The 71,339-nt window shown below is 32.7% G+C and overlaps 7 protein-coding genes and 1 non-coding gene across 9 annotated transcripts; 5 read left to right on the forward strand and 3 right to left on the reverse strand.

Moving 5' to 3' along the window:
- Positions 1-16,519: 16,519 nt before the first annotated feature.
- On the reverse strand, positions 16,520-21,022 carry LOC118051899 (glutamate receptor 2.9). The gene is made up of 5 exons (XM_035062671.2): positions 20,555-21,022; positions 19,165-20,462; positions 17,956-18,262; positions 17,450-17,847; positions 16,520-17,306 (listed from the first exon to the last, which is right to left on the reverse strand). Exons 1-5 carry the CDS (start codon positions 20,940-20,942, stop codon positions 16,848-16,850), a joined length of 2,850 nt encoding a protein of 949 aa, XP_034918562.1. The 5' UTR covers positions 20,943-21,022; the 3' UTR covers positions 16,520-16,847.
- A 10,438-nt stretch (positions 21,023-31,460) lies between these two features.
- LOC118051800 (E3 ubiquitin-protein ligase ATL41) lies at positions 31,461-32,542 on the reverse strand. Its single transcript, XM_035062526.2, has one exon. It carries the CDS (start codon positions 32,364-32,366, stop codon positions 31,683-31,685), a length of 684 nt encoding a protein of 227 aa, XP_034918417.1. The 5' UTR covers positions 32,367-32,542; the 3' UTR covers positions 31,461-31,682.
- A 2,846-nt stretch (positions 32,543-35,388) lies between these two features.
- On the forward strand, positions 35,389-35,462 carry TRNAI-UAU (transfer RNA isoleucine (anticodon UAU)). The gene has a single exon. It is a non-coding gene; the product is annotated as a tRNA-Ile (tRNA).
- A 3,949-nt stretch (positions 35,463-39,411) lies between these two features.
- On the forward strand, positions 39,412-42,447 carry LOC118051892 (protein IQ-DOMAIN 9). 2 transcript variants are annotated; one of them, XM_073412500.1, is made up of 6 exons: positions 39,412-39,605; positions 40,242-40,342; positions 40,607-40,774; positions 40,885-41,112; positions 41,526-41,639; positions 41,735-42,447. In XM_073412500.1, the coding sequence occupies exons 2-6, from the start codon at positions 40,268-40,270 to the stop codon at positions 42,086-42,088; spliced, it is 939 nt and encodes a 312-aa protein (XP_073268601.1). In that variant the 5' UTR covers positions 39,412-39,605; positions 40,242-40,267; the 3' UTR covers positions 42,089-42,447. The 2 variants fall into 2 exon arrangements, with proteins under 2 accessions (XP_073268601.1, XP_034918549.1); XM_035062658.2 differs by having other exon boundaries at positions 39,413-39,605; positions 40,230-40,342.
- Positions 42,448-45,364: 2,917 nt separating this feature from the next.
- Positions 45,365-48,855, forward strand: LOC118051799 (nudix hydrolase 15, mitochondrial). The gene is made up of 4 exons (XM_035062524.2): positions 45,365-45,763; positions 46,574-46,716; positions 48,119-48,238; positions 48,319-48,855. Exons 1-4 carry the CDS (start codon positions 45,478-45,480, stop codon positions 48,541-48,543), a joined length of 774 nt encoding a protein of 257 aa, XP_034918415.1. The 5' UTR covers positions 45,365-45,477; the 3' UTR covers positions 48,544-48,855.
- Positions 48,856-49,296: 441 nt separating this feature from the next.
- On the reverse strand, positions 49,297-51,475 carry LOC118051798 (magnesium-chelatase subunit ChlI, chloroplastic). Its single transcript, XM_035062523.2, has 3 exons — positions 51,193-51,475; positions 50,895-51,010; positions 49,297-50,554 (listed from the first exon to the last, which is right to left on the reverse strand). The coding sequence occupies exons 1-3, from the start codon at positions 51,284-51,286 to the stop codon at positions 49,502-49,504; spliced, it is 1,263 nt and encodes a 420-aa protein (XP_034918414.1). The 5' UTR covers positions 51,287-51,475; the 3' UTR covers positions 49,297-49,501.
- Positions 51,476-53,701: 2,226 nt separating this feature from the next.
- On the forward strand, positions 53,702-56,723 carry LOC118051883 (uncharacterized). The gene is made up of 7 exons (XM_073412237.1): positions 53,702-53,765; positions 54,026-54,152; positions 54,520-54,708; positions 54,868-55,683; positions 56,004-56,195; positions 56,268-56,405; positions 56,579-56,723. Exons 1-7 carry the CDS (start codon positions 53,702-53,704, stop codon positions 56,721-56,723), a joined length of 1,671 nt encoding a protein of 556 aa, XP_073268338.1.
- A 605-nt stretch (positions 56,724-57,328) lies between these two features.
- On the forward strand, positions 57,329-59,852 carry LOC118051843 (uncharacterized protein At4g18490). Its single transcript, XM_035062588.2, has 7 exons — positions 57,329-57,523; positions 57,626-57,803; positions 57,946-58,013; positions 58,101-58,140; positions 58,271-58,444; positions 59,112-59,399; positions 59,490-59,852. Exons 1-6 carry the CDS (start codon positions 57,432-57,434, stop codon positions 59,241-59,243), a joined length of 684 nt encoding a protein of 227 aa, XP_034918479.2. The 5' UTR covers positions 57,329-57,431; the 3' UTR covers positions 59,244-59,399; positions 59,490-59,852.
- Positions 59,853-71,339: the final 11,487 nt, after the last annotated feature.

Consider the following 71,339-nt stretch of genomic DNA (forward strand, 5'->3'; position numbering starts at 1 on the left):
ATTAATTCACTCTCCACTTTTCACGTCAACAGCAGCCCAAAATGACTAGGTCAAGTCTAGCCCAATCCAAAAATTATTTTAAAAACAATCCTTTTGAAAAACATTTATTGATTTTCCCATAAATGTTTTTATTAATTTTTATTAATACTGGATTGTATTTTTATACATACAAATTTGATACTACAATACCCGATTTTTGTTAAAACATTGCAAAAATTATAAAACAAAAAAAGTCTTTCTTTCATGCATACGACCAAGCCTCTCAAAAAAATCATATCATGTTTTCATACAAAGAAAATTTCAAAAACAATATATTTTAGCATGCATTTTGGCTTTAATAACCAGTTTATTAACGTAGTAAGAACTAGGCTAATATTTCAAAAAACACCCAAAAAATTTGTTGTTTTGTTTTAGTATCTAGGATTATGAATTTATATGTAAAAATTATTTTTGATATTAAAAAGATGGTTCTTTTATAGATATTAGAACGATTAAGTTTTTACCTGATAATATAAAGATCTCCTTATCGAGGAGGACTTTTCTTAAACCATAGGCAGACTAACAATTAGAAAACATGACAAGACCTTAGTTTTTTATCAGATGATTAAACAATGCAGCTTACCTTAGGTGGAGCGTATTTGAGGTACTAATATCTTCTCTTCATGCAACCAATCCTCGTACCCGATCTCTAAGACTAGTTAGGGTTTCTAATGACCAAAATACTAGGTGGTGACTCTCATTCTATTTTTTTGCTGATAAAAGATAAGAATTTCTTGTCTCCCCATATTTTCCAAATACATTACAAGAGTGGAATATTGTCACAATGTCACACACGTGTGACAAAATGGCAACTCCACTAGTGACCCTATGGACTAAGCTTTGTTTTCGTCTGATTATTGCGTTTTGTTGTTGGGTTTGTATGTTTGTTTGTTAATTATGCATTTTCTTTTACGCCTTGATTATTTTACATATTGTTCATGCATTGTATAGAAATTGATCCATGCATCACTCACTTATTCTGTGAGAGTTATATGGAAAACTGTAGGTTAAATAGGGGACTAACAGCTTACCTTATGACTTTTAGTTAATGTTTAAGTTTGTGTAAACCCTAACTCTTAGCTGAGTGCTTAAACTAATAATGATTGGTGCATATGTCATCCCATTACCTACTGAGCCCTCGTATTGCCTTTAAGAGGGTGATCATTAGGACAACAAAAGACCTTTTTTTAGAGACCAAGTAGTAAACCAACCCCTTGTCTCACGTAAAAAGATTAGAACTTGCCTTTATGATGTATGTTCCCTACATATTGTTTTGCATCAATACAAACCATTTTTGAAGCATTTTGAATTCAGGATTTACGGGTAACACAATGGTTGTCACTCAGGAAATTTATGTTATAGAGTTTGAACAAGAATCAAAATTCTTGTTTCATCATGCAAGAATTACGACCATATATCAACCTATGAATGGCGAGTTTATCATGTAAAACATGCTCATACATTTAAACATGCATGCTCGCTATTTGGAATAAAGGTCCCCTAATTCTATTTTGCTCGTTAGAGTCAAGAGTTGCCGACATCTGACAATGTTAAGGAGGATTCGCTCAAACTTCCAATCTAGAAGCATAGCTTGTGATAAAGGGATTTGTTGTTCTACCATTGACCCAACTGGTGACTTATGTCGAGATGCCATCTATAAAGTTCTGATATGCTCATCAATGGAGACTACAGAGAAATGTAGGCTTCTTTCTAAGGAGTATAACAAGTTAACCTACAAATCTTTTTTCACAAAACTACACGGCCAAAGAACTAACATTGTCTCTAGTTTTCTTATCCAAAACATGATCAGGAATGAATATCATGTTTTCTTTCTTTCAACTAACGCTTTGATTTTCTTTCTGGACACTTGGAGATTGTATCATCAATAAATCAAGAAGCTCTACTTTGTCGCGCACACAATGGACCATGTTATTATGTGTGTAACTCTTACATCCAATAATGGTAAAAGACCCGAATCCAAATATGCGATATAATACTATAGAATCTGGCCTAATGATTGAAAGTTCAAAGCCTTTACAATACAAGATTGTGAGATTCTCAAAACCCAAGTTTCGCTCATATAAAGAATTCTATATGTACCATTGTATTAGAGTTGAGTTGTTTAAATCAGTAGCTTAAAAATGGAAGTTGTTGGATGAAGTGAAGTTGCTTCATGAAGAATCCCCTTGTTGCATGATAAAAGTATTTGTGAATGACTCACTTCATTGGCTCACTTGAAAGAAAAATTTCTTTACATTAGATGTAAAAAGGGAGAGACATTGTTTGTTTCCACTTTCCGTGCCAACCTCTAAAGGTAATGATAACAAAGATATCAGACTTGTTGAATGCAAAGGAAAGCTCGTCATGATCTACATTGATAGGGAGAGTAATTTCATGGAAGTATGGATCATGGATGATAATGACAAAAAATGATGAAGCAAGATGCATTCAATAAACATAGGGGTTTTAACAAGGAAAGAATCCCATGTAAGTCCTTTGGCCTTTTGCAATGCTGATGCTATGTTGATGGGAGAATATTTTCCTGACGTGACATTCTTCAACTTTAAGACCGAAAATATTGACATGTTATGAATAGGAAAGGGTGGGCTTCATGGATGCTTCCCATTCCAACTTAACTTCGTCATAAGAAAAAAACACAGCTAATTTATTGCCTCAATGCATGATTCTCTAGACGGAATAACTCATATGACATGTGAAGAATTGCAAGAACTTTGAAGATTAAGTCTAAAACTTAGTGAGCAAGAGGCAAATAGATTTTGTAAAGATGACATCAACGATCATCTTTTCAATATACCATTACCGAGGGATAACTAAACATTGATGATTGCAAAAGAAGCTGATTATAAATGTTGTTTTGTCAATTTTGTTGTTCACCATTTTTGTTTGGGATCACATCTCATCATTTAATGAAATATGTATTTTCTTTGTCTTTTTGTTGTTTTGGGATCATAAGATGTTTAGCATTTTATTTTGAAAATATATTTTGATCAAACTCTAACTTGCGTTTTAAGACTAATCAATCCTGATTGATTAAAAGTGTTATAATTCTAGAAAAGACTTGATTTTCGTTAAAATCACAAGAGGTGACCGAATAAATTTTAAGCTCACACACAAAATTGAATCACACACCATATAAGCTAAGTTTTAGTAGTATACCTAATGACACATAATGGACTTAGTAGTTATGGATTCACAAATCAAGACTCTTACAAGTCCAAAGCATTACACGGGATGAGGTCAAAATTTATCGATTCTAATGAACCTTGCTTGAAATGAGAAAAGACCATCATTGTTCACTCATTTCACAATTCTTGAAATATATCCTTGGCAATCCCATTTTGAGCCTGGTGGAATATTTCATTCAAAAAGAAACCCTGACATGGATCACACCTCACATTAGAAGCAAATAAAAGATTTTTGTTAGAAAAGGATAAAGACAATGATAGAATCAATAATAAAAGGGATGTTAAGAACAAAAGTTCAATGATTGAGAGAGGGCTAAGAGAAAGGGTTATTGACTAGAGGAGCATGTAAGAAAACTTTAAGGAAGGCTATATGAAAGATAAAATGTCTACCAAGTCTAGGAAGGGTAAAAGAGGTTTCATTCAAGAAAATAAATAACAAATGTCAAAAGTTAATGCCAGAAAAATACTAAGTTACAAACATTGTCTTTTGATATCAATGATAAAGCCTCTGATGTCTTCAAAAGATAAAATTGATTATTCATTAAATAAAAAAGTTGGATTTGCATTATGACCCATGTCAAAAAAGTTCTGATGGTTACATGGAATATCCTCTACAAAGACAATAATAGAAAGAAAGTTGATGAATATTTGATATTGTTCTTAGGTCTTTGAAACTCTCAAACACCTTTTTGATTCTATGAAATTTCTTTTTTTCATAGCCATGAATCCATAGCCTGCATTACATGCTTTAAGAAGCCTTTTTTTTTTTTATCAAGTAAGTAATTTGAACTGATAATTGACACTCTCAAAACTTGAAGAGCTTTTCCATGAGGGTTCTGGCTTCATGAATTAAGCTACTGGTTATTATGCATGCTGATAAAATTGGTGCTCAAAAGAACAACCTTTCATGATAAATCCTTAATTTTTGACTTGGGCATCTTGTTTCTTTGAAATTCATAGAAAATCACCTCATCATATGGCATTAAATGATATACTAAATAGCAAAGATTAAAATTGATACAAAGAACCATAGACAAAGCTGTTTTAATCTTACAACGGGTGAATTTCTTATATCAAAATACAAGACAATCAAAGGACCACATGTATTGAATAACATGTGTTGGGTCTTTGATCAAAAAGCTTGATTTTTAAAAGATCTTTTTAAAAAATAAGATCTCTAATTTCATTTTAACAAATTAGACTTTAATTAAACATGATCTTTGAAATGTGAGAGTTGACTTTAGAATAAGAAACATTTATCAAACAATAAGAACATTGACCATGTTTATAAATTCTTAGACAAAAATGACAATAACACTTCTTAAGAAGTGGAGCAGCTAGGGGCAATACATTGAACCCTGAAAAGGAAGATAGACAATATTCAGATTAGCTAGGGCAAAAAAGAATCAAATGATGAGTCAGCAAAGTCCATCAAAGTTATGATTAGCATTTGGTAACGACAAAACCCCCCTGATTATAGACAGATGAATGAGCACGTTCAGATCAACTAGGGGCGATGTTGTTCAAAGATAGCCCATAAACCCCAGTATCAATTGAGAGCAAAGATGTACCTAAAGGACATCTTTATATCAGCATCCTTTGAAACATAGCTATCGACTAATGTAGGCATACTATTGTATTTGAGTGAATGATGAAAAGATGCAAACCACCAAGATTGACTGTGGAACAAAGATGTACCTAAAGGACATCCTCATATCGCCATTCTTTGAAGCATGGTTATCGACCAATGTGGGCATATGGTTGTATTTGAATGAATACTAAAAAGATGCACACCATCAAGACTAGCAGTGGAACAAAAATATACCTGAAGGACATTTTCATATCTTCATCCTTTGAAATATGGCTATCAACCAATATGGACACACGATTAAATGTAAATGAATGGTGAAAAGATGTACACCACCAAGACTAACTGTGGAATAAATGCTACACTTGAAGAACATTTTCATATCATCATCCTTTGAAACATGGCTATTAACCGATGTTGTCATATGGTTGTATTTGAATGACTATCGAAAAGATACATCCCACCAAGATTGATTGTAGGAATAAGCTTTATCGAAGCAAAATTGTTCTTCACCGCATAAATATAGGTGATTAACATCATTAATGATGTCAATGCATTTATTTTTATAATCTGACAAGATGAGCCGAAAAGGATCCATTAAAAAGAGCATGGACCCTATAATAAAGAGCCTTTTACTACAAGCTATGAGATGCATGTCTGGATGACTAAATAGTTTCCAAAAAGACTGATGATAATATATACTTGAAAAGTATTGTTTTAACTAGAGGCAAATCTGTAATTGATTAACAATATAAGACGAGGATGACAATAGAAAATATCTTGATGAGTATTGACAGGACGCACACAACTAATTAAAGAACATTTATCGAGAGAATTCAAGAGATGAATGATTTGTTAAGCTCCTTCATGATGAATCAAATAACACCACACCTAGTGGTATTGTCAAGCTTGATAAACAATAAAAGCAGGAATCATCATGGACAACCCAAAACGAACACTGCACTTACATTTGAGTGGAAGGCTAGCATGTGGATGAGTTAGTGAGTCAGAAGGACAAAGAAGGTTTTCGATAGAAGCAACATGATGAATCAAGCAATACCACACTTGAAGGCATTGTCAAGCTTGATAAACAATAAAAGCAGTAATCATCATGGACAACCTAGAATTGGTACTACATTTACAACTGAGTGAAAGGCTAGCACACGAATGAGCTAATCAGTCAGAAGAACAAAAAAGGTTTTGGATAGCATTCAAAGGCACCCTATGTTAATGAAACATTAAAAGGAGGGCTATATTTTAAACCAGGTAAGGTTTCATGCATGTCATTTAACCTTAAAACATAGCATCAAATATTTTTGAATTGTTGCAAGAAAGATCCTCAATGAAGTTTAGTGAGATTGTGGACAAAAAAAGAATCATTGAGTTAATGATATCAAAGAAATCACAGTTTTGACCCTAGAATGAGAAGAAGATGAAATGAACCATACCATTAGGAAAATCTCAACAAAATAAGAAGATCAACCATGTCATCAAGAAGAGTCTTCAATTTGAACCCTGCCATTAAGAAGAACATATATAGAATTTACCTTTGGTTAAAAAGAATCAATATATGAGATTTCAGGTTGACTAAGCTACACACCGACTTTGGTTCTGGTTAAAAGGGATCGCCGATGGAATCTTAGATTGACCGAGCCACAAAATAGATTTTGGTTAAAGAAGATCGCAAGAAGGGATCTCAGGTTAACTACTATACATAGATTTTAGCTTTGGTTGAATTGAGTTGCTAGATGAGATTTCAGGTTGACCAAGCTACACACCGACTTTAGTTATGGTTAAAAGGGATCGTCATATGGAATCTTAGATTAACCGAGCCACAAAATAAATTTTGGTTAAAGGAGATCGTTATAAGGGATCTCAAGTTAACCACCACACATATATTTTAGCTTTGGTTGAAGGGAGTCACCAGATGGGATTTTAGATTGACCAAGCTACTCACCTACACGCAGAATTTTGGTTCTAGTTAAAGGAGATCGTCATATAGGATCTTAGGTTTAACTCCACCATATATGGAACTTAGTTTTGATTAAAAAGGATCACCAGATAAAATTTCAGGTTAACCAAGCTACGTATATAACTTTGGTTCTAGTTAAAGGAGATCGGCAGATGGGATCTCAAGTTAACGTAACCACACACATTCTTGAAAAATCTCTACATTTTTAACCTTGAAAATGTTTTTTGTCTAGGTAGGTCACCCATTACTATAAGACCATTTTTGAAAAATCTTCACTTTTTTTTCTTTCCACTTGGGTAGGTCACTCATAATAATAAGACAACTTTCACTTTTCATTCTATCTGGATATGTCACCCATTACAACGAGACCATTCTTCACATTTTCTTTCCACCTGGGTAGCTCACCCATAATAATGAAACAACTTTCACTTTTCACTTCATCTAGGTAGGTCACCCATTATAATGAGACTATTTTTTACATCTTTACCACCTGGGTAGGTCACCTATAACAATGAGATCAGTTTTCACTTTTCACTTTTCACTTTTCATATCTTTTTCCCACCTAAGTAGGTCACCCACTACAATGAGACCACTCACACATTTTCTTTGCTTTTAGTTAAAGGAGATCGTCATATGGGATTTTAGGTTGACCGAGTTACATATAGATCAATTTTGGGACAAACTTTGGTTCCGGTTAAAGGGGATCACCAGATGGAATCTCAAGTTAACTCAACCATACATGGAATTTAGCTTGGTTAAAAGGAGTCACCAGATGGGATTTCAGGTTAACCAAGCTACATACAGACCAATTTTAGGATGGATTTTGGTTTTAGTTAAAGAAAATCGTCAAATGGGATCTCAGGTTAACTCAACCATACATGGAATTTAGCTTTGGTTAAAGGGAGTTTCCAAATGGAATTTCAGATTGATTGTGCTGCATATAAAATTTTAGTTATGGTTAAAGAAAATTGCCAGATGAGATCTTAGATTAACCCAACCACACCGATTAAACTTTCGTTAAAGGGAGTCGACATATGAGATTTTAGGTTAATCGAGCTGCATACAAAATTTTGATTTTAGTTAAAGGAGATCATTAGATGAGATCTTAGGTTAATTCAACCATACAAGGAATTTAGCTGTAGTTAAAGGGAATCGCCATATGGAATTTCAGGTTGGCCGAGTTACACACATACCGACTTTGGTTTTGGTTAAAGGAGGTCACCAGAAAGGATCTCAAGTTAGCCTAACCATATATAGAATTTAGCTTTAGTTAAAGGAAGTCGCTAGATGGGATTTTAGGTTGACCAAGCTGCATAAAGATTTTGGTTTTTGTTAAAGGAGATCGTTAAATGGGATCTTAGATTGACATAATCGCAAATATAGATTTTTTTTGTTCTAGTAAAAGGGGATCGCTAGATGGGATCTTAGATTAATCGAGCCACCAACATTATCATAACATAGAAAGAAAAATAAGAAAAAACCTACCATTAGGAAATTCTCAAAAGAAAAATGAAAGTACAAATCCTACCATCAGGAAAAACAGTTTTAGGTTCTGGTTAAAGGGAATAGTCAAATTGGGATCTCAGAATAACCAAGTTGTACATAATTTTGATCACTAGTTTTGGGTTAAAGGGGGTTGTTGTAAAGACAAAGTTTCAGATCAATTTCAAAAGTTCATTTTGTTTATCTTTACAAAACTTACTATGCAAAGACTTTGCTTCATAAGTGTTGTAAAAAGGGGACATCCATTGTTACCTATTTTTGGTCCCCACATAAAAAAGGACAAAATACAAAAAATCAAAAAACTATATTCTAAAAAAAAACAAAAAAAAAATAGTTGTGAGAAAATGATGTCATAGCGTTTAGAAAATGGTTAAAAATTAGTTAAGAAGGTTCAAAAATACAAAGATTGAAGTTTGATAGTATATTGTTCACTAATGAGAGCCCTGTTGACAAAGGAAATTCAATTTGAGAAAAAAAAGTCCAAACTCAGATGTTTATGGACTAAATTAAATTTTATTGAAGGTCTAATTGAATTTATGAAGAGTTTGATTGCAAGAAAATTTGATTTTTAAGTCAATTTAGGCTTTAATTGGAAGAAATTAAAGTTCTATAGTCAAATTATAATTTTTAAGAGTTGATTTTGTCAAATCAAGGGTTTAATTGCATAATTATTAAAGTTTAATAGCCAATTGAGGATTTTATTGAACAAATCACAAATTAAAGACTGATTTGGACATTGACATGTTTTTGGTGCCATTTCTTTTTAAATGAAACAATGTCGTTTTGAACAACATTGTGCATCCTCTTCCTTTCCCCCCCACACAGACAGGGAAGAAAAAGCTTTCTTTCCAGTGCTTTATTACCCCCGACTTGACCAAACACTGACATGTCATACCCTTCCACATGCCTTGCAATCACGTTGAAGAAAGGAGAGGGGAGCCATGCCCTACAAGCAGCTCCTCATTGCCCACCTTACCCTTCATCGTGGCAATGTTAAGGTGACCCTCTCCTTCTCGACTTATAAATACTAGAGAGGGAACCATAAAAAATAGGGGAGAATATTTTGATAAGAAAGATAGGGGAAACAAAAAAAAATAAAAAGAAAGAAAAGAAAGAACTGGAGAGAGAAGGGGGGAGAACGAAAAAACAGAGTAACAGAGTGGGGAGGAAAATTTTAAGAGAGAAACAAAGAGAAAACAAACAAAGGGGGAAGATTTGAAAACAGGGTAACAAGGGAGAAGATTTTAAAAAAGAATAAAGAGGTTATAGAGGAGAAAAAAAGAAGAGCAGAAGGGAGGAGAAAAAGACCACTGTAGCAATCATTTTCAGTTCGCCACCTCCACCGCCTACCTTTCTTGAGGCTTGAGCCACTATCAACAACAGCTCCACCACCAACAAAAACAGAAGAAGAAATGGATAAGCAATAGAGAAAAGGGGAAAACAGAGACAGAAAGAGGAAGGCAAGCATAAACAAATAAAAAAGAAGAACCACCGTGTATGACCATTGGTAGCCGCGACAACGACCCCACTGCGAGCCATCATCACTGCCACCGCTTCCAGGTCAGCTTCTTCTACTTCGTCGTCCTCGACTCCTCCACTATTTATGACTCCTCCACTATTCTGCATGAATAGTGGAGGGTGAATTAATTCAATCTCCATTATTCACATCAACAATGGAGAGCTGCTCCACTATTCACTAGTTCATACCAGACCAAAATTATTGGGCTGGGTCTGGCCCAATCCCAAAATAATTTTAAAAAAATCCTTTTGAAAAACATTTGTTGATTTTCTTATGTATGTTTCTATTAATTTTGCTTAATATTGGATTATATTTTTATACTGTAAAGATACAAATACAGTATTAAAATACCTAGTTTTTATCAAAATGTTGCAAAAATTATAAAACAAAAAAATTTTGCTTTCATGCATATGACCAAGTCTCTCAAAAAAATCATATCGAGTTTTCATGCAAAGAAAATTTCAAAAATATATATGTTTTAGCATGCATTTTAGCTTTAATAACCAGTTTATTAAAGTCATGAGAACTAGGCCAATATTTCAAAAAACACCCAAAAAATATATTGTTTTGTTTTAGTATCTGGGATTACAAATTTATACGTTAAACGTATTCCTGATATTAAAAAGATGGTTCTTTTATAGATTTTAGAACAGTTAGGTTTTTACCCGATAAAATAAAGATCTTCTTATTGAGAAGGACTATTTTTAAACCATAGGCGGACCAACAATTAGAAAACACGACAAGACCTTAGTTTTTTTATCAGACAATTAAACAATGCAACCTAATTTAGGTGGGGTCTATTTACGGTGTTAATACCTTCCCTTTATACAACCAATCCCCGTACTCGATATCTGATTCCATTTTTCCATTGATAAAAGATAAGAATTTATTGTCTCCTCACATTTGCCAAATACATTACGAGAGTGGAATATTGCCACACACGTGAGACACCAAGAACTTATGGTTATTGATTTTGAAATGTTTATGTTAGATTTTCTCATGTATTTCATAGACAAATTATATAATTGATATGAAGAATGTATTTTGATCCATAAGAGGAGCAATCATTCATAACTTTTGTTGACATGTTAATACTTTGTCATCATAAAAAAAGGGAAAAAAAATATTAGCAAAAGGCTATTATTTGCTTATAGTTTTGATGAATCAAACTAATAAATGAATAATCATTTTCTTAAGGTTATAAGTTACTAATCATTTTCTTAAGGTGGTAATCATATAGGTTTTTTACCATGTCTGGCATTTCAAGGATTATCAACAGTTTGAAAGTTTTGATAAAAATATGAAACTATATTAATGGTATACTTTTCTACAAAATTATTCTTAGGATGTTGTTATATATGATTCAAATCTTTTTAAAAACTAAATTCTTAAAACCAACTTCTTATACCTAAATTATTATCATGAAAAATTAGTCATAAAATTCCCTACAACATCTTATGACCCTTAAAAAATCTAAAACCTCTAATACACTAGATAACCATACAAAACACTTTCTCTAAAGCTTTTTGAAATGCTACCCAGTAAGCCAAATAGTATATGGTATACAAATTAACTAAACTATATATAAAATTTCAAAGACAACTACTAAACTAGACATCCTTACTCGATAAATATTTTGGAGACTACTCATTTACTAGATGATTTTTTAGCACATGTGATTGGCCACTTATTACTTGAATGAGTTGAAATTATTCTCTGTCTCTTGTACTCAAGTGTATGAGAGTCATACCAAGGTTGTTTTTGCACTTATATTTGAATTTGAAAATATCTTATCTCTCATCTTCATACTAGGATAAGCAAAACAAACAATTTAATTTCAATCTCTATGACACCATTTTTTTCTCTCTTGAATAATATAATTTTTACATCATTTAGCTTAAACCATATTGTATACCAATCTTTAAAAATTCAAATTTTTTGGCCTATTCTAATATATTCTAAACAACTACAAGCTTAATTATCTCTATAAATTGGCCTCTTCTTATATATTTTAAAGGTTGTTACAATCATTAAGCTTTTATTCCTATTTTTACAAAATCAATTCCTTTAATTTCTGAAGTTATTCTTTATTATTGTCTTACATATTGATTGCTTCACCTACCTCGCATATTTTCTAATATAATCTATTTTTTTTATGTATATTTGATTTTATTTATTTTTAGTTAAATTTCTTGTTAAAGTGTATATAGCACTATAACCACTTGGATTTCAGTTATGACCTTTTATATCTGAGCTTGTATAGGTTTCGGTCTATCTTCATCAAAAATACAATGTTGGGTTTAATCTTGTTTCTAGTGTTAAAAGGTCAATTGGTTTTTTGACATAGAGTGTGGAGTAAGGGGTTAGTTATAAAAGAAAATGGAGCATGTGGTCAGAACAATTCACTATAAAATTCATTTGTATCTATTTTTTATTTTTCATTTTTTTGCACTATTACTTATGTTGTTATGTGGATTATATGCTTAAGCAAGCCATTTTTGTGCATGTGGGTGACAGAATCTGTTCTAGTCGTGTGCTTGATATTATTGTGTGGTTTAAAAGATTGTCGTGGTTGTGATCTTGTTACTTGAGGTAATATGGTCTAAAACCAAATTATTGAATTTAGTTCAAAAATACCTCATCCATCTCCCTCTCTTAAATGTTCAGGGGTATCAAAAGAATTACAAAATCAAGATTCTTAAATAAGTTTGTTCTCATTTTTAAAAAAAGAAATTTCAGATCAATAATAATTTTGGAAAAGTTTGATGATCTTGAGAGGTTTTAAGGTAAATACACATATATTTTAGAGTAAAAAATGGATTTATAAAGATGATGGGAGATAATTTTGATATCTTTTTAATTTAAATGGTGTAAAAAACATAGTTTTAGAGGAAATATTGATGATGAATAGTTCTTTTCATAACCGAAAAATCACTTCAAAAGATAAAACAAACCACAAATCTTTTAAATTAGATAACTTGTTATTTTTTAAATTAGACCAGCTCTATCTTTAGCTTTGTTTAATGTATTTTTTTATTTTTTTTAATTAAGTTAGTACTCGTATAAATTTTAAAAATTAAATACATGATAAGAATATTATTCCTTTTGACGTGATTTTAGTGAAGCTATATAAGTGAATTTTAATGGAGTCATATTGAAAAGGTTTGAGAGAAAATTTTCCACTAAAACTTTAAATTTATTTTTCATTAACTAATATAATATATTTTTACGTATTAATATTAGTATCAATATTTTTAATTGAGAATTTTTGGATTTTCAAATAACATTGATAAATATTTTTTATTTTGACGTGATAAAACTATAATTAAATTTCAATCTTGATTTTAGAAACATTGGTTTATGATAAAACTTTTCATGTAAAATTTATGGAGGAATAATACTTTAGAATTTCTCACATATTCATAAATCTTTATGAAAGGATTTTTTTTGGTAAAAACTAATATCTTTTTACTTAATTAATAAAAAATCATCTAATTTTATAGAACTTAATCTTGGTAAATTTGTATTGCATAATAAGAGTCGATTAAAAATTAAAATATATTTTAGAAGCAGTCCCATAGCATCACCGCAAACATATTTGCTAGGTTTTTATGTAAGATTTACTTTCCTTAACTTTAAGATTCAAGATTTTTGCTATATATTTTTTGCTTTCAATTCGTGGATTTATTAAATTCACTACTAAAAAATATAGTAATTAGCAATGGACTACTCCATTGCAAATAATACTAAAATCCGTTGCCAAAATAATTTAGCAACGGAATCAGCAACGGCACAAATCGGATGCAGATTTGTCGTTGCTGATTTTTTAGCAACGGATTATCGGTTGCTAATTGTAAGCAACGGATTTTCCATTGCAAAACTAGCAACGGATTCTCCGTTGCTCCTTTTAGCAACGGATAAATCGGTTGCTAGTTTTGTGAATCAGCAACGGATTCTCCGTTGCTGATTCACAATCAGCAACGGAGAATCCGTTGGTGATTATATTATTTTTTATTAAATTAATTTTTATTTATTTATTAAAAATGACTTTTAATTTATTTATTTAATTATTTATGGATATTTTAAAAGTTGTAGAACATATGTAACCAACATAAATTAATATTAAAAATAATTCTATCATTAATAAAAAAATAAAATAAAAATAATATTCATATTATAAAAATTTAGTTAAACTTGCATCAATAAAGCATAGAACTACCCAAGAAACACCCACCAGCACATAATGTTAGAATTTTATTTTTTATTTTAAAAAAAAAAAAACATGGTTAAAAGAGCATATTTCAGAACAGATTTGAAGTGAGTTTCAGATGAAAATTAATTTTCAACAAAAATCCTTTAATATGAAATATTATATCTTATGGTATTCAAAAACATAATGACTAACCTAGCTAACCAAAAGTCAGATCAATAGAAAAGTAGTCATATATGGGTTTCATTTTGTTCAGATAATTTCCATCTAAAAAGAAACTTACTATTAGATTTAATGAAAGAAAATCATTCAATTAATTTTTTTAGATACAAACTGGAATTGAATAAGGAAAGAAAAAAAACAGTCATATGCCCTGAAAAGTAATTGAATATAACCAATATACAAACTGGAATTAAATAAGGAAAGAAAAAAAACAATCCTATGCCCTGAAAATTTAAATATGCATATTTAAATTTTGACACAAGAGAATCAATACACACCACTTAATCCCGTCTTTGGTAGCTATTGCAATATCTGAATTTTGTTTGCTTAAAACAGGAACTCCATCAACCCTCCTGCTCCCATAGTTATGTGGAATAGTCTTGAGAAGTTGGTGTGCTGCCTTGACCTGTGAGAGCATAAATCAGATAAATAGAATTATGAATCTATCACAATAAATACAACTTTGTTAATACAATGTGGTCTGAACAAATGGTACCTGCTTTTAATTTGGAACAAGCATGAAATAGTTGAGGTTTCTCCTGCATAACACAGCAAAATAAAAGGTGGATTATTCCAGAAAATGATATGATATTACAAAGATGAATAGAATCGCAATATTTGAATTTTGTTAAGGAAAATAAGTGCGTATAAGTTTGTAACTAAAACTAATAATTGCATATTTTGAAAAAATATCTACACGAATCAGCAACCACCACATCCTAGTAAGTTGGATTGGCTGTGACTAAAAGGCAGCACTAAAACTCTGCAAGCATGCTCAATCAAATCACAGCAAGAAAAAAAAAAGAAAAAAAGAAACACTTGGACTGCTACAGAAGAAGAAAATGCATCACAGGTTAACCAGTTGCTAGACTCTCTAGATTTTAACAGCATCCATATACTGTTGTAACACTTCAAAATTATAGAAGTAGAGCATTACAATGTAAAAAGTTGAAGCAACAGGGTATAATATTCAGAGCCAATTTTAGTGGGGCAAGGAATTATTTAGCCAAAAAGCTTGCAAGATTCATGAAGTGAGTGCAAAAGCTACTTTGACTGGAAAAGTTCAAGAAGATAAAAAATTATGCTGTGACCCGAGAGACAATGGGAGCAAAGGTGATAAAAGCCTTGCTTTGTTTAAAGACAATTATATGCCTGAGGAGATGAGAAAATGTGGAGATATAACATTGGATCTTACAAAACAAGAGTTTGAAGAGAAAAAAGCATCCCACTTACACGATGATATGAAGGTATCTCATGGGGGAAAATAACTATTTATTGGCAAAAAGAAACCAAAGGGAAGCAAAAATGATTATAGCTCAACTGTTGGGACATCCAAATATTTATGAATCGTAACCCTAAAAATTAAATTGGAGGTTTTGATAAATTTTCAATTACACATGCTTAATTAAGTTATAGATCATGGTAAAAACATTTCATAAACCCCTATATTATCGAATTAATAGCCTAAAACCATTATTCAAAGCATTGGAAAAAAAAAATGTTACCTGTGTTCTTGAGTTACACGTGACCGAGATCGTTCTACAAGACAGAAAAAAAACTTGAGATTGGAAAAGTTGGGTGAAAAATTTTTAGTGCAAGTTAAATTGCAACAAACAAAAACGAAAACCCTTAATTACTTACCTGAACTATTGAAGAAAACCGTGAAACACCCAACCCGTTTACAATGAGATACCTTAAATCAGCATGTTCGATGGTGATAATGATGGGTCTGGTTCGATTTTGTTCAGATGAAGGAGAAGAATTAGGGATTCTGAAGACGCGAAGAATATGAAATGTTCGGGATAAAGGAAAATCAAATCGATGAAGAGAGGGTGATTTTTCTACAATTATGGATCAATGTTGTTAGGGACGAAGGAGACTGGAAGAGTGGAAGATCATTAATTTTCATCTGTTGGTTTTGTTCATTTGGTCTCTGTTTGCATTTCGGTGTGGGGGGAGAAGTTGGTGCAGATTGATTTACCAAAGCTAGCGAAAAATAAAAGGTTGAGATTTTATCCTTGTAAATGTTATCAACGGTGTTCGTAATTTTAGTTTTATATTAAAATTTAATTAATTATTTTTTAATTAGCAACGGAAAATCCGTTGCTAAATTCAACGTAAATTTTGCAACGGATTTTTCATTGCTAAAATCCGTTGCTGATATTAAAAAAATAATATATATGTAATTCGTTGCAAATCTGTTACTGAATTTAGCAACGAAATTATCCGTTGCTAAATTCAGATGCTATTAGCCCCTGTTTCTAGTAGTGATTTACCAGCAAATGTACATAAATAATATTCATGGGTTTCCTGAGTTTATATATATATATAAAAAGGAGATAAATCACCCTCCCAAATCCTATCCTGATCAATCTATAGACTTAGCTTAGTGTATACATCGATCTAATCCTATTGACAATTTTCAGTACTTGGTCAACAACGACTTTAATCACTGCAAATGGAGTTCGGAGAACTAATTAATATTCACAGTAACCTTGATCTCTGGCCAAGTTCTTCATTTTCTTTTCATCTTTTTGATCCTTATGTCGTGGAATTTATGGCATTTCAATCTCAGCTTGCGAGGAACCCTAATTATTCTCCAATATTTCAGAGTTACTCACATATTCCCACTTCGTAGAGCCCCATTCATCCTTATCTAGTGCTTGAGCAAAAGTTGAAGCCCTCCTAGGAACTCTGGTTTTTTCTCCGTTGTAAAAGTATTCTGTAATTCTATCTCCACTGCTTGAACCACTATTACCACCTGGAGTGAGATGGCCTCCATCTGCTTCTTGATGAGGCCGTGAATTCCTTAACAAGCGAAAGAGAAATAGTAGAAAACAGATGGTAGATATCGCAGCAAATACAATGTAGATTCCCTTGAAGCTGCGGAGGCTCAAGCTTTCGACATTATTATTAGTTGCCGAAGTTGAACACTCAGGTGAGGGGGCAAACCACTTTTGTTCCAAAAGTGTTATGTTCCCATCCTCCGATAGGCATAGAATCTCTCTAGAAAAATCAGCAGCAAAAGGAGAGCCTTTTTGGAATGCCTGCAGGTGCAGTAAATATCATAATATTTAGTAATAAACAAACGTTCAAAGAAATGGCTACACCGTGTTTCAAGTCTTTAAAAAGGTTCCTGACATCATAAGGTAAGGAAAATAGAATTGCATGAGTGCATATTAATACTTACAAAGCCGAACCCTCCAAATCTGTATGCGGGTTTTGTGCTGGTGTAACTTTTACAATGTTGATTGAGGAAAAGTCTCTCATATGGGAGTTCAAGAAAAGCAGCAGCTATGCTGTTCCTTTCAAATTCAGTTGTGTAATCATTTTCAAGGTTAAAGACCTTGATTTTATCGTGATCAAATCCAAGAACATCCTCGAGGTACTTCTGGACGAAAGAATCATCATCACAACCAACATTTAACTTGTCCTTCTTTAGTTTCTCAAACTCTGAAAAATTCGGTTTCATTCGTTGCACGGTGAGCATTGAAGTCAAACTGGCAGTGTAGCTTGAGGTTAAGATAAAGACAACACAAAGCCACGCTACCACCACAACTCTAGTGAAGTTGCTATAAAGTCTCTCCCCTGCAAAACGTAACACTGAGCTTCAGATTAAGGTTACTGACAGAGAATGTGCCATCAAAGAGTCTTGGATATATATGCCATATGTAACTTGTGAAACTGAATACTTACTCTGAGCAAAGAAGACAGATGAAAATGTGAACCAAAGCGCGGTCCCGAACTGATCCTTCCGAGGGCCTCTAAATTCTGGACTCGCTTGGTGCTCCAGGAACCAAATTATAAGCATTGTGTAGATGAATAAAGCACCACTCACCATCCACATCTTTAAGTTAAAAGGCTTCAAGAAAATCCATGATGTATCTTCAGTCTCAAGTGGAACTATCATGGACAATCCTGACTCTGCATAAGGTTGAGTGAACTCTACGTATTCTGTTCTTTCAGCTAATATGGTTATATCTCCAATGGCAGCATCATAAGTCTTCCGATTAACAAGTGGCAGAACAGTCAAACAATGGCACTCAGTACAAAAATAATGTTGAAAAAACAGCTGATAGAACAAGACAGGAGCAAAATAATGGCAAAATCATACAACTTTCAGATGGGCCTCAATGGACTAGTCAAAGTTTGTCCAGTTAAACTATGAGAAAAGTCTGAAGTATTTCATTGAAATGTATGGTGGAGAAATTTCAATTTCTTGTCAAACAATGCTCTATGAATTTATTCTTGGCTTTGAGTTGCAGCCAATTTTGACTATGTGCCATCTCTTCTATTCGGATAAGAATTTATAGTCGGCAAATTACAGTTGATAGATGATATTTATATTCTATCTATAATATATAATATTAAATTAGAAAAAAAATCCAATTAAAATATTAGAATAACATATGGATTTCTGATTAGAATGGGCTCATATAACTTAAATGTGTGTGATAGATACATGTGATAATTAAATCTTATGAATAAAGTTTTTTTATTATCTTTAATTAATAGCGTCTACCGCCAATAGCGTGGCATTGACTAGTTATTCTAGTTATTCTAAAAGGCTATATTGATATGCATGCGTTCATACTGAAAATTAAAGAAGATCACATTTGAACGTTTTGGTTGTTGAACAGTGGGGGTTTCTTACACGAAGAAGATTGTGTTTTGATATCGATATTTATAAATATTATTAAATAATTAATTTAATTTTAAATTTTAAATTTTTTTAAATAAAATATAAATATATAATTTATATTATTTTTTAAAAATAAAAATTTTTTAAACTTGAAACTTATACAAGTCCATAATATATTATATTTAATTTTTATTAAATAAATAAATATAATAATTCATCATTGTTTGGTCATGATAATAAAAATACAGTTAAAGAGTCCTTACCTTGTTGTAGACACCTTGAATCATATCACCATACTGCCCATCAAACTCGAAGAATACGGGTGGTATAGAGTAATTCAATCGTTTCACGACTTCGTCAAAGAGGTCAACGCAAAAACCTACAGGCCGCTGCTCGCCAATTCGAAATGTCACAAACTTATCGAACGAGGTTCTTCGCGGGACTATTATTCGCAATGGGTTTTCTTCAGTAGGCATTGCCCATCCTTTTGGGTCTCGGCCGTTGAGATCCCCAGGCCAAATCACTGGACCGGACAACCCTCCTGAGGTTTTATCACCATCACTGTTTCTGCACCTTCCTTTGCCTTGTTCCACGTAGAGGGTATCCGAGAAACCGCAATTTGGCAACCAAAAATCCAGTTCCTTACATTTCTTCCCAACAACATTAACAATCCTTAGTGTAGGAGCATCTGACAGCATCCCATCCTTGAAACGTATTCTACCACTCAAACCACTGAAATCGCTTTCTAATACGCTGTTTAGAAACCTTTTTGGACTAGTAATGTTGCTACCTAGTTTTTCTATGGCCCGTGTGATTATACCAATGCTGTCATAGGCTCTTAATGCTTGAATTCCTGGCTGAAAATCATTTTCATTTAGATACTCTGACCGAAAACTTTTCTGGAACAGTGCTTCGAATCTCTTGTAAGAACTGCTGGAAGAATAGTAGGTTTTGATTCCTAGAGTGCCTTCCATAGAAGAAAAAACAGGATTGTCCACAGAATCCAAGAAACTAGTAATACTGTTTGCAACTATCCAGACTGTGTCATTGCCTACAAGCCCCGCTTTCTTAGCTTCTCCGAAAATACAAGTGAGCATAGGCAAAGATGACTGAAGAACAATAAAAACACGAGCTTTTGTTCGATGTTGTAGCTTCATAAGCTCATCTTGAACAACATCTTTTGGATCTGTTAAAAATGACAACGGGGGAAGAACCAAGCGGTATTCAATCTCCGAACCAACCTCTTGCAGAGCCTTGGTTAAAAGAGCTAAACTGCCAGATTCACTTCCTAACACATCATCTTCATAAATCACTACTACCCTTCTCCAATTATAAGAACGGACAAGAGCTGCAATGCATCTCATCTGTTCTGAACCATCACTGGCCATTCTAATTAGAAAAGGCCAACGAAGTGAAGTTAATATCGGGTTTATGGCTGGTGCTGCAAATGAAAGAATTGGAACTTGAGACTGGTTTCCAATATTAGCAACCAGGGCTGCTTCCTCCCATGTGTCCATGCCAATAATCACTTCCACTTTCTTCTCTTTGATCAGCTCTTCAGCTGCAAGAAAAATTGACCAGTCACTAATGCTTCAAATCTTGTTAATGTTAAGTTAGAAACTCAAAATCATTTAGAGATGGCTAGATTATTACCTGCATAAGCTGCTTGAAGAGGGTCTCCTTTAGGATGCTTGAAGTGAAGAGAGAGCTTGTGGTTTCTTGAGATGTTGTTGAAGTTTTGGATTGCAATTTCCATTGCTGTTTTCGCTTCTTTCCCTGAACGGGAATTACCATCAATGATAGCACCAATATTAGTAACCTTGTTCGTGCCGGCCGCTGCTTCAACTCCATCGGAGAGGATGAGAAGGAAGGTGATGAGCACAGATAAAAGAAAGCAAGGTTTTAGAACTTTATTAACAGGAATAAGAGGGCAAGTCCTCAGTTGGGAATTGAATTTGGTGAACAAACTAGCCCTTTTCATTCTGTTATACGAAGTTTTGGTTTTGAAAGTCTTTAGAATCCTTATAATACATGGATACATACACACACATATTCACCAAAGATTTATCTATAGAAGGGGAAGACCAGATAGAATCTGAAATTGCTAAGAAAACTGGTATAGTTGAAGATTCTATCTGACCTGGACCCCGTCTAACTGTTTGTCCTTGGAAGTTGGAACCCATGCAAGCTACCAAGAATGGTGTCGTAATGTCTAGTATTGAAACTTTGACTTTAATATACACCCTAAGTATTTCTAGATTCTACACCTTGACTTGCATAAAAGTAAACCTACATGAGCTAATTAATAATTGCCTACAAGAGTCACATTTCTTGTTTTCATCGCACCTCTCTCACATTTGGGGGATCGTTTCGGTTTAGTGATGCAATTGCATGTTTTAACGAAATGTGTGATGTTAAATAATTGTAGTTTATTCAATCTTTTTTTTTTTTTATTGCTTAACAAGTCTAAGAAGAGCTAAAACTAACAAGGAGCATATTATTAGGAATTGTTGTTTAATATCAGAACGAATCCATTTTTTACCGACAATGGCATGGCGTAATTAATTATAGGCTAAGAAAAGAAATTACTTCCTTAATATCAGTAGATAACTTTCCAAACAAATAACTGTTGAATTCTATGTTTTCCATGTAGCTTTAGCTTATTTGTTATCATTTTTTCTCTAGTTGCGGTACTTCAGTTTTTTTTCAGTTTATTTTTACCTTTTAAAAGTGTTTACTATAATATTTAACAATTTTAATGACGGAATTTTTTCATTAGTAAACCTTTCATCGATAATTTTAGTCTATCGGTAAATTCATTTGTTATAAAAAAATATTATTACTGATGAATTTACTAACGGAACAAACACGTAAAAAAAAAAAAAGATTACCCGTTTTCATTCTGTCGGTAATTATTTAAAAAAAAATTAAAAAAAATTATTTTATAAATTTATAAAATAATTAAATTACATAAATCAACACTCTATAATGTATACTCAAAATGCTTGGAAAAAAGAATAAGAAAATCAACTCAAACAAATTTGCAACAAATAAATAAAATGAAAAAAGTAAATTCAACTAACAAACTTCATATGAAAAAAATGAAGTTGCAATTGCTAAAAATTTAAAAATCCCATAAATAAATCAACTAAAAATTTGATCTCATATGAAAAAAAATCTCACTATAAAAAACAAATATAGTGAAAAAAATCATGAAAAAAGAAGAAAAATGAAAAATGAAAAATCTTACCTTAATGTAGTTGAAAGTGAAGCTAAGGAGAGAAAAAAAAATATTGTAAAGCATATTAATTAAAAAAAAAAACTAAGAGGATAAAAAAAGAAAGAAGAAGAAAACATACCCGAGCATGGAGGAGAAGAGAAGGAGAAGAGAAGAGAAAGAAATAGATATTGATGTCTTTTTACATATAGTAAAGAAGAAGAAGAAGAAATGGTATGTCTCTTGTGAAATAAGGGGATTCAGGCTTTTTATTGGGGCGCGTTAGCGACGATTTTACTAACAGAATTTTGTCTGTAATATTTAATTTAAATTTTCAATTTCATAAAAAGTTATTAGAAATGGCCAACAATCACCAACGACTTTTCAATCCGTCGGTAATTTTGTCCGTAAAGAACAACAATTAACAATGCAATTGGAAAGTGAACAGTTTTGGAACTCTTTGGAAAATATCGACGGAACATTCCGTCGGTGATTCCCTTTGTAATTGACATGATGAACAGTGTTCACAGTTTACCAACAAAATTACCAACGAATTTCGTCTGTAATTCCATTGGTAAAAATGACATGTCATCATTTTTTTTGCTTTGTTTTAATTTTTTTTTCTCACTATAATTCCTTCAATATATGCTGATGGAATATTTATGTCGGTAAAATTCCTCGGAAATTTACCAACTGAAATATTCCATCAATATTTCCATTTGTATTTATTGATTTTTTGTAGTGGTTTTAAAATAAATTTATTTTTTTTATTTTTTTTAATATTTTAAATCATTTTAATACACTAATATTAAAAATAATTTTTTTAAAATAAAAAAAATATTATTTTAATATATTTCTAAATAAAAACTTTCTTCTTCTTTTGTATTTCTCCTCGTTAAAGTTCTTTTTCACGTAGAGCTGTTGTCACTGATAAAAAAAATTTAATGCTTGTGAGCTCAACTAGCAAGAGTATGTCAGTTTTAGGATTTCAAGATTTGATAAATGAGATCTTATTAAACCTGGATCGGCCCGGCGGGTCAACCTGGGAACCAGTCGACCCTGTAGCTGGATCGGTTTGAGTTAGGAGAAAGACCGGTAAAGGCAAAAAACCGATAAGACCCGATCGACCCAGGACCCGGGCAACCCGAGTAAATCCGGACGAGACCCGACATTTGTAATGCATAAACTGCCATTTGCAAAATCAAAACTCGATCCATGAACACAATCAACGTCACATTTAAATCCCACAAAAACTATTAGATCTGAGTTAAACTCGAGAATGAAACACATAAAACTTAAATAACAAGCTCACAAGTTACTACTGAATCAGGGGAAGAAAAGGAGAGAGGAGAAGGAGGGAAATGAAGGCAAGAAGAGGAAGTGATCGAGCAGTGGTTGCTAAGGAGTGAGGACATGGCGATCGCCAGTGAATGTGGGATCTGATGGAGAGAGTGATTTTTTTTTCGTTTTAGATAGAGAGAGCCCGGGGGGGTGAAGATTGAGGAGCAGTAACTGTCTAAGCTGGGGGGGTGACATGGAGGGTTTTTATTTCAATCCATTAAATAATTATTTTAGTTTTTTTATTCAAAAAAATTATAAATGCATAAAGTTTATTTTATAGTTTATAATAATAAGAAATAAACTAAAACATAAGAGTTTTTTCACACTTTCAATGTAAAAAAATTATGTTTTTTAAATAAGAAATAAAAAAATTTTCGTTTAACTACTTCAACTTAAAAATATAACATAGTATTTTTTTCAATGTGTGGTCTGAAGTCCTTGTATAAATATACTTTATGTTCTCAAAAAAAAAAAGTTGTGTTTTTTCAATATAGGATAAAACATTTTTTTAGTTTAAATACTCCAATTTAAAAGCATAATATAGTATCTTTTCAATGTGCGATAAAACAATTTTTAAAATATTTTTTTAAACTTCATTATTTACAACATGTATAGCATATATTCACATTGATTTTTTTTTTTTCATATGAAATATGAAATTTTTAATTTTTTTTAATTTTTCCGGGTTAACCCATAAAACCCGGGACCCGGTCCCTTAGCCGGGTCAATCCCCGTACCGTTTGATAATTATGGATCCAACGACCTAAAATTTGGCACACGTGATTATTAACACACCTCCTGTCACCTTGCTGCCATAAAATCATCAAGATGCCATTTGAATTTCAAATTAGAAATATATTTAGTATTGTGATAATTTTTATAGTTGTGATTTTAAAAAAATATATATATTTTATAAAAAATATTTTTAATTAAGATTGATTTGGTATTTATATATATTTAGTTAAAACTATGATTAAAATTGAGGTTGAATAAAAAGTAATTTAATATGTTTGGTTAAAAATGTTTTTCAAATTAAAGTTATAAAATAATGAAAAAAGATATATATTAATATTGATGATTTTTAATTTGAATATTGTAGATTTAATTATTACTATTACATTATTAAAATAATGAAAAACAATGAATAATACTTTATATCAAATATTTTTTTTATTGTTCTATTAACATATCTACAATTTCATCACGTACAAAATTCATTCGATAAAGACTATAATTTTCAATAGTTTTTTAAACGTGCAATAAAATCAGGTAAAATATCATAAGATACAAAATTGAGATTTCTATCAAATTCTACAAATGCTATGTCATCATGCGATCTCCTTCCAATTTATGTAATATCTTTGAATAATATTAAACATTAATTTTTTGAGTAAAACACAATTAAAAAAATTAAATTTTTTTCTCTAGGTCTGCACTGTTCAAGTGAACAGTGCAGAGTGAATTAATTCACTTTGCATAGACACGGCACTAAAAGGGAGAAGCAGAGTCATGCTGTTTTCAGGTAACCTGCAGCCAAAACATAAATTATAGCGAGTCCCACATATAAATTATAGTGAGTCCCACATACAATGAATAACATTTTTTTATCTTACCAAATGATTTGTTTCTGTGATTTATTTTAAAAACATAAGTAATAATAGAAACAAACACTCTCTAAATATGTTAAAATCCTTAGAAATGCTTTGTATTCTTGGTCGCTTCATGTTCCATGAGTATATATTAGGGGTGTGCAAAAAAACCAGAAAACCGAATAAACTGAGAAAACTGGAAAAAAAAAAACCGAAAAAACCGAACTGAGAAAAAAAAACCATTTAAACCAATTAGAATAGTTAGAAAAAATCCCGGTTTGATTCGGTTTTCAGTTTTGTAATGAAAAAACCGGTTAACCCGAACCGAACTGAACCGGTTCAAAACAAAGGTACTATAAATAGAAATGGTACTATAAATAGAAAAAAATCCCCCCCTGAGTAACCCTAGCCACCAGCAGCCCCCTCTCGCCTCTCCCTCTTCCTCTCCATCCCCTGGACTTAGAAGCAGCCCCCTCTTGTCGCTTTCTCTCCCTCTCCCTCTTCCTCTTTCTCTCCCTCTCCCTAGACTTAGAAGCAGCACCCTCTCGCGGTCTCGCCTCTTGATCCTAGGATGAATCTGGGTGTAGAGGATCTTGCTAGGCTTGGGTGCGAGAGGATGTTGATCTTTGTAGCTGAGTAAAATTATTTGACTGTTTTAGCTAAGAATTATTATGAGAAGTTGAAAAGGAGTGGATGGAAGGGAATTGTTGAACTTGTTGAGAATGAAAAGGAAGACCATTGATCCCATTTGCTTGATCTCGATGGTGACAAGGCTCAGGAAATGAGGCATAAGTTTGTTTCGTTTCTCAAACAAGACCAGTTCAATCTCAAACAAGATCTTGCTAAGTTTGTTTTGTTTGATGGTGACAAGGCTCGCGAAATGAGGCATAGGTCTTCTCGGGTTTTTGAAATCAAGAACCAAACCGGACCGAAACCGGTTGGTTTGACTCGGTTTTGGTTTTTTTTCGAAAAAAAAATCGGTTTGATTGTTTTTTATAGGTAAAAACCGAACCAAACTGAAAATGATCACTCCTAGTATATATACCTTGGACTCCATGATTTAGTCGATTTTCTTTCCTTTGAACGTCAATTCTTCTTCAATATCTTTGAAAAACTTAGCATTAATCACTTTTATTCTTCGTTCTATCAACAATCTTTTTGTTCTTCTTCAGTTTTCAACAAATATGGACAAAAACGATTATCATAAAAAACTATCAAACAATATTTCTGGACTCCTGCAAGGAAACAACAATAATATATATATATATATATATATATATATATCCATTGACAAAAACATATTAAAACACCCAGAAATTTTGTCAGTATCACTAATAGAAAACAGATGAATACAAACAAAAACACCAATAGATTTTTTTCATCAATATTTTGTGGTGATATTTACCGACTAAATTTGTTTACCTCTAATTTCATCGGTAAACATTGATAGAAATATGTTATTGATATATATCAAGGGAATCTCAATCGAATAAAAGGAATAAAAAAACTAAACAATACGATGACGTGTATGTTTAACTAACAAAATTTTAATCATATATATTTTTAATGAATTTGATGTTATTTATAAATATATTTAACTCACAACATTTTTTTTACAAGCTACAACTCTTGAACGTGAGTCAAGCTCTATGGAGCTTTTTGTGGAGACACACGTGCAGAGTGAAGATTGTTAAAAAGGGGTGTAGCCGTTCATCAACAACCGAGCTCAACACCTTGTGGTATGTTTGTTTTCAACCATTTTCTTTCTTAAGTTATTATTTTCTTAAATTTTATGACTTCATTTTTTTATTTCCAGGAGACATATAACAGCTAGTTAAATGAGAGATACAATGACAATCCTTCGACCCATCCAAATTTCGATCCAGGTTTATGGTTAGAGGCAGTATCGTCTGGTGGACCCAATATAAATCAAGTGTACAAACTCTCCAATACTATGACCAAGAATTTATGGGCAACCCATAGTATTTCAACTGTTGTGCGCTCATAATCGATACCAAGCACTCAGTCTTCAGAGTTCGTGGCCTTGTTAGATTAAGGAGTTCAAGAACATAGACCCATCTTGATGAAAAATATGAGTGATTCTCTGCGGATTATGAAGAACTCCACTGAATGTTTATGGATATTAGATCATAAGACTAAAATTATGAATCTCAATTCAAAATAATTAATCCAATGTTAAATAATTAAATTAAAAAAAGATCGATGTAAAAAATGGATCCAAAGAAGAAGAAAAAAAGTAATTAAAATAATGAGGACAAAACTTGACACAAAAATAAAATTAATTAAATTAAAAAAAGATCGATCTAGAAAATGGATCCAAAGAAAAAAAAAGTAATTAAAATAATGAGGACAAAACTTGACACAAAAATAAAATGATGTATCAAAAAAATAAAAAAGCTCAAAAATTAATAAATCAAATTTTGAAGGATAAAATTAAAAAATAAAATCAATGTAAAAAAAAAACAAATATCAATCAAGGTTAACATCTCATACTCGTAACTGGGTCATGAGATATTGATCACAACACCGAAAATATTTACTATGAAGCTTAATTCTTAAACAATTCAATGTTAAAGGACCCAATTAAAAAAAACCAATTTAAAATAAGGATCCAAAGAAGAAAATCAATTAAAAGAATAAGGATAAAATATGATATTAAAATGAAATGAACTAAAATGATGAGGGATAAAATTGAAAAATTACTTCAATTAAGAAAATTATATTAAAAAAAAAAACAAAAATCAAACAAATAAGAACCATATTTGATATAAAAATCAAATAAAACTAGGTGATAAGGGATTGGGGGAAAAAAAAAAGAACTAATTATAAAACATATCCAAAACAAATAAAGAGTAATCAAAAGAATGAGGAATACAATTGAAATAAAAACATATGGGAGGACATTTTTTTTTATTTTGGCTAGAACGCGAATCCTGACAAGTGGAGAGAAAAAAAAGGGAAGAGAAAAAAGTTTTATCATCATCAAACCACTATTCATAACGTAACACGCACCACCCCCATTGGATGTGTCGCCCCTCAACCCTTCGGATGATGCGGTGGTTGGACATGCTTGGCCATCACTTGGTGGATATATATGCCTTTTCACATACTAGCCACCTTTAAGAAAAAATAATATTTATATTTGTTAAAATTTAAAAATACCCCTTAGCCAGCATAATAATAGGAAAAAAAAACTTAAGGAAAAGATGAAAAATCCCCTTAACATCAATTTAATATTTTTTTAATTAAACATAATTAAATCATTTTATTGTACTTATAATAACAAAAAGACTAAAAATTCCTTGAAGGGCGGTTTTATATTTTTTATATTTAAGGGTAAATAAGTTATTTCATTATGAAGAAAAATGTGTAAATGTCAATTTATCCTTAATCAATTTGTTAACGACTAATGAACTGTGGGAAAAAAAGGTCTTGCTGTCCTCAAAGCAAGTTAATATGTTTTGTTTGAAAATGATAAATTAGTCATTTCATTATGTGAATCTATAATGAAATGTGATAAATATTGTCATAACTTAATTTTTTAATCTTTCTATTTTATTAAAAAAAAATGTGTGAAATGATAAAAATGAGAATTAAATTGAAATTTGGGCCAAGACAACATAATTGAAAGTTTTGGGATTTAATTAAACTTTGGATTAGTTTTGGTAGCCAAATCAAGAGCTTAATTAAAGAAATATCAAGGTTTCGGGTTAAAATTACAAGCAATTAAAATTCAAGGATTATTTTGTAAATGGTGCTAAAATACAGGGTTCCAATTACAATTTACCTAGGGGCTTGATTACAAAACTTCCAAAACCTCAAGGGACCAAATGCAAATGGCCATTAACATTTCATCTCCTCCATCCCAATTCAACAGAAACGGCGGAGAACGTGGTAACGTATTTCGCCCACGATGTGCCATTAATAGAGACTATCCCAGCGGTGCACGATGGAACCTAGGAGGTGCAAGGGCGTTTTCTGGCCTATAAATATCGAGCACAAGGAGGGGGAAAGAACACTGGGGAGGGACGAACAGGCCAAGAACCAGGAAAAAAAAAAGGAGAGGGGGAAGGTCACGAAGAGAAAAGGAAAGCAAAACTGGGGAAAAACTGGGAGGAAAGGAACCGAGAGAAAAAAAAAAGGAGCAGAACCGGCAGGAGGGATAGGCAAAAGACGCAGGGGACTGGAGGGGAAAGAAGAAAGAAGAAAACAGGGGTAGAACACTGGAGAGGGACGAAACGAATAAAGAAAACAGGGGAGGGACGGAGAGAAACAGAACCAGGAGAAACACGAAAAAAAGCCAAGGGCTAAACAGAGAGGATAGAGGAACGAAAAAGAACAAAAAAAATGAGAGAAGGAATAAAACGCAGGGAGGAACTGGGGAAGAAGGTCACGAGAAGAACGAAAAAAAGGGAAGACAGAAAGGACCCCAGGGATAAACAGAGAAAAACCAGAAGACGAACAAAAATGAGGACAGGGGACGACGAGCGGAAGACGAGTAACTCAGGGGGCACCACCTTCCCCCCTTTCCACTGAACTCACAAACGAAGAGAAAAAAGGAACCGGCAGGAGAGAGAGAGAGCGACCGAGAACGGAGAAAAACAAAGAGGCAGGAAAGCTAAAACAGAGGAGAGGAAGCAGTGTTGGTGGAATAGCCCTTCCACACCGCCATCTTCGTTTGCAAGCAGCAGATTCCAGGAACAGACGAAGAAGGAGAAGAGAGGGAGAGACCGGGAGAGAGAGGACTAATAGACAAGAAACCAGGAGGGAGAAGACATCGTCCGGCCAGAGCTAACCGGTCGTCACCTTCATCTTCGCCTTCACCCTGCAGCTGCACCACCCCAGCAGCTTTTCCACACCGTGAATATCCAACAGTCCTCCATTGAAGCAGCCGTCTCCCTCAACCTTGCCAGGTAAGTTCTTCAGCTTTCCTTCTTTTCGTAATTAATTACCCTGCTACTGTTGTATGCATGCGTGAGTGATTCACGCATGCATGCAACAGTGGCGAGCTGGGTCACTGGTTTGGACCGGTCACCCAACTTTTTTTTTTTTTTGAGACCATGCAACATAAATTAAAAAAATTATTTCTTTTAATATAGAATTTTTCGGATTTATTTACTAGTGTCAGAGTCAGGAATACTATACTTTTTTTGGATTGCTCTATATTTACCAACGTCAGAGTTGGAAATATTCATAGGTAAATATTTACTAACACCAGAGTTAGGAATAATAATACTGATTTAAATTATTTTATTTTTATACTGCTTAATATTCACCAACGCCAGAGTTGAAATTATTTGTAGTTAAATATTTACTAGCGCCAGAGTCAGGAATATTATAAGCAAATCATTATAAGATAAACTAATAAACATTTAGCAATTTAAGACAAAATCAGCAATGCAGTCTACCTCAAGCAGAATATTTAAGGGGTGATAATATCTTTTCTTTTACGTAACCAATCCCAAGCCATAGAATCTATGTTGACCAGTTAGGGTTCCTAATGACCGTAATACTAGGTGACGACTCCTTAGATAAGATATTTTTCCCTAAAAGAACAACATGCCAGATATCTGTTCTTTTTCTATAATAAAAAAAAAAAAAAATTTAAGACCTCCGCAATGCTGGGTGCGACAAACATGTCAACATTCATATAAAAGTTCCCAAAACTTGGAAACTATGCATTCTTATAAAAGTCTTAAGAATTTAGAATTTCAATTTATAAAACAACGTTATTTCCTTCTTCATTTTTTAGTGTTCACCTGGCTGAATCAATCAAGTTTTATTAGATTAACTTATTATTTAATTCAAGTATAAACCCACCCCAAATATAGACAACTCTTATAATGATGTGGCTCAAGATGCAGTCAATTGTGTCATATATTGTTTTTAAGACACTGTTTGTGTGTTTATTAGCATTAATGCATAGTTATAAGATAGTTTAGAGGTGGGGTCATAAGTTGAGGGGTCAATCTAAGAGATGACGATTTAATCTAAGTTTATTTTTTAAAAAACTTTTTTAACTTCATTTTAGATAAAAACAAAGTTTTTAAAAAAATAACATTATTTTAGGGGGAATAAAAAACATTGATTGAGTTTTCCTGGAGTTTTAATCCGTTTATATGGATTTGATCAAGTTAGCAATCTAGACTCCAATCCATTCAAAAACAAATTTGGCATGAGTTAGACCCCCGATTGAGTCATCGAATTCACTAGTTGGGCTAGTATAACTATGCTTTCATGGCGCTATGTGTTTTGTAATTTCATCCCAAGAGTTGAAAATAAAGCTTGTTCATCACGTATGATGATCATCCGCTGCGAAGAGTTTTTCTTTGGGGAAAAATGGATTTTTCAGCAAAACAATGATGCATGAAACTTAATATAAAATTATACATAAATCAACCAAACATTAAAGCGAATTAATTGACATCATGCTCTCTGTTCTGTTTTACATGAAAAGCCTATCCAGGAAAACCATTCAAATAAGACTTTGAAAAAAAAAAAAAAAAAATGATTCAATATGAAGAAATGAATCTACACATGCTCTTCCCCAAATTCTGATATACCTTTATTACCATAATGATACAGAACGTGTGGTAACAAAAGACTATAAGAATTACTTACCTATGACATAATATTCATCGCCCTCCGCCCCAATTTCATCTCTACAGCTCCGAGTCCTTGATGGTCTCTCCCGAGTAGGAATCCCGCGAAAAGATGTTACTCTCAAGTCTGATCCACCTTCTTTCTCTATTTGATCACCGCCATGTACCATGTTTTCCTCCATAGGCGGAGCTGAAGGTTCGGCACCACTGTTCATGGCCTTCTCCCCGGCTGGCTGGATCATAGGCTCGGCGGCGGTTCGACATATGGGACATGTTGAATGTGACCCAAGCCACATATCAATACACTCTACATGAAACGTGTGGTTACAATTTGGTAACACCCTAACCGTGTCACCTTCCACTATCGTACCCAAGCAAATCGAGCACTCCACAGGTTCACCGTGAGCAGTCTGGTCAGCTAGCTTATATGTGAACAAAGGAAGTGAGGATATGACCAAAGGATCAAGCCCTCGCTTGGGTGGCTCAATAGATTCTTCTATATCCGGTGTGGTTTGCCTTCCTAGACCTTGAAAGAATATGGCATGGCGTCTCCTTTGCTGGCGAAGAAGCCGATGTCTAGAGTAAAGATGGAGAAGAACTAACAGCAACACAAAGCCGAAAGAACACAAGAACATGGCAAGCATGATCTTCTGGTTGACACCTTTCTTGTGATCATCATCATCAGAACCACCCATAGTTACTTTAATTGACGAAAGGGATGTTGATCAAGTTCTTGTTTTTCTTGATTTCTGATCAATTTTTTGTGTGTAAAGAAGGTGTTCACATTTTAAAGCTATGCTAATTTCAAAAACAGAGTAGGAAATTTTTGCACCCGAACCTTGACTCTTCAGGATGCGGTCATGATCTCTTAGCACTATATAAGGATTATTTATATTGGTATGAGGATTAAATGTCAAGATGTTACCATTTGCGCAAGTAAAGAAAGATGGGAAGAAAATTCAAGTGTCTTTACTTGAAAAAGACAACCTGGTACCAGAGAAATGAGGGACGTGCTCCTTGGTGATTGGACAAGATCTCACAAATAACAAGTTTTAGGAAGGTTCCGCATGGAAGAAATGCAACGGCACCTGGAGTGATTCACTGACTCCATGACAATGGGTTTCTAGATTATCATTGGGGAAATAATTGTTTTAGAAATGAAGAGTTCATATGTGATGAATAAAATAAAAGTTCACTATTTTTTATTGATTAATCAGTATTCAGTAATGTGCTTTTTCAAAAGGTTAATTATAAAAAATTGATCTTACTCTCATAAAAGAATCGATACTGACATAGTTGGCCCAAAACAAATGTAAAAAAAGAAAAGATTTCTCGAATTACAACTTTCCCATAAGAAAAAAAAAACATTTATAAATTGTATTATAATTTCTAGTCGAGTAAGCATATTCCCAACATCTTTTGATATTGAGAAACCATTGCTGCGATGGGATTTATAAATCGGCAACAAATAACAAAATTAGAGATGCTGTTGAAATTTGGAAACCAAAGTAATATAATAAGGTTGTTTGGGAGTGTAATATGTTTTTCAAAGTATTTTTTATTTGAAAATATATTACAATAATATTATTATTTTTATTAAAATTAATTTTTGATATAAACATAGCAAAATAATTCAAAAACACTAAAAAAAAAAATTAAAAATAAAACAATACCAACCAAATTTCAAACAATCACTGTATTAAAGTAGCTGGTTGCGTTGGCCTTGAAATTTCTTAGTCCAAGGTGCATGTTTTTCTCCTCCTTACGTAATCTATTACCTTATCATCTACTTTTTGAGTTATTTTAACTACCACAAAACTTCCTTGAGTTTTTAGTCAATGGACCATCAATCTCTAAGCCCACTTTCACTTGATGTGGGGACGGGGAACAAGAATTATTCACCAAATTTGAATTCACCAATAAATTCTTCGTTATTTCGTGCGTTTCATTTAAATTACAAGGAACTTTCTCAAGCAAACATCGGTTACGTATTTTATATTTTGAGAATTAAGTTTTACTTTGAAATGATGTTAAGAATTGAGAAGTTGGGAAGATATTTATTTTTTTATTTGTTATATTTGAATTCCATAATCTCTAAATAAATTATTGAATATTTTGATTGGTCCTCTATAGTTTTGATTTATTTATTTTTAAAGTATATATGTGGCACTTAGATTGGGACCTCTTTTATTAAATCCCAATTGAAACATTTGATTATATGACATCTTCATATTAATCTAGAAGAAAAACATCATTGGATTTGAGTGTTTTAAATCTTATAAATTTTACATTGAAAACTAAAACCTAGCTATTTGATTTGAGTGTCGATATAATTTTCTATATTTGTATATGTTATTTTTTGGCTAAAAATATTATTTTAATATTATAGAGTTTCAATGATGATTCTTAATCTAAATTTTCATCCACTAGAAATAAAACAAAAATATACGATCAAAAATTAATTAAATAGGTTTTTTTAGCCCAAATATTAGCAATATATTAGCTTCAAATCATTGATTATGATTTATCCTATTTAGGTTCAGGCTCTACATATCTATTTTTTTTTTTTAGCTTTTATCCTGTAAATCAGAGGTAACCTTTTGTGTCATGGATATTAAAAAGATAGTTTAGAAGAAGCCCTCCCTTCTATGGTTATTAAACCCAATCCGGGATTGATTCAATCATAGGACTAGGATCTCAAGTTTTATGAATCAATTCAGAAAAAAAATTTAAAACTGTTATTTAAATTTTTAATATTTTATATGAAAAAATTAAAAAAACAATCCATATGAATATAAACTATACATATTATAAATAATAAAATTTAAAAGAATATTTTTAAAAAAATAATTATCTCACATTGAAAAGATATTATGTTATATTTTTAAGTAGAAGTATTTAAACCAAAAATTTTATTTATCCCATATTGAAAAAAACATAACTTTTTTCTTGTGAACATAAAATATATATACTAAAGGGCTTTAAATCTCACATTGAAAAAAATAATATGTTATTCTTTTAAGTTGAAGTATTTAAACCAAATTTTTTTTTTTCATATTGAAAAAATATAATTTTTTTTCTTGGAAATATAGAATATATATATATATATACGAAATAGCTTTAAATCCTACATTGAAAAAATAATTTTTTTCTTGGGAACATAGAAGTATATATACTAATAAGTTTCAAATCTCACATTAAAAAAAGATAATTTTTTTTTCTTATGAACATAAAATATATATACAAAATAATTTTAAATCTCATATTGAAAAAATAATTTTTTTTCTTGAAAACATAGAATATATATACTAAAAAATTTCAAATCTCACATTAAAAAAATAAAATATATTTTTTTAATATTTATATAGTAAATTTTAAAAAGTATTAATAACTAATTACAAAAATATATATATATAAAAAACCATATTTAAAAAAAATTAATACCAAGTCTTGTCAAAGTTTAACTAGGTTATTGTTCCAACCATGATAAACCTAAACCAATTCAGCCATCAAATCAATCAGGTACGAATTAATCCACCAGACCAATGCAGATTTAATAACTATGCGCCCTGCAATAGAAACAGAGTCCACTTGGACTTTTCTTTTGCTTTTCATAATTTCATCTACAAAAGCATAGAATCTAAAAAGAACTTGGGGGGACGGAGAGAGGAAACATTTATACTATGAATCTAAAAATTAGAATCCTTCTAACACATTGGTCCCGTAGCTCAGTTGGTTAGAGCGTTGGTCTTATGAGCCGAAGGTCGCGGGTTCGAGCCCCGCCGGGACCACCATTAGTATAAATCACAATTTGCGTTTTCTCCTTTGTTTTTTTTTTTTTTTTTTTTTCCTGACCAGTCGACGGCTCACAAACAGTAACCCTAACTCCTAACCACAGCACCCTCCAACCCACCACGAGCTCACAAATAATGAAACACATAAATAGTTGTTTTATCTTTAAATTATATTAATGAAGTGTAAAGCTAAAACGTGGGAACTTTTCATTGTTTATTAACTTATTATTCATCTTCTCATACTTTATTATGAATTGTAGCAATGAAAAATTTTCAATTTAATTCTCAAATTTATTTATTTATTGCATAATTCAGCTTTTTTAGGGGTGAAAATTGAATTAAAAAAAAATGTGACTAAAGTGATAAAATCATGTAAAATAAGTGACAGGTATGTAATTTGCTTAAAAAATCATATTTGTCCCTCATTTGTTTTTTAAGAAATTAGATTATCTTATCCCAATAATTTTTTTAAAAAATTTGGTACCAAAACTTCATTTTCATTTTTTTCAGCTTTTTTTTTAGACGAGAAATGGGGTTACTAGATTTCATCTTAGAGAGAGAAAGTTGTCGTTGGAAAATATATAGGGCACCAAAATCTACACTTTTTGTGTCAAAATGTTTCATATAACGAGAGAGTTCAAATTATATGTTTTTCTTACCTTGAAAATACCTATAAAAACGTATCTCAATTCAAGAAACACAACTACAATTTTCATGTCATTAAGATAAAAAAAATTCAATATATATGGAAATTGCAAGTTACTTGAGAAAAATATTTGCAAAAAAAATCACCAAATGAAGGTTCTTCTTCCTTATAAGTGATGCAATTTTATTTTATTTTTCTAATTAGTAACCACATTATAACAACACATTTCAATTAATTAATAAGTCAGTCATAAGTTCTCCTCCTCTGTTTTCTTCCCCTCCAGTGACTTGTCACCTTAAATCTATTCTCTCTCTCTCTCCCTTTTTTTTTCCTTCCACTGCACCCTCCACATTCAAGGCCATTAATATCACCCTAATAGGTATAGTTTTAAGAAATTTTGCATTTTCTCCAAATTTTATGTTCAGGAACCCTAAATCTAAATTCAAGAAAATTATGAAACTTCCAATCAAATTGAAGTTAATTTCATAGAAATTGAAATTAGAACTCCTTGCATGTAGCCAACCACTCTTCCCTTTCTCTTCACAATTCCCACATTTGATTTCTTGCAATTTCTCTTGTATAATGATGTTCTTCTCCTTTAGACTTATCTAGGATTTGAAATGTGTTAAGTCTTGGTATTTTTTCCTCTCATTTTGCTTGAATAAAATCTAAAAGTCCCCTCCTTCTTTAATGTTTTTTTAGCCAGTTTTTGAAAGAGAGAAGGAATGGAATATTTAGAGTCTCATTTCTTCTTAATTTTATTTTGGTCTTATCTTTCTCCCTTTTCTCATTTAAACCTTTTTTTTTTTGTTCTTCAAAACTAATAAAGTTTATTATCATTATTATTATTTTCTATAGTTACATTATTTTTGTATTATAACAAAATTTAAATTATTATAAAAATTATTATATTTAGAGTTGTGTACTTTCCTTCATATCAAACATTAACAAGAGTGCTTTAGTTGATGCAACCTCCTTCTCCTTGAACGTAATGACTTTACGGGGAGAATGTTTCTTACTGATTCTATTGGTCTTATAAAACTTGAACTCCTTCTTAGAGTCAACGACATCCATTTTTCAAGAGACAAATCTAACTCTTTTTTTGTCTTTTTTTTTTTCTTAAAGTACAAAAAAAAAAAAAAAAAAAAACTTACAGTTAAAAATACCTAGAATAAGGTTTTCTTCTTGGACCAGAACAAAACTAGTATAGGTTTTAAAACAAAGTAGTTTTTTAGAAATTACATAAAGTAAAAGAAAAGATAGAAGCAAGAACAACTAGGGTTATAAAGGAAACATCTTTTCACTCTCACCATTGGATGAATGACTTTTCATGTCATCTCAAATCTTCAAAAGTCCATTTAATTGATGCATTGAAAGCACATTGTCGTTTTGTTTCCCAAGGTACATCTCTTTTTAAAAGATTGGACAACTAATCATTTCCTTCAAATAAGGACAAAACGCATAGCCACAAAGACAAATCTCATGAGAAAGGTAAAAAAGCTCTCATTAATGAGACAAACAACTCTCAGGTAAAAAAACTTTCTTTAAGGCTACTAACCTTTCAAAATCTTCGCATGATAAATACACAAAGATTTAGGGGGGGTATTGATGGATCAACGTGTTTGTGCTAAGCTCAAGTTCATATGGATCTGACAATCTGCTGGACCCAACATCCATAAGCTTAATATCTCACTAAGCCTAGATCAATGTAAAATTGATTATCTTTATAGACCCTCGTTGGGTCACAAGATTCAGATTGTTTTATCATGACTTTTAACATAGAAAGTTAAGGTCAAATATATTCATATCTCTATATCCCTAAGTGTATTAAAGTATTCAAAATGACTTGATATTTATCCTTTATTAATGATGTGTAAGAGATATTTTATCTATCTTTAATGTTATGAGGGTAAGATGACATTTTAACCCCTCTTCCATAAGAAAAAAGATGACAAGATTCATGGACTTTAAAAATACTATGAATTTTTATATATATATATATATATATATAAAAGAGGTTTTCAATCTCCATTCTTTATTACATATTTATTTTCAAAGTCTCTCTCTAAAATATATTTGTTTTTTTTTCTCTAAAAAGGATATTTACTTAAATATCGAAAAATCTTTAAATTCACTAAAAGAATTTTTTGTAGGTACTAGTCACCGGCTACCTGACTTAACAAATACCAAACACCAGTGACTAGTTACTTTGGCTAGAGAGAATGGATTAATTGTTAGAATCAAGAGATTAATCGATTATCCAAGACACAAGTCTTGCCCCCAAGATACTTGAATTTTTTGAGACATAATCACTATGGTTTCGAAGTCTTTTCTTTTATAACTAGAAGATACATTTGATATTATTTTAATTTTTTTTAATTTTTAAAAATCAAATTTGAAAATAGGAACAATTTTTTTTTTCTAAACATAAGAAACTAGCAACAATTGTCAAACATTATCAAAACGCAAAAAGTTGATTATTGGTATTTCTTGTTTTTAATAAAAACAACTTAAAGTAGATAAGTTTTCTATTTTAGAAGAAAAAATTAAAAAAAAAATAACAACAGTAGATAATACCAAACATTCTCTAAACTTTTGAAGTTCATTTAATTAACTTGTTATTTTGTTTAGAGTCTAAAAAATTATATCAATTAAATTAATTGAAAATATAAAGTTTGATTTAAACATGGTTATTAGATTTAGTGACTATAAATGATTTAGTGACTATAAATGATTATAGTTTTAAAAATTCAACTCGAGAGTTGATCTGGGTTACAAGTCAGGAGAGTAGACAAAAAAAAAAAAAAATTAAAATGACATATTTTTTGACAAAAAATTAAAAAAAAATCAACTAATTGATGGTCGGGTTATGGCTGGGTTAACGGGATCCAAAGGCCAACCTTGGTTTTAACCAAGAGGTGGGTTTTTTTTTTTTTTTTTGGATAGGTTCAAACCTTAGTTTAACCGAGTTGATGGCCAGCTGGTCCAAGTTTTAAAACAATCCAAACAAGAAAATTTAATTTTTAAAATCAATAGAATTTGAAAAAAAAAAAAAAAATTAAGAGGCAATTAAATAACCATCTACCATTTTATCAAACCTTGTCATAGTTTGTTCACCTGCCACTGCTAGCCTTCTATTGTTGAATTATTCAAACCCAAAAAAACACAGCAGCCAACATTACACCACCCACATAGGACAAACAACATGGTAGTTGTTGAATCCTTGATTGGACAATGGGATTTTATGAAATTGTTTCTATTTACAAATTTGTCAAATATTTGCTGGTGAACGTTTTTGGATAGGAAAATAAAAAATGCTGGCCATGGGGCCATAGGAATCCATATTTCATCACCCACTTTTATTCTTGCTTTTTCTTTTTCTTTTTCTTTTTCAGGGTTTTGCTTCTTCTTTACTACAAGTACTATTGTCACCACCACCTTTGCTTTCCCACGAAAACTTGACTGCCCATTTCCATACAGTACTGGCTTCTCAGGTATGCCTTACATGCCAAGATTTTATGTTTGTGTTTTCTCTTTCTGAAACAACTCTTCTTTGGGCTTTGACTTTTAGATTGACCAATGTGATTTGAGAATTCCATTTGTTGACAATGAAAGATGGGGTGAGATCTGGATGTTGTAGTTTCTGTTGAACTCATTTGTCTCAATCAGATTTTTTTTGAATCTAGTTGTTGCTTAATGTGATTAAGAATTAAAAACTAATGAGTTTGTTGTTCAAGAGAGGAATTGTTTCTGGGATTCTACTTCTTTGTTGGTTGGGAAAGAAGAGGAATTGAATGTTTGTTGCAAGGTGATGAGATGGACTAAGCTATAATATTTTGAAAATCTGCAGTTAGTTTCCATGATCAATTGGTTGTTTTACTATATGAACTCAAATTTCCTTTTGAGAGGTAGAACAGTCAGTCAGATGCTAACATTTTCAATACTGCAGTATTTTATACAATTTTGTTTCCTTTATTGTTTTTTATGGCTTTGTATGTCTCCCAGTTCAGTTTCACTCATGAGTGTATATTTGGTTAACCAAGAAATGGATGTTTTGAATGCTATGTAACTTTTGCAAAATGTACAAAATGCTGATGCTGCTTATATTTTACCGCCAGGTTTATGTTAAGTTCGAAGCAGACATCTGACTTCTACAATGGGTTCTGGAGATTGGTTTAAGACAATAATTAGCATAAAGAAAGTGAAGGATGACAGCTCAAAACAAGCAAAGGTATTGAATCATCCAAAGTTAATCTGCTGTAACTATATTTTGCTCCTTATTTATATTTTCATATTGAATCCAGATTCCTTACTCTATTGAGGTTTATTGTAATCTGGCCATTCAATTCTTTAATTGTAAACAACTGCTGATTCAAGATTATTTCAAGGCAGATATGGTCATTGTTGGAATTGTTGTTGTTAGGATGATGGCAAAGAAGTTTTTTCTTTTTTGATCTATTAGATGTTACCACATCTGTTCCTGCAATCTGAACAGGGGTCTTCAACTTCTGCAAAATCAAATGGCTTCAAATGGAAGAACAAGCTTCAAAAAGAATCTGCAAGCTTTGCAAATGGTTCCAATAGGGCCAATCCCAGATTTCCTGACATGCCAGTTGAGGATTTGGCTGCCACTCGGATTCAAACGGCATTCAGGGCTTACAGGGTATGTCCATTGTCTGTACTACATGTGCAACCCATGGATATGCATATAAATGGAGAGAGATGCACATATGAATGTGGAATTGTTCATTAAATCATTCCCTGATGATGCAGGCTAGGAAAACTCTTCGCTGTTTGAAAGGTAAAGTGAGATTACAGATCATCACCCAGAATTATTCTTTCAAAAAGCAAGCTGCAACTACTTTGAACTACCTTCACTCATGGAGCCAAATACAGGCCCAGATTAGAGCCCGTAGACTCTTTATGGTTACCGAAGGCCGGTTAAGGCAGAAGAAATTAGAGAATCAACTAAAACTTGAGGCAAAGCTTCACGATCTGGAGGTTAGAAAAAAAACATTAATGCGTATATTGTCAATCAAACTAAAACTGATTTTCTTTCACATCGATGCAGAGTTGATGGATGTTGTAGTTATGTAGGTCCTTCTGTTTTCCGTAAGGGAAGGCTCATGTAGAACTATTATATGGAGTCGCATTTGTGGAACTTTGGGTCCTTTAAGACTTGCCACACTTCGCAGTTTTGAGATTGTTCATATGTCTACAATGTAACAGTCATGTGCGTCCCGTTGAGTGTAAAAAAATAATGATGAAGGTCACTTAATTTCTCTTTTATTAGGAATCGAATGTTCAAACTTTATTTGCTGGCTTTATTGTGTTGATGTCCATAAATTATTCTACGCTCCACTTACCATACGAGGCCATATTTCTCTAAGAGTACTAGTTGAAACGAATGACAGGTTGAATGGAGTGGTGGCTCTGAATCAATGGAGAAAATCCTTGCAAGAATACACCAGAGGGAAGAAGCAGCAGTTAAGCGGGAACGAGCAATGGCATATGCCTTTTCTCATCAGGTATTTCAAATTCTGAAGTGTTGATTTTTCATTATAGTATTCTGGAAGGGACAAAAACAAAATGGAAATCACCATAAAAATCCCATGAAATACAGTGGAGGGCCAGCTACGGTCATGACCTTGGGGTGGTTAATTATGAACTTGGGAAAGCTAATTGGGGCTGGAGTTGGAAGGAACGTTGGATTGCTGCTCGACCATGGGAAAGCCGTGTCGCCGCCATGTCTGTTAGTCCAAAGAAAATGAAGAGCAGGCAGGCTAATAAGGTTGACGAAACGACAAAGTTGCCAACCAGAAAAACACCAGTTTCATCTAAACCATCATTATTTAACGGGAAAGGAACTCCAACGGCGCAGAGATTATCTTACCCGCCAGCTGAAAAAAGGGTTTCACTTGACGGAAGCATTAAATCTGATGCAGCAAACAATAAACGTGAACAGTTGGTATCTTAATGCGAAGCAAAAGTATAGATCGGAAGGGCTTATTCTATTTTCGGCCATTTTTGTTTCAGATAAGAAAACTCATTACTGATGTTTTATAAGGAGTGATGTGATAGTGAAATGCTTTTGCATAGAGCACAGAAACTGTAGATCAGGCCTGCATTTGTGAATGACAATTATCATTCTTCTTCATCTTTTTTGTTCTCCTTGATGTGTTTTTACTTTCTCGATTTTGAAACTTCATACGTATTTGTGGTGTAAATAGACAGAATTTTCTTGGTGGTGAATCCATGATGTATTTTTAGAAATCTTATCATTCTTCAGTTGCTCTGTAAAGTTCCTCACCGTTAGTTATTGTCACTTTTTGAGAATCCTTGTGCTGCGAGAAACCTTTGCATCTTTCATTGCAGTTCATTTTCGCTACATTACTGGTGCAATTCATTCTTATAGTTGGATGGCTGGTTTTCTATAGTTCTTCATGAAGAATCATCTCAATCTAAAAGCTTTAAGCTTTTAAGGTGAGGTCCTAAGATATAATTTATATTATTCTTTAAAACACTTTCTTAAGTGAAAGCTCTTTGGACTTGAAACTTGCATATGCTCATTTTACCATGTGTTTAATTTTTATTAAATAAATAGAGATGATGAGATTCGAACTCGTGACCACTTGGTCACCAAGGCTCTGGTACCATGATAAAGAATCATCTAAACCTAAAAGCTTAAGTTTTTAGGTGAAGTTTTAGGACATAATTTATATTATTCTCTAATAGTTCTGTCATAAATGGAAGTTGTCAATAAGCTCATCTTTTTGGTTTGAAAAGTTGGTTGAGGTTCTGCATATTACATTCTTTCTCAAGTGCCAAGATTCTTTGTCAGCAGTTTTATTTTTACTTGGTGCTGTACCTGTGTTTTGGGAAATTTTGAATATTTTTTTTTTTTGCTAAAATTGAGTGCGGTTTGTACTTTTTGGATCGTTTTGATGTGCTAATATCAAAAATAATTTTTAAAAAAATAAAAAAAATTATTGACATGTATTTCGGCATGAAAAGTTATTTGAAAAGCAACCGTTACTACACTGCCAAACAAGCTGAGAAAAATGATGTTCAACTCGGCAACAACATCAGAAGCACATTGCTTGGACTGGTGCCTTGGTAAACAAGTCCAGCTAGTATTATGGCGTGCATAGCACTGGTGTGTTTTGATTTTCAATAGTAGAGGATAGGCTGATATGGGGCGATAATTCTTTCATTTATGGTGCTGGATCGGTAACAAGAAAAAGGAAATTCACTTGGTTTTGGTGGTTCATGAGATTTATGATTGCACCCTTTTGCTGGCTTCTTGAAAAAATTTAGGCCACCTTCCTTACCGGCCTCAGTTTCTTGCTTTATAGCTTCCATCAATTCAAAGATTTACAATAATGGTTATTTTTAAATGTTTTTTTTTAATTTTTAAAAATATATTAAAATAATATATTATATTATTTTTTAAAATTTATTTTTAATATCATTACATCAAAATGATTTAAAAATAAAAAAACAAATTAATTTGAAGCAAAAAAAATATAAATGTTTTTTTTAATTTTTATAAGAATTCAAATTGATTACTATGGAGAATAAAATGACATCAATAAACCAGTTATTTTAATTTGTAGAGAATAAAGTATTATTTAAAATTTTAAATTAAACTTGAAAATAAAAAAATACATCAATAAGTTACGCTGTTTCCAACAATTTAACCTATTGAATTACACTGTTGAAAATAATATAATCTATGTGGTTGTGTTATTCCCAATAATACAAGTCATTAAGGAAAAAAAAAATCTTTGTAGACTATTCTTCTCAAGAAAAAAAATTGAAAAAGTTATTTTGAAAAAAAATAAAAAAAATTAAAAGATTTTTTTTTAAATAATTTTTATAAGAATTCAAGAGAATAAATAATTACAACATTAAAATACAAAAATTAATTATTATTGTTGTTGTTGTTGAAAGATATATAATAAAGTGAGTTCTCAATCAACCCTTATATCTCTAATTTTTCAATTTAATTTTTAAATAAATAATATTTTATTAATAAGTCCTTACATATACACACACTTTTTATCCAAACAAATTGAAAAGTTATATGACTTGTAAATAATGTATTTTGATATAAAAAATGCCCATTTTTCTATTTTAAATATTGCCTCCAATAAGTTCTTCCGTATATAATTGTACTTATTATGTTTTTAAGATAAAAAATATTGCCAATTTGATTGTACTTATTATCTTAAATCATAATAAAACATGTTTGTCTCATGTTTCTAAGATACCATAGATATTTGTTTTTCTATAAAAACAATTAGCTAAAATTGTGATATGTCATTCAAATTAACTGGAAATTTTCAAGTGAATTACATATGATTTTTTATATAAACTACAAAAATTAAAGACATAATTGATATAATTATCTATATAAAAACTTATCGAAAATAATATTTACAATATATAAGACGATGGTGCTTTTGTTTTTGCGAAATGGCCGCACTTTTTAAAATATTTAATTTTTTATCTTAAATTAATATATTTTTATATTGTTTTGATATTATAATATTAAAAATAAAATTTTTAAAAAATATTAGTTTGATGCATTTTCAATTAAAAATATTTTAAAAAGCTACTACTATAATATACACTAAACTGAAATTTTTTTTTTTCATTTTTTCGTATAAATATAAGAATAATCAAGACATTGTTCTTTGTTTTTTGGTTTAGAATTTCTATACCTATCATGATAAGTTTAATAAAAAATAAAAAATTTCTAATAAAAAAAGTATTGTTCATCAAAATAAAAAAAAATAACAAAAATAATTTTTTTTTCTAAAGAAACAATTTTTGTCTTAAATTTATATTATATGAATTCTTTAAATTGCCTTAATTATGTATTTAAAAAAACCATGATGTTGAAAAAAAAAAATCATGTTTTTGGTCAATAATAAAATGTATAATTAAGAGGGTAAAATTTTAACTAAATAAATACATTTTTAATTTTATAATTTCAATAATGAAAACTTTTGTAAAATGGCTTCAATATTTGTTCCAAATCAAAATTATTTGTTTTGCATTTTTGTTTTTGTGGTGACACTGGATTTTTTTTAAAATTTTAATTTTTTTTTGTAGTTTTATATATGTATTAATATAAAAATAATTTTTTAAAAAATATAATTTTAATATATTAAAAAAATATTTTAAAAAACTCCCTGATATAAACATTATATAAATTAAACCTAAAAAACAATAGCTCCTTACTTTAATTCATTGTAGCAATAATCACAACCAAAGCAAAGCTAATCCTCCATAATTTCTTTGTTAAGAACAAAGCTATTACTATCTTCTCCACTGCATAAAGCACCAACCTTTACAGTCATGGATTCTTATGGATCCCAAAGGCTTGTGGCTTTAGCCCAGCAGCTTCGCTTCTACAAGCCACCCTCTCCATCACCAGATGAAATTGAAGAGCAAAACATCGAGGAAAGTGCAGGTAAAGTTGTTTCCCAAGTGGGTTTTCAAGAATCTGCAACCTCAATTTTTAAAGACCCTGAAAGGTTTAGACCCAAAAGAGCTGCTGTTTTGGTCTGCATCTTTGAAGGTGATGCTGGTGAATTTCGTGTTATTTTGACTAAGAGATCCTCCAGATTGTCTTCTCATTCAGGTTTGTGGATTTTCTTTCTTATGAGAATTGGAGTTTTTGAATGCTGTTTGCTTGCTGAATTTTTTTTTTTAATTTTTCTTTAGCTCTGGGGATTTGTTGTCAATTCAGTTGAATGGTTTTCGTGGCTGGCTGACTTTTGGATGCACTTTATTTGGTGGGATGCATGGGCCAAGATTTTCATTTCTTTTTTAATTCATGATAAGAAATAGAGTTTAAGGGCAATTCACTTAGATAATTTTTCAATGTTGTAGTTTTTGCATAATGTAGTTGATAGTAACTTCTCTTAAATGATACTTCTCAACTTGAGTGGTTAGACTGGATAGAGATAGGACTAAGACCGTGGAAGATAAAATGTATTGAATCTGATTGCTCTCTTTTGAGCTTTTCTCCCAAGTTCAAATTATTTGAACTCATCTCGGCTGAGTTATTATATACTTAAACAAATGCTAAAACCCAGAAAGGTTTAAAATTTGAATCATTTTGTCTCTTTCATGCAACGTTGAAGGAATCAAATAGAGCAAAAGTTGTTGAACTCAATTGAACAACATCTCGATGTATTTGATAAAACTTTGAGAAAAAATTTCAAAAACTTAATGATTCACTAGAGAGGTTAAGGTAGTGGGACAATACGAGTCTTGTATTATGCAAAGCTATTGGTTATCATTTGCTAATAAAGACTTGAGATTGAAAATTGCTTTTCTTTTCTCATATTTGTGACTGAGTAGTGAAAATGTAATAGTGGCACTGATGAGAGGTATGGGTGATAGTTGTTGGTTGGTCATTCCACTAAGTGGGTATTTTTGGTTGCAGGTGAAGTTTCATTACCCGGGGGGAAAGCAGATGAGAGAGATAAGGATGATTTTGAAACAGCAACAAGAGAGGCAAAGGAGGAAATTGGGTTGGATCCCTCACTTGTGGATGTTGTTACCGTTCTTGAACCATTTCTGTCTAAGGTATGAAAAGGGTACTTGTTATGTTCTTGACATTTATGGTGGACTTTCCTTCTTTCTATGGATTATGATTTCTGCTGATTTCCATACTATTTCATTTGACCGATTAACCTGTATGATTGTCTCAAAATTTGCTTGGAATGGGGGAGTTATTCTTGTAATACTGGTTGGCAATTTGTGGTTTAGACCACCTCTGACCTTGTGGAATGAAATGTGGACAAACACAAGATTACCAGCAGGAATTAGAGTCCAAAACCTTGATGAATCTTGTGATTAGCCCCTGTCATTGAGGGGTAAATAGTGAAATTTCTTCTCTTTACTCTTATTAGGTGTTTGGAGGGGGGGGGGGAAGGCTGGTTTGTATCAATAAGGATGTGAGTGGCAGAAATTTCATGGGCTCGTAAAGATTTTCCAGGCAGGACTTATTTCCACTTTTACTTCTTTTCTTTTTTGATAAATGAAACCTTCATTGATCAAGAAACAACTTGGCACATGATATGATCCTAATTACAACAATCATAGTACAAAGAGACAACTAAACAAGAAGCAAAAACAATTAACTGACAAATATCTGAAAATCTAGTACTTGCAGCAACCTCTTTCAGCAGCTTAGACCTGGTCAACCACCTGTTTTTCACAACTTGAATAATGATTTACCACATGATGTTTTGACATTTCCTAGAAAATGTCACCCACCACTATTCTTCTTATAAGTGGTCTTGATAATACCTCTTCTCCCCATGTTAGTATGTCAAGCTGGTTGGCCTTGCATATCTGAAATAAATTATTTTATAACTGTCAAAGAATAGGTAGTCAATGAATGTTTCAATTAATAAGTTTAACTTATCATATCTGGAAGTTATGAAGATGATGCTAGAATGCTTCCTAGACTAGACTGGCAAACATGGATGCACATAATGGAATTTTAATTTTTTCATAATCCAGACTGTCATTCATCATTTATGTATCATGAAAGTCTTTTGAAAGTTTAGTGGCTCCTTGCTATTGTACTTCTTGCTTTCTTCTTTGACCATAACAAGTTTTTTTTTCTAAAGTCAGGGTATGTGAGGTGAACCTCCTAACCGTGAGATTTGAGAAGAGTGCAAGAGGATTCATCTGTTAGCTATCTAGCTATTTTCACTGTTATCTATCTAGCTATTTTCAGTTATGCAACCGTGATAATCAACATGAAATGGTGATGTAGTCATCTTTTGTTTTAAAATCAATATCAATGTGATACTCTGTTGATAGCTATGATATGTGCATGATATACAGATTGCTTGGGTCTGTATGGGTGATGTATAGCATTTTAGTTGTCTGATAAATGTGTCTGTTAGACATTAAAGAAAATTAAGCTGCTGTTGTCTTTATTTTTCTGTTTTAGCAATGATTGCTTTTCTTGCAGCACCTCCTCAGAGTAATTCCTGTTATAGGCATCCTCTCCAATAAGAAGGCATTCAAGCCCACTCCAAATCCTGCTGAAGTGGAAGCAATATTTGATGCTCCCTTGGAAATGTTCATCAAGGTTCACCTCTTTCACTTTAATTAGTTGACTTAATCATTCGGTTTCTTTAAAAAGAATATGAAATCAAATGTTTTGTTCAGGATGAAAATCGACGAGTAGAGGAGAGTGAATGGATGGGAGAAAAGTATCTGATTCATTTCTTTGACTACGAAACAGAGAATAAAAAGTATTTGATATGGGGTTTAACTGCTGGGGTTTTGATTAAAGCTGCTACGGTGGTCTTCCAACGGCCACCAGCATTTATGGAGCAGAATCCAAGGTTCAAGTTTCCTGAAGGTGCAAATAAAGATATGGTGATGCGTTGAATTATTCAGGAAAAATATTGTTGGGTTGTACTCAGATTCTTGGAATAATCTTCCTTCTGCGATAAAACCCCTCACAACCCACGCCTCTTGAAAAATATTGTTAGTTTTATCAAATTTATGTGCTAAATAGTTTTGTGGGTAGATAAGCAGAATGTGTTATGTCTTTTAGGCAATTGTAAATTGGGGAGACTGATTATTCTGGAGGGAAGGAGGTAAATAGATCAAATTGCCACAAATTCTTTATGGAGTAAATTGCAGTTGTCTCCTTCAACCTCAGTTCCGTTGAATGACTTAAAGTTTTTCAGTAGCTTAGTCCTTGCTTGAACTCATCCCATTTCCCAGCACAAAAGCTTAGTGCACCTAATGCCTGCTTATGTTGACTTGGCCCTTTAACGGTAGCGTTGAAGAAGCTTGTTGTGTATTTGCAGGAATCTTAAACTGCTTGCCTCTCTACAAATAAGACCCTTGTTTTTCATAGATGCTTTGGGGAACATGTTCCTTGTCCAAGTGTTGTGAATTTCTGGTTTGCATGGTTTGACGTTTTAGTAATTGATATCAAGATTCATGGTTTCACGTTTTCGTAATATACTTCAACAAATGGAATGCATGGTTTGACTTTTTCGTAATTGATATCAGGATTCATTCGAATAAACCTAGAGAAAAGCACGAGTCTCTGAATTTCATTTTCCAGGGATGTGTGAGACAAACATTTTGGCAACTCTTGTACAAAAAGCATATGTAACCACAGAAGAGTATGAGAAGAGTAGCAGAATATACAGGCATAGCATATTCTCTTCAATTCGATACAAAATCCTCAATAACATAGGGTGCAACAGATGTCCCTTTATGTAGAACATGTAACAAGGGTATCGTGAGAAGGCAACATGATAAAAAGAGAAAATATAATTATAGGAACTGTTACAAAAATCACAGAAATGTAATTCTAAAATTACTGCCATCAGCTAAAAACCTCATAAAATTTCTCAATGACAAGTAAACCTGAGTCAATTGACTCCAATGGATCCTTCCGAAGACGATGTCTCAAACAATTGGGGATGACAGTAGCAATATCTTCTGCGGTTACTTGATCCCTACCCTTCAGGGCAGCAAGGGATTTTGCAGCTCTATTTGTCACGATGTCTCCTCTCAATCCATCAACATTAAGCTCTGCACAAACCTTAGAGATTTTAACCTTCAGATCATGATCTATCTGTACAGATGAAAGACAAGCCCTAGCTGAGGCAATTTGTTGCCGGAGTTTCTCTTGCTCTGCCTTGTAAGAATGACGAAATTCCTTTGGATTTTTGTCAAATCGAGCTCTCTCTTCCACAATTTTCACTCTGAGCTCTGCATCCCTTACAGTTCCCACTTGTGCATGCATTCCAAATCTATCTAGTAGCTGTGGCCTTAGCTCTCCTTCTTCAGGATTACCAGAACCAATCAAAATAAACCTTGCAGGATGTGAAATCGAAATACCCTCTCTCTCCACTGTGTTCCATCCTGATGCAGCTGAATCTAATAGAACATCCACTAAGTGATCATCCAAAAGATTAACTTCGTCAACATAAAGAATCCCTCTATTAGCTTTAGCAAGAAGACCAGGCTCAAATGCCTTTACCCCTTCGGTAAGAGCCTTTTCGATGTCAATTGTCCCACAAACCCTATCCTCCGTTGCTCCCAATGGCAAATCAACCATGTTAATATTGGCCATGACAACAGCGAGATCCTCCCCTTTCACGACACTCTCCCTGACTTCAATACCCATAGACTCTGGATCTTCTGGATCTGAATTATAGGGGTCACCAGCAACTACCTTAATTTCAGGAAGTAAATCAACCAAGGACCTAACAGTCGTGGACTTCCCCGTTCCTCTATCACCCATGATCATGACACCTCCAATCCTAGGATCAATCACATTTAACAAAAGGCATAATTTCATCTCATCTTGCCCTACTATTGCAGCAAATGGATACACTGGTCTCTGGTTTTCTTTCGAAGCAAGCTTCTGGGCCTATCAAAAGTACAGCAATTCATATAACCTTGCTAAGCACATTCTCTTCAACATAATGCTTTCTTCTAGAAGTATAATTTTCACTTTCACCAAGCCTTACAAGTGATACATTGTTTAGAGATCATAGGAGATCAACTAATTAACAAAATTAATCTTTCAAAATAAACATGTAAATTAAACCAAGTTCTCAAATCTTATTCAAACACTTCACAACTTTTCGACATAATAAAATATAAAACCAAGCAAAGAAAAGAACAACAAAGTTCTAATCTGATCTCAATATAGCATATGATAACAGGAATTAATTTGGAAATGAAAAGGCAAGAATAGAAAAGCTTACCTCCTCAACAGAGCCAATGTCTGTTGCAACACAGGCGACTGCAACCTGAAACGGAGGCCTCCCTTTCTTACCCACAAGACCAATCCCTCCATAATACTCCCTCCCAAAACTCAGCCCTGCAAAAACCCACCAGCTGTCTTAACTAAAAACCATAAAAAAACTCACAAACTATATAATCTAAACACAAAGAGACCATAAAAAAAAAGAGGTGGGTCAATCCCAAATGCACTTAAATCTTGAAATATAAAGAAAAGTTTCTGAATTTTGAAGAGGAAAAATGAAGCGGGGTTTAATGTACCTGAGGAGGTTAAGGAGAGAGAAGGAATGGAAGGTTTGGAGAAGGGTCTATATGCCAAAATTGCAGCGGAAGAAGTTCCTAGTATAGTTGCCATTTGCAACTGAATTTTGGACTTCTACTGGACCTTTTACAGCAGCAGCTTCACATTTGGTTTTCTATTGGTCTGTTAGGTTGACGATAAAAGGATACATAGATTCAGGCATATCTACTTTGCTCCTTAGAGGCCTCTGTTTTGTCAGTCAGCAGATTTTTTTTTCCCTTCATTCTAAAGGAAAAGTAGAAAAGGAAAAAAATGAATTTTGCTGATTTATGAAAAAGAATTCCCAAAGAAAATGTGTTGAGAGTAATCTGAATTTGTATAGTTTATTTCATCCTCAGAATTTTAATGTATATAGCTTTGCCCCTTCTATTTCTTAGTTCCTCATTTATACCTATTTATACACATTAATTTATGCTGCTGCTATATTTTAAGAAATGTTTTGATATTTAATTAAAAGTTTTGTTATGATATTAGTTCATGTTAGCAATTTTTTAATTCAAAATCAGAAGTTATAATAATTAGATGATATGAATTTATTTCTTTTTTCTTCTAGATATATTCTAACCTCAATTAAATATTCTACGAGTTTGATATATATATATATTCAGAATTACCCATTTTTTATTAAATCAAACTACCACTGATTACTAATAATTAATATTCAAGAGGCATTTTTTTTTATTTTGTTAATTTTGTTTAGAAAGAATGCATTGAACAAATATTGTTGAATTGTGCATTGCCCCGTATTCTTTTTAGATCCCTTAATCTTGTTGAAGTCCCTAAAAGCCTAATAAGATCATTTTTTTAAACACAACAATTTTTTTACCCCGTTTAGCTGTGGGCTGTATTTTTGTAAAATTTAAATTAATATTTTTAGATTATTTTGATATACTGATATTAAAAATAAATTTTTTAAAAAATAATAAAAATAATATTTTAATATATTTTTAAATAAAAAATATTGGTTTGTACTTTCTCGTACTTAAATTTTTTTTCTACTTAACAAATTTTATTTGGTTGGATTCATTAATAATTTTTTTTTATATATATTGGGATTGATATTATTATGATTTTATTGTATTTGAAGGGTGAAAGTAGGGAGGCAAAGTCTATTCATATCTATTAACCCCATAAAAAATACATAAAAATGATTTTTCCCTAAAAATAAAAAAAAATCTCACGAAAATATTATCGAAAATAATAGTATTATTTAAGAGAAAGAGTTACATCTATAATCAACCATCCAATCAAATAAAAATTATAAAGTAATAAGAAATTTCAGGGGTTTATTGCTAAACTCAAGAAGATTAGAGACTGACCTGTCATTTTGAGATAAAAATCTTTTTTGAGTTTTAGGACAACGATACAAAAAGTCTTTTAAATACAAAAAACAATTTAAATATTCAATCACATCAAGAAACTTCCAGCCTATTTTAAGATTAAAGGAAAAAATATAAATTAATTGTTTTGAATGTTTTTATATCTGTTACAAAATAATTTTAATATATATATTTTTAAAATATTTAAAAAAATAACTGTGCTATGATATCGCGAGCCTCATTTGCAGCCACTGAAATTATATAAGAAAGACGACCTTCTGAATTGTATTCGTAACAGCCATTACTAAGCTTGTAAAGCTCAAGTACACTACAATTTTTTTAAAAAGAAATCAAACAAGCAATCTGTTTGAGTTACCATCCATCGACAGTACTAAACGGCATGTCGTGTGAACCTTCTCAATTACTCCTTGAACGACGTGTTGTCAAAGTATTCTTCCACGTGTCACCATCAGACGTGAGAAGGAAGTAAAAATCTAGCCGTTCATGCAAAGTGTAATCAGACGGACGTCAGTCGTCGCTCGTTCATTCCCGCCTATTCGATGTCCAACCCCTTATAAAGACCAGGCACATTCAAAAGGCTGAAAAATTCTCGCTCAACGGAGACTACAGGTTCCGCTCTCCAATCTCAAAATCTGTTAATATTTTCTCGCGAACCAAACATCAAGGCATCTCTCTCTCTCACTCATAGTTTTTGTATTTGATCGATTTTTATAACTAATTTTGACGGAATCACGATCTCATTTTCTATCTCGGTGTTGTTTCGATGATTGGAATGAGATGCTTTCCTTGTTTTTTCGTTTATGATTCTTTGCTCAAATTAGGTTATGCAATATTTTTGTGCTTATCGTTTTGTAGTTTATGGTTTGATTTTGCATCTTACTTCAGTAATTCTCTGCTTCTCAGCTTTAGGTTAGAGTTTCACTCATTAATTAGTTTTATTGCAAGCAGAATCGTTAAAATTGATTAATTGTTACTAAATTAGGTCATGCAATATTTTTGTGTTTATTTTGTTAAATTTAAACTTTTTCTTTCTTTGTTTTTTCTTTTTTTACTGATTTATGGACATATTTTTTTGAACATTCAGTTTTCTGGCATATTAATCATTGACAACAGTTTAATCATTTTGCAGATGGCAGAGTCGGAGAAGAAAACTTCATCATCAATTGATCCGAAAGAGAAAAAGTCGTTGTTCGGTAATCTCTTTGTTACACCGTATTCATACTATGCACTCTAGAGTAGTCATAGTGAATGTCATTGATAGGCAGTGCAGATATCTTCATTGTTCTACGAATTTTACCTAGTTGTAGAGTAGTTGTTGATATTTAAGCATTGTGATAAAACTAGTGGTCTTTGAATAGGCCATTAGCAGTCAAATGCTGCGATTGTGTTGATTTCTATAAGATTGTTTCTCTCATGCTCTGGATAGTGAGATCCTAGATTATCTTTGAAGCAGATGTTGACATTGGAAATGAGTTCCTTGGCTCCTGGAAATCAATGCCAGCTATGGATGATGACAAAATGGATTTTGGCTTTGACACAGTTTCCAGTGGCAAGAAAAAGGCATTTAACTTTGGGAACTTGTAAGTGCTTTTAAAAACCTCAAGCATAGAATTTCTCTTATTGAATCCATATATCTTGCTGTAAAATCTTGCCTTCTGTTTTATGACTCGAAATATTTTACTCTGATTCTGGCCATTATCTGAGTTCAACTCTTATAAATATTTCAAGTTCTTTGAACCTATTTCTATTACTCAGTTGGGTAGATAATATGCAATTATGCTGTTCCTCAGTTAACTTGTTTCACCTCTAAAAAACCGTAAAAACGGCTTTGCAAATTGGTGATAGCTTTGACGCAAATATGCGTTTTTACTAGTCTTACATACTTATTTGGCACATGGACAAGAATATGGTTATGAGTACTAACCTATGGTGCAATATTCTTTTCAGAGATATGAATTTTGATCTGGGTTGTGATTTTGGCAAGTTATCATCCTTCAAAGTTGACATGTCAGACCTTGATTTCCCAATCTCATCCAAAAAGGCTGCAAAATCTAAAGATACATCTGAAGGGGAATCTCCTATGGGTAATAGTCAGAGGAAAAAGGACAGCTTTTCATTCTCTTTTGACTTTAATGAGTAAGTGCGTAACAATCTTTTTGTGGTATTACTAGTCCTCTTATGATAGAGTATTTTCTAGAAGGTATGCCCGAGAATACACAATGAGTTATGGAGTTTGGAACATAATTAATGAATATATATATTGTCAATAAATAATGAATTTGTTTCATAATGCAGGTTGGATAATTTTGATTTTGGTTCAACTTTAAAAAAAGATGAAAAAACTTCCTTGAAGAACCTAGATATCGATGGGGTTGTTTCAGATAGAAGTGTGCGACAAGGCTCCATGGTTAATCAGGCTAGGGGCTCTGATGCAGTTCTTGATGATGGCCAAACTGAAAAGCCTCCAGCATCAGAGAGTGTACCAACCTCAAAGGCTGAGACTATTTTAGGTGGTGGAGGAGGAGACAGTTCTTTGAGTGTCATTTTGCCTTCAATATCAGGAATGAAAGAAGACACAGTTGTGTCACACAGACCAAGAACTTCCACAGAGAAATCAATTTCTGCTACTGCTGAAGAAACAGACCGACAAAGTAGTTCCCCTGAGAGGACAGTGCCAGCTGAGCCATATGCTCTACAAACAACACAGATATTAGCAGTTCAGTCTCTTAGCAAGAATGATTCGACTCAAGATATTGTTTCAAATGTAGAGATAGAAATTGGTTCTCCGATGACAGATGTAGATGTAGAGTCAGGTGCAGAGCAAATTCTTAACGGCAGAACAGTCGATGGTACTGATCCTAGCCATGAAAGTGCACAGCCAAATAATTCAGATTCACTACATCTTACTGGATCAGACAATAATGGAGGTGAAAGCAAAAGGACAGATGGTGGAACCCCAATTGATAATACAGTTGAGGCTGAACCAATGCCTGATGATTCAGACTTTGAAACCAGTTCCATCAGAAGTCTTTCAGGGACAGCACCACAAGAAAACAATACCAGCAAGGATATCCGGAATTCAGCTTCAAAACTTTTGGTTACATTGGCAAGGTTATAAAATATACTCAACCTGTGAATTGTTAACTCTATTAATTAGGATTGTTTTGTCAATATGAATCAAGAAAAATAAGGAACGAAGAATTCCATGTACTATCTCTTGAGCTGCAGTGTGTTTGGAAAATCTAAGAAATACATACTTTGAATTATTGTGGAGGTTGATGTTCTGTGACCTGAAAATATACTGATGAATGTCTTGTAAATGATAAACAGCATAATGTTTTCAGTGTGTAACTGTGTTCATTGAGGATAGACGTAAGGATCTGAAATGAGAAGCTGAGTCGTACTGATGCTTTTCTGTTTACTTAATGTAGCCAATCCGTGGTTGATAAAATGACAATCATAAAGGAGAAAGAATCAAGAGGCGTCTGCTCTAAGATTTTTAGGAGATCCGCTGAACCTGAGCCCCAGCTACATCACCCATCCTCAGAAGGTGTGGAGGTATCTTCATATGGGAGCAAAGGAATTTCTTCCTTGCAATTAATTCATCCAGAAATTGGAAAAAGGTGAGCATGCTTTCTTTGAAACTGCAGTGAAGAAAATTAGTTCAAGGCATTCTCATTTTTTTTTGTCCACAGGCAGGGGTTCACTACAATCGATGCACACTTGGGTAGAAAATTGGTTGGGGATTCAAAATCAGCTTTTAGGGAATTATCAAAAGGTGAACCTACTTTACTGGGAAGTGAAAAGAATGTTAAAACTCTATGCAATATCAGGTGAGGAAAAGTCACTTCTATTCCTGGAATTGTTGAAACATAAACTTCTATTCTTTGATTCCCTGGTGAAAAATCTCTAGTTTTAGAAGCCAAATCAGATTGTATAGCTGTTAACAGAAAAAATGGAATTCCATTGTAGTTTTCAAGTGAGAGTGTCCCTTATATCTCAACAGGGAAAGTATCAACTATGATGGTGGACAAAAAGGCAGCAAGCCAGTTGTTGCTCCAAGAACTCTTGCTGATAAAGAAGTGCCAAAAAGGAATCCTCCTGGGATAGGAAGCAAAATGAACATTAATGACCTTCATAATTTTGGGTGAGACATGCTTTGAAGTTTCTTCAAATTTACCTGCTGAACTTGTTACTCCAGAAAAGGGAATAACTTACAATTTTGGACATGATGATCAAATCAACTATAACTTTCTGAACTAGGTTTTGTGTCATTCAATGAAGATACTCCTTGCATATTTTTCACATTTATGTTCTGGATATTTATTGCTCCCTGGATTGCATGCTTGTATTACTTCACTTAAAGTGTGACCTATAAATTTCTCTTAGGATTTCCTATGCCATGATATTCCATTTGCTGATTATGAAGTCATTTTCTCCTATTTAGAGTTTCTGATACCATTAGTGTTCATACTAGAATGTCATTTGTAGTTCTTGATTATGCACCATAGACAATTGACATGACACCATATTTCACGTGTTGTAATGCACTGATGACAACAAAAAGAAGCTAGTATGATGCCATATAATTTTCTGCATCTTTGCAGGTAACTTGTAGGAAATATCATATTTGCAATATGCTGTGGTGCACTGACAATATCTAAATAACTCAACATGTTGTCAATTATTATTTCTGTATCCTTTCCCTTGACTCGTGGGAAATATCATTTTTCCATTTTAAGCTTTGGGAGATTCTGGGAAATGTTTTCAGTTGTGGAGTTAATCCTTCCGGATTGTCTGGTAAGACAACAAAGTCTAATACCCAGACAAGTGAGAACTCCAGAATTGCGGTTTCAAGCATGGGATTGTTACAGAACTCGAAGATAATTTCTGCTGAAGGGCTTCAAGCTGTGAAAAAGACACCTGATCTTTCTAGCATGAAAAATTCCAAGTATGTTGATGCGAGAGAGCTTCCTGTTCCTTGCTCCTGTTCATTTTATCTAGTGAAGAGTTTGTGATATATCTTTCTGATGAATGCATGCCTTTCAACAAGGACTATGGGAGAAAACAATGGTCCAAATGCTACTCGTGAAAGGGATACCAGTTTTTTCAGGAACTCAGAGAAAAACATGGAAGTAAAGGGAAATAAAGCATCCAAGTCTGTCCTTCCTCTTTCCAATGCTGAGAAAAACACGCCACTGATCACATCTTTGAAGCGTAAAACAAATGAGGTTTTTCTCCCAAATATTGATTACTATGATGAATTTATTTATACTTTCTATAAGATTTGATGACTGTAGCTCAGTTTTAAGCAAAGGTTTATCATTTTTTCTTGTGGTGTATCATGAACCAATATAATATGCACTTTTTCAGGCATTGAATACAGATATAGTGCCATCAAAACCTCTCAAACGTCTCTCTTTGACACCTAGAGAAAGCAGGTTGTGTCAAACTATTGTTTATGATTCTTCCACTCAAGTTACATCTTGTTTTCTGGAATAACACATTCTTTTCCCCCATGCTTGCAGAAACTTTAAGGAATCTCCAAAAAGTATGGTTGAAGATCAGGTGTCCTTTTTTATTTTCACCAAACATGTGGTTTCATATCAGCAATGACTACTAGAATTCATATGGAAGATATGGTTGGTTGAAACATGATTAGGCAATTTCTAACTTCCATTGCTTTAATAATGGCTAGGTTTGTGATCAAGGTAATCAAGGAGCCAGAGTGACCCCCACTGTTCTTTTTGACCATCCCTCCGGACTACAGATTACTGAGGAGGTGAACATGAAAGATGTAGAAATTTCTGTGGCAGCAGAAAATGATGGAAATGTTGAAAAGGCTGAAGCATATGCGAAAGAGCTCGAGGATGTAAGTCAACTGTATATTTATGTTATTTTTGATATCTATACGTGCCTTTGGAACACTAATCAATCCTGAGATTCGAAATTGTTATATTGCAACCATTTTTTATCCCTTTTGAAGAATTGCTCCCATCAATCTCTCCCTTACCCAATGACGCAATGCAGTGGAGAACCATTCAGAACTTGAGTAGGTATTTGGTGTCTTGGAATCAATCATGTTCCGTGGAAGAAGTTTTTTCCTTTTTTTTCCTTGTGTCCTCTCTTGTTACTGTCAGGTAATTTCAAATTCCTAGGCATTTAAACCATGTAAATTGTTAATAAGGCCATATATGGATAAGTTTCACTATTATGGTTCAGAAGGTCAGCTGAACAATGTTTTCACCTTTTATTCTTCACCCTTGGGAACAATATTCACTATCAGTTGTGGTTTCATACGACTTGATAGTTCCCTGTCTGGCTACGATCCATCTTTTTTTATTCAGTAATTAGTTTCCAAAATTGGTTGGCTTTAATATATATTTCTACTTGAGCTCATTGATTGTTGACGAACCAAGCTGGCCTTAAAGAGAATCTCCCTCAATTCCAACATCTGCTCTCTTGTAGTCAATTTGTTTCTTCTTAGGTGTGGCTGTGGAATAACAAAAGAACTAGTGACCTTGCTAATTTTCCTGCAGATATGCAAAATGCTGAAGAAGAAACACGAGGAAGCGAAAGAAATCATGGTTCGAGCTGTTGTGGCCAATAACAGCTTGTTGATGCTTAACCATCCCATGTTTGATGAGAAGATATCCTCTTTTTTTTTATAAGTTACTGGTATACCGTTTTTGTTTCTTTGGCTTTGATTTTATTACTAAAAGGAAGTTTTGTATTCCTTTACAACTGAAAACATGCGCATGGTTGAGAAATTTGCTGCACAGCTGGTGTTGAAATAGCTTCAAATGAAATAGCCAGATCAGTAGAAGGTACACCTCTCTCTTTATCTCCCTTTGTTAGATGTGCACTTAGTAGTTAGATTATGTAACTGATAGTTCAATATGCTGCGCCTATTTCAGGGACAACATATTCTATTTCCTGCTGCTGTTTGGACCATGTTTAACATATCTCAACTTCAAAGCACTTCAATCAGGAAACATAGTAAATACCCCAACTGCGATGCTCCGCTTCCAGGTTCAACGGACTTGACCATCCACGTCTTTAATTTTGCATAATCTTCAAGAATATCCATCCTGTTTGCTTTGCTCAGACCACCCAGCTGGTGGTTGAGCCGCTTGTTTCTTCAGTGCTTCAAAATATATTCATTGATTTAACTGCGCAAGATACTCTAGTTAGATAAGTGTCAATGTAACTGGCGTTGGTTAGATTAGTCATGAGACAAAGGAATGCTGTGTTTGATTGGTTATGACACAAAACTGCCATATCTTCAAAACACCTTCTAGCGGGCAGGACTAAGCCATGTCATTGATGGCTTTGGGTGACTACGAAGGTTCAATTTCCCGCCGGTTGCCCCTTTTCTCTTAGTTTCTTTAATTTTGTTTAATCATTGTCGCAGTCCATAGGTAAAATAAATTTACAAATAGGAACAAGCCATTTTCTCACGAGGTAACGAAGGAAAGACATGTTAGTAAAAGTTTAATTGTTTTTTTAAAAATTAATTTTTTTTCCTGTATTTAGATAATTTTGATAACTTAATATTAAAAATAAAAAATATTATTTTAATATATTTTAAAATTGAAAATATTAAAAAAAACAATTTAGAAATAAAATATTTTAGAGGCTCTGGGCTCAACTGAATAAGGGAGGGGGATATATTATATATGAGTTTTCAAAATTCTGGCAAAGCCCAAAAATCAGAGACCCTCTATTCCCTCCATCTGTCTATGAAAAACCAAAAAAGAAAAAAAAACACAAATCCCAAAGGCCAAAACGAAACTTACCAAAAAGTTTCTCCTCCCTCCATCTGCGAAAGCCAAAATCAAAATTTACTATTTCTCCGAAAACGAAACCACTTCAAAATTTTGTTTTCAAATTCCCCCCCTCCAAAATACCACCATTATGTATGCCCAGTCCTGCCTCTCCCCTTTCATCACCACCTCTCTCACGGTATCCCTTGCCAATGGCTGTTCTCTTTCTTAGTCAAGATGACAACAAGGAGAACATCCCTCCTTTCTTTCCAAAGCAAGCTACACTAATCACTAAATCCAAATCTCCTCTCCCCACCAGCAATAAAAGAAGAGTCAGGCGGGCACTTGAGGACATTACCGCCCTCTTTAATCCAGAAATCTATTCAACTTCAGCTCTTGATAACAGGATCTATATTTTTCACTCACTTCCTTCAGCTTGCAAAGTGAGAAGTGGAAAGAGGAGAGCTGAGGATGGTGTTGACCCAACCTGCAAGAAGACCACCCAGCTGCTGCATTCCAGCAAAAATTTCAGATAGTTCAATGAACCGAGTTATTTTTCTCTTATGACTTCCATTGTTTAGACAGCCATTCTGCTAATTGATTGTCCATTGAATCTTGGTTTCATCTTCTTTGTTGTTATTATTATTTATTACAAATTCAGTGTCAATCAATAGAAGCTCTGCAATTTCTTGCACTGGATTGATCTAACCTCACTGTTTGATTTGCTTTGTATTGAGATTACAATAAGAATAGGGATTTGATTTCAATCCCAAACAGGGTTCACCTCAATCTACTGTCTAGTTCTTGCAGGGTTTTAAATTCTGTTATTACCAAAAGAATGATACAAAAAGCAATTTCTCATGTCTGTCAATTTCTAAGCAAACCCAAACTCACTTGTTTTCTCTCCCCCCTTTGTTCTTGTTGTCTGTGGGACAAGTCTCTTGCATGGTTCACGCTCCCAAAATCTTAGAATTGGATGCCAACAAGAGAGATTCAAATTTTACACTCTGTTTGTCAGGAGGGATTGGAGAAGAGAGATTGAGTGTGTCCGACTAGCAAGAGGAATGACGATCCAAGGAGGGATTTTCTCACTTATAATTTCTAAGACTCCCACTTTGAATGGATTGACTCCTACGATTATATTTTTCTTTGTAATTTTCAGTACTTTTAATTTAGATGGATTGTCAGCCAAACAACTGGATGGATAGGAAGTTAACAATCATTTCTTCTCCCTCCCCCCTATCCTTCCATTTTTCCCAATCCATCCTTACTAACAAATATAGATGAAGGCAATTTCTTTTTACTTGAAATCATACCCTAGTTATGAACAGATTGGAAGGCATCTACTGAGCTCTTTCTTTTTCCTGTTGAAATCATATCAATTCATCTGAAGACAATGATTGAGCCTTTTCTTTTTCTGATTTTGGCCCCTAGTCCATGTATAAGAAGATGCATGATCATGTCAGCTAACTCAGAACAGTATTTGTTATTCATACTTGACCTTGGACTCCTAGCTAAGCTTGGCCTGACAATGATCCAAATTGTTAGCAGCAATCTTTGCAGAGAATGCACCCATAATTAACCAAGTTGATAGCTGCAGAGATTCATATACCTTAAACTAAGGCTAGTGTGTAGGATACTAGTTAATTTGCCGTATGTTACAAAGGAAATGTCTAAAGCATTTGGTGAAAATTGATTCCATCATAGTTACTAGACATGAAGCAGTTGGTCAGCGTCAATTCCTGAGGGCAAAATAGAGATTAAGGCGTCGTTTGAAGTTGTCTTCCAAATAGCATTTTGTGAAAATTTAATTTTAATTTTTTTAGATCGTTTCGATGTTTTAATGTCAATTTTTTTTTTTAAAAAAACATTATTATGTTGTATTTGTATTTTGAAAAGCAACAACCACTACATTTTCAAACACCTCCTAAGCATTCATAAGGTAGTGGCGGTGCCAGCCCGCCATGAGTGGGTTCATTCTTAATGCTGGATAGAGTGGATTCAACAGAACATTATTACTTAAAAATTTCTGAGGGCAACATTAAAGAGACTGTTTTTACTAGCCTGGAAGCATTAAAGAATTCAAGGATTTGCTTTTACTAGGTTTCTGTCGTGGACAAAAGATTCTAACGAGTACAACCACATATTCTGATCTGAAGTGGTCGGTACTTTTTCTTAGGAATCAGAAAACTTAAGGGATTACAGTCCGAACGTGTAATAACCATATAACCACTAAAAACACAGTAAGATGAATTCATTCCACCCACTTTTGTTATTATAAGAAAAAGGGATCTCTGTTGATCTCTATATATTACACCCTCCCCATTTGTTTCTCTGCAGAACAGAGTTCCTGAGAGATTAAGAAATATGGCTTGCGTGAGATTTTACTTGTGCGTGATGCTAATATTGCTGTCATTTGTGCTATCTGAAACTCGCCCCCTTGATCCTTCTGCTGTGAGAAGGAACCTGATAAGGACAATTCGAGCCCTGGGCGAGACTGAGACTTACAATGTCAAGCAGGGGAACGAAGGCGTGATCGGCGGTCGATTCCCAAGTAAACGAGTGAGTCCAGGAGGACCTGATGCTCAACACCACTGATAATAAAACAATGAAGATTTTGTGTGAGAGGTAGACAGTTTTCATAACCTGCTATAAGAAGTCTCCTGCAAGTCTAGATAAGACCGTGTTTGTAGCTCTCAGATATGTGATGCTTTGATAGCTATTTAACCTGACATGTTCATGGAATCGCCATGGCCATGTTGTAGGGTAATCCTATTATGTTGTAATAGAACCCGTGTAACTCTTATGATGTAGCTCGAGTTATCAATTTTACTGTTTTTCAACTTGGAACTACTTTTTATCCTTCTTTGACGATAGCGAGGTGGAAAATATTAGAGAGTAATATAAAATAATTGTGGGATAGTTCCTTGGCATACAGTCTAAATACCTTAACCTTTCTTCGACAGAAAAAGAGAAACGATAGAAGAAACATAAATTTACACACACATTACTAGGTTTTACAGAACAGAAACGGAGCTGGTTAGCTCATAAAATGATTTATAAAAAGGCAATGCTGGTTACTGGAACTGGAAGAAACAGTAAGTTAGTATTCTAGTAACAATGGATAAGATGAAGTCCATTAAAGATACCTTCTTTTCTTACAACTGGGTCTGCTCCGATGGGCTTAAAATCACAGCTGTTTAGTCTCTACAATGCGCTCACTCATAATCTGGAAACGTTTTCATGTTTCAACAACAGGTATAAAATTATGGAATCTATGCAAGCAATCTTTATTATGCCTTCTGCGACGAAGTTGTTGGGTTAGGATTGCGTGAAAGCATGGCATCTTGACTCTGCTCAGCCCCAGAAGCATCTGTTCTGATATATCTGTCATTTTTGTGCTTAGAATCTACTTTCAGGTTTGCTTAGATAGCAGAATCAAAGGAGTGAGTTGCAGGGAGATTTTTTAACTGAAAAGGAGATCAAATAAGAAGCAAATGTTAAAAGAAACCAAACACTAGTGTCCATTGCTTGATTTGTCCTTTCTTTCAAAAAACACCCTGCCATTTCATTCTCTCAATGGCAGCATTCTACCCTTTATTCCAAAGGCAACAAGTATCACGCTTTCATCTACTGGAAACATCAAGACAGTTCATAATTCTTACGTCACAAGCACCTTCAACACATGTGCTTGAAGCCGTAGAGCACTGCCAATATACAAAAGTCACTTTTCAGAACGATTTTATAAGGATACAGAGCATTTCCTTGTAATAAAAATGCAGTCAAATCCTATACTGAACTTTTTAAAAAGTAATCAGATTAAACAATACTAGAGCTCTCAGCACTCCATAACGATAGAGGATTATGTATGGATTTTCTGTCCTATTCTCTTGGATTGTTTTACTCTCTTCTGTGTATTCTGCATTGCATATAAAACAAAGGAAGTCACCATTTAGAACCTCAAATTTTACTGAGAACTAAAAGCGGGCCTCGTATACTGGCCTTAATTCTTGATCTCAGCTTGGTTCTGTTCTAAATTAACTTAGCTACATCAAGAAAAAGACACAGAAAGTTTCCCTCACTAGGCCAAATCCCAAAATCATGAAATGGATTGTTATTACCATGTTGATTCAACTCGAAGATCCAAAAATAAGGATCATAGCAGTCCTCAATATACCATATTTTTCTATCACGAAAAAGTAATGCTGCGAGGGCATAACAAGTTAACAAGTGAGTTCTGACATGGCTTGAAAATTGTTATTGGTTTGGATAAAGCACCTGAAGACTCATGATTCATACCTGAAATTTGTTTGAAGTCGAGTCAATGGTGATTGCATGGATTCTTACCAATTAGAACGTAAGACAGGCAAAAGGATTGGATTTGTTTGGAAGCTATTATGAAAAATCCAACAGAGAAATCTAAATTTTTGTTCACAGCGTGGGACAAAGACCTCGACCTGGGAGATTGGGCGAAGCATCCTACAGGTGGAAGTAGCTTTCAAGCCCAGTGGAAAAAGGAGGAATGCCTTTCAAGAGTGAGCTTTTTGACTGCAAAATTGCGATGCCTGCTCATAACCCTTTAACTTAAGTGTTAGACCTGACTAGACTGTCACACTTCACACGCATATATGGCTAAAAACTTGAGCACCAGATTGGATAATATAAGTAATTGAAAAAGATGTCTCCAAGGCTTAACTTTGTTCAATAGTAGGCTAATGGATACCTCATCCTTTTCAGTCTCTTGTTTCCACATCATACAAACATAAAAACAGAAGTTGTTTACAGAAATGTGACTTCAGCCACAAGCACAATATTACAAGCAGGAAAAGTAAAAACAGCCAAAACACAGATTGTTGTTTACTGCTACTAAAATTCTTTCCAGAATTATGTTTGGATAGTTGTTTGATTTGACTTGTCATAGAACCAAGTCCCATTTTGCTTCACCTGGATTGGTGCCTTCAAACACTGTAAGGTTTAAGGAGCAATTGGTATTTTAATTCCTCACTGTCAAAGATTAGGAAAAGCACTAATCATGGATCATTAAATAGGATGCAGCAAGCATATTTTCAAATCATGAAAATAAATATTAGATTTTCTATTGGCCGGCATGCTCTATCTATATTAGAGCAAGCAGATATGTCTATATTGCTTGACTTGGTGATTGGATACATGCACTCGTTGGATTATGCAAGTTCTTCTTCCTATAATTTTTAAGCATCATTCACAGATATTCTTGTGAAGAGACAGAAACAGATCTGCCAGACATGTAAGCTCTTTTATTACATTAGTGATTAGTCCCATATTGCAACTTGGCTAGACTAACTTGCAAGTATAAAAACATGGCATCTGTTACTGAAGCCACGGTTCTACAGAATGATCTTCGTCCCTACTGTTCCTTTTCCTCCCGTCTCATCTACCTTTATTGCTTTCTGAGGACAAAACCCGTATATGACACAGAAATCTTCTTGCTGCTCAGTTTCAGCATCAGCAAAGTTTTAATGGATAAGGACGTCTGAGATTAAATTGAACAATTTGATAACCTATAAAAGAGTTTTTTTTTTTTAATAATCCACTGACGATAGCAATATTTATAAAGCTCGGCAGCGACGTTATGCTTATCTGACAGCACTATCCGGCATGGAAAAAGGCAGCTACGCTCTAAGTTTATCCAAATTAAAGGGCTGCTTTCTCCATTCTGGTTCTCGCCTTAGCTCCATGAGGTCGTCTTCTACGGGAACCATGGAACTGATAGTTGATCAACTGGCCGGTGGTACTTTAACCTTAGCATTACTTAGGCTTCTACTTAGTGTCATCGACGGTCTTCGGTATACTTTATGCCACATATGTAATGACAATGACAGAATTTGATTTATCATGCACGAACCTTTGTTCATCTGCCATGCAGGATCAGATTAAGACCGACAAATATGAATAAGATAATCAAAAGGATGTCCTGCCAGCCATATATATATCATATGATTGGTAAAGCTTAGTAGGATTCATTACAATGATTTCAGGTAAAAACAATCTGGTGAGTGGTACCTGATGGTACAATACAAAAAAGAAGTCTGTATACCTGACACAATGCACTTGGTTGAACGGGAATAATATAATTATTACTTTCCTCCTCCAACAAATAAAACAATAAGCTCAGTGTTGGGATAATTTAGTCTTGTCCATGGGAGTCTTTAGTCATAATGGGAAAATGGGATTGATAGGGGACAATTAAATCTAAGCATGGTGTAAATGCTAAATTATTCTTAATCAGTAAATTTTTTTAAAAGGTTGATAAATGATAAATAGGTATTTTTAATTTCTTTTTTATATGCACAATATAAAAACTATATTACCTTTATAATGCAAATCTTTTGATCACGTGATCGAACAACCTCTAATAAAATTAAAATAAACTTGGAAAATTAAAAACTAAGTTTGATAAAACTTTGCCACTACTAAAAATGTGGCTATTAGTATCAGATTTTAGTAACAGATAATTTTATTTCTAATTTAGTATCAAATTTGCAATGGATTATATATATATATATATATATATATATATAGGCTTTATATAATAAATACAAAAATGTTAACATGATAGATAACTTTGACTAAAATTATATTTAATTATATTTCTTAAACTTAGAGAACATTAAACGAGGTAGTGAGGGAGGGAGCTCCTCTGGTTTTGTTCTTGCTTTTTCATCATCGCTATTATATCTATGATGTGTGTTTTCTAGCGAGGCTAGGTTAACTTATATAGCCTAGATCTATTGTGTGTTTTTTATGGTTGGATCCTATAAGAGGATCCTTCTTTCGATATCCATTAATTCCTTAGGGAAAGAGAATTGAAAGGGATCCCATCGCTTGTGACTTGGTTTGGTTTGACAATAACTAAAATAATCTTTATCATCCTTTGACTAAAATGGTTTTTTGCAATAATATGGTTATGCTATTCTTACAACTCTAATTTTTGGATGTGGATATCTCTTTTATGATTCTGACACTACAATTTGGTCAGTTTTCTACATTTCGTGTGTTGCCTTCCAAAAGCTGCACCAAGTAATTTATCTTAGTTCTTGGTAAAGAGGACATATGATCTCGCATTTTTTTTTTTCTTGTAAGAAAGATATCCTATCATCTTTAGATCAAAAGAAGAAAAAATATAGAGCAAAAATTGAGAGAGAGAGACTAATAGTAGTAATACTAGAGCAATAACTAATGTGGACAAAACATGGTTTTTAGAATTATAAGAAATAAACTAATTTGCCCTGGACTTTTACCATTGCATTCACCACTATATTATTTTACACGCTACGTTGAGGATTGGATTCAATATTTATATATAAAAAAAATATATAGGTATAATTAATGTGTTTTTTACAAGAAATGTTTTTTGATTGTATGAAAATTAAATTGATGTGACCTGATTGACTTGGTAAATCAAAAGATAACCTGGATTACCTATAAAAATATAGTTTGACTAGAAAAAAAATCAAGATAATATCTTTTTTTAAAATATTAAAAAGAAAACATATTAAATCAACTTGGATCAATTTGAGTTAACTTCTCAAATTCATTATCTAGATTATAAGACCCTAATAACCCTATAAAAACAAGAAAAAAAAAATTATTAAACTCAATTCTTAATCAACCCAATATTGAATGATAAAATTAAAAATAAAATTCAACTAAAAATATGAGTCGAGTTAACCCATGTTAACCTATCAAACCTAGATCATGAGACCGGGATAATTCTATAAAAAAAAATCAAAATAAATTATGAAACTCAATTTCTAATCAACCCAATGTTAAATAAGAAATAAAAAAAATCAATTGAAAAAGGGACACAAAAATCATATGAGTCAACCAGAGTCAATCGATCAAATCTGTGACCTAAATCATTAGACTAGAATAACATCATAGAACGCAAACTAAAATAAATTATTAAGTTTAATTCTTAATTAACACAATATTGATGGATGAAATTGAAAAAATAAATCAACTGAAAAAAAAAACAAAAAAAAACCTAAGTCAACTAGCTTAACCTATAACCTAGGTCGTAGGACCGTAACAATTTCATAGAAAGCAAAACAAAAATTAAAGCTCAATTATTAATCAATTCAATATTGAATTATTAAATTTTAAAAAAAGAACAAATATAAAAATTGATAAAGAAAATAAGCTAGGTCAACTTGAGTTACTTACCAAACCTAAAAAAATTTGTAAAATCCAATTCCTAATCAATCAATTGTTAAAGGTTAAAAACATTCAATTAAAAAAAAGACAAAAAAAATCTGAGCCAACCTAGCTAACCCACAAAACTCTCGACCTGAGTTATGAGATTGTGATAACCCCTTAGAAAACAAATAAAAAAATTATTATGAAGCTTAATCCCCGGTCAACCCAATATTGAAGGATAAAGTTAAAAAAATTTAATTAAAATAATGACAAAAAAATAACCTAAGTTGACATGGCTAATCAGCAAAAATCGTAACTCGTGTCATGATACTAGAATAACTCTATAGAAAATAAATCAATATAAATTATGAAGTCCAATATTCAGTGAACTCATTATTAGAAGATGATTTTTTTTAAAAAAAAACCTAAGTTTGAAATTTCAAAGAACAAATACTAAAAAATTTTAGTGACTAAAGTAAAAAGGGCTTTGGCATTTCACTATTCATTACTAAACTGAAAATTCCAAAGCCTTTTAGTAAATGTTAATGATGGACTTATTGTTTGGCTTCTTCTTCTTCTTTTTTTCAATTTCTTTTTTGCCCCTTTGTTTTCTTTTTTTTAATAACTAATTTTTTATTTATTTTCCAATTAAGTCCTTTAACAATTGGTTGGATTGAGATTTGGGCTTGGTATTTTGGTTTGATTTCATTCATTTAGTCTCGTATTTTATCATGATCAAACCGAGTGACGATCCTACATGGTAGAGAAGTTAGGAAAAGATAAAGAAGGAGATAATTGGTCAACTCAATTAGCGCACTGTGGTTATGCAAATGATATAGTTAACTAATTTTGTGGTTAATTCTTGGTGATCAGGTTGAACAATACGGTGCCGTTTTAAAATTAAATAAATGCATTAAATTTGCTTGACACAAAATAATTTTTTTTATGTTGCTGTGATCACCAATGATGTCTGCAAGTTTGTTTATTTTTTTTGTTGTCGTTGAAAAACAATTTGCTCTGTCATATACAAACTAACCAGTTTTGTCTCTAATAGCCGACAATGGTGGCCGAAAGGTTGATATGCAAAATGGAAAACCTTAAAAGGAGATCTGTCCATTCATGGTGTCAAGATTTTGATTTCAGCATTGGATTTTAAAGTGACTGAAAATGTTAAACTTCATGACTAGACACGCTTGCCAAAAAAGCTTACGGTGCAGTTTGTCGTCTACCAAGTTGGAGGCAAAAATATAGAAAACAATTAAAAAAAAACTAAAGTAATTAGAAAAAATAATTTTTTTTTTTAAAAAAAAAAGAGAGAAAGAAAAGGATATGCTAGCTTAATTTGGGCATTAAATGACCCCAGCCAGTTATAACAAACTGGTCAGTCACCAGAAAAAAATATACCTATATAATAAAATATAGTCTAATCCAACAATCAAATTAAAAATTATAGTTATTTTCATGAAATTCTTCTTAAACTTAACACTATCATTATGATCCATGACTATATTTGACTAGATGTTCCAAGCAACTGGCTAGTCAAGGTATCGGTGGAGTGAGTTCCAATAAAAAAATCCTAAAATAATTGTAAAGCAAGCATTTGCGCATTCACCTTCTTCATGAGTCAAATAAAATTATTTAAATCATAAAGTCCACTATCTTTCCGAACGCCTTTGTGTGCATTTTGTTGATGTGCTTTGCTTTCCCGAGTTTCCAATTCACACGCCAAGAGACTATCAGAAGGTCGAAAACCTTCTCTGCCTCTGCAGCGAAAGTTGCATTTGAGTACATCAGCAATCCATTTTCATTCATGATCAGTATATAATACTAATCGGGGTCTCTAATATCTACTATAAATCTTCTAATGGATAATGACATGATCATTTCTTTAGATGAATCAAGTTTTTATCAGGATATTTTTATCAAAAAATATTGAATCAAGAAAGATTTAAAAATATAAATTTTTAGGAAAACAAGCAGAAATAAAGATACGTTGGACTTGGTAGTGCACCAAGCCTAAAAAATAATGGATTTGGTACTAGCCAGACCCAGATGCAATTGGGCTTGGCATTATGGCAAGCCTCAGGCATGTCTTAAAAAATGCACTTCCTCCCTTAGACACAACCAAGGAAATGACCACCATTCATTGGCACCTTCAAGGAAATAATCATCTTTCCTTAGGTCTAGCTAAGGGGAATAGTTTAGCCTTTATAGGTTCAACTACATTTAAAATTTTGAACCCTAATTTTCCTATACCTTATAGATGTATAAAAGTTCTCTAGAGACCTACTATATTTATATTAAATATTAATATAGATGTAAGAGATATTTATATCTCATTAAATATTATCACGGTAACATTACATTCTAGATCCTTCTCTTTACAAAAAGAAAATGACTCATGGAGTATAAATACACTATGATACCATTAAAACAAAGATTCACAATCTTCATTCTCGACTGCATATATATATATATATAAAGTATCTCTCTCTAGAATATTCTTATATTTCACTACCACAATCTTTAGATTTATCAACGGAAAATTCTGATAGAAATGCTTCGTCGGTGAATCTATCATTAGTAATTTTGTGTATGTTGGTAAGTTCATTGGTAATAAAAAAAATATTATTATTGATGGATTTATTAACGAAAAAAGCGAGAAAAAAAAATTCCCGCTTCATTCCATTAGTATTTTCCTCGACAAAATACCGTATATAATTCCGTCAGTAATTATTTAAAAATATTTTTAAAAAATATTTTTTATAAAACTATAAAATAATTAAATTAATATAAATCAACACTCTATAATACTCAAAATGC

Source organism: Populus alba, chromosome 11, assembly GCF_005239225.2.
Source record: "Populus alba chromosome 11, ASM523922v2, whole genome shotgun sequence".
In the NCBI taxonomy this organism is placed as follows: Eukaryota; Viridiplantae; Streptophyta; class Magnoliopsida; order Malpighiales; family Salicaceae; genus Populus; species Populus alba.

Bases quoted from the DNA above. Each gene is read 5' to 3' on its own strand.
- LOC118051899 (XM_035062671.2), bottom strand. From the start codon at position 20,942: ATGTATCCATGTATTATAAGGATTCTAAAGACTTTCAAAACCAAAACT. The intron at 18,263-19,164 runs GTAAGGACTCTT...GTTAATCGGAAG, and splicing joins TTCAAGGTGTCTACAACAAG to ACTTATGATGCTGCCATTGG. The intron at 17,307-17,449 runs GTAAGTATTAAT...CTGCACCTGCAG, and splicing joins GATTTGGAGGGTTCGGCTTT to GCATTCCAAAAAGGCTCTCC.
- LOC118051800 (XM_035062526.2), bottom strand. From the start codon at position 32,366: ATGGGTGGTTCTGATGATGATGATCACAAGAAAGGTGTCAACCAGAAG.
- LOC118051892 (XM_073412500.1), top strand. From the start codon at position 40,268: ATGGGTTCTGGAGATTGGTTTAAGACAATAATTAGCATAAAGAAAGTG. The intron at 40,343-40,606 runs GTATTGAATCAT...CAATCTGAACAG, and splicing joins ACAGCTCAAAACAAGCAAAG to GGGTCTTCAACTTCTGCAAA. The intron at 41,640-41,734 runs GTATTTCAAATT...CATGAAATACAG, and splicing joins CATATGCCTTTTCTCATCAG to TGGAGGGCCAGCTACGGTCA.
- LOC118051799 (XM_035062524.2), top strand. From the start codon at position 45,478: ATGGATTCTTATGGATCCCAAAGGCTTGTGGCTTTAGCCCAGCAGCTT. The intron at 45,764-46,573 runs GTTTGTGGATTT...TTTTGGTTGCAG, and splicing joins CAGATTGTCTTCTCATTCAG to GTGAAGTTTCATTACCCGGG. The intron at 46,717-48,118 runs GTATGAAAAGGG...CTTTTCTTGCAG, and splicing joins TTGAACCATTTCTGTCTAAG to CACCTCCTCAGAGTAATTCC.
- LOC118051798 (XM_035062523.2), bottom strand. From the start codon at position 51,286: ATGGCAACTATACTAGGAACTTCTTCCGCTGCAATTTTGGCATATAGA. The intron at 51,011-51,192 runs GTACATTAAACC...GGGTTTTTGCAG, and splicing joins TCTCTCCTTAACCTCCTCAG to GGCTGAGTTTTGGGAGGGAG. The intron at 50,555-50,894 runs GTAAGCTTTTCT...TACTTTTGATAG, and splicing joins ACATTGGCTCTGTTGAGGAG to GCCCAGAAGCTTGCTTCGAA.
- LOC118051883 (XM_073412237.1), top strand. From the start codon at position 53,702: ATGGCAGAGTCGGAGAAGAAAACTTCATCATCAATTGATCCGAAAGAG. The intron at 54,709-54,867 runs GTAAGTGCGTAA...TTCATAATGCAG, and splicing joins TTCTCTTTTGACTTTAATGA to GTTGGATAATTTTGATTTTG. The intron at 56,406-56,578 runs GTGAGGAAAAGT...ATATCTCAACAG, and splicing joins AAAACTCTATGCAATATCAG to GGAAAGTATCAACTATGATG.
- LOC118051843 (XM_035062588.2), top strand. From the start codon at position 57,432: ATGGGATTGTTACAGAACTCGAAGATAATTTCTGCTGAAGGGCTTCAA. The intron at 57,524-57,625 runs GTATGTTGATGC...CCTTTCAACAAG, and splicing joins TCTAGCATGAAAAATTCCAA to GACTATGGGAGAAAACAATG. The intron at 58,445-59,111 runs GTAAGTCAACTG...ATTTTCCTGCAG, and splicing joins ATGCGAAAGAGCTCGAGGAT to ATATGCAAAATGCTGAAGAA.